Consider the following 72,089-nt stretch of genomic DNA (forward strand, 5'->3'; position numbering starts at 1 on the left):
ACAATATTCTCATCATATGCCCCTATTCCTCTTCTGATGCATGCCATGACTCTATTTGCCTTCGCAGCTGCTGCCTGACACTGGGCACTCCAATTTAATTTGCTATTAACCAAGACGCCCAGGTCCTTCTCCATGTCAGATTTCCCCAACGGTTTCCCATTTAATATGTATGGGTGACTGCTGTTTTTCTTTCCCATGTGCATGACCTTATATTTATCAGCATTGAACCCCATTTGCCATTTTTTGGCCCAACTCCCCAATTTATCTAAATCCTCCTGTAGCTGTGCCCTATCCTCATCTGTATTAACTACTTTACAAAGTTTAGTATCATCTGCAAATATTGCTATTTTACTTTGCAACCCTTCCACTAGATCATTAATAAACATATTAAATAATATAGGGCCCAAGACAGACCCTTGAGGCACCCCGCTAGTAACCCTGACACACCCTGAGCTTACTCCATTGATAACCACCCTCTGCTTTCTATCACTCAGCCAGCTATTTACCCACTTGCACACATTATCCCCTAGACCAGGCATTCTCATTTTATATACCAACCTTTTGTGTGGCACGGTATCAAACGCTTTGGAGAAGTCAAGGTATACAACATCCACTGACTCTCCCCGGTCCAGCTGTGAGCTCACCTCCTCGTAGAAGGCGATCAGGTTTGCTTGGCAGGAGCGATCCCTCATGAATCCATGTTGATATGGAGTTAGACAGTTATTATCATTAAGATATTCTACAATAGCATCTCTAAGAAATCCTTCAAACAATTTACCCACAACAGACGTTAAGCTGACTGGTCTATAGTTCCCAGGGTCACTTTTAGACCCCTTTTTGAATATTGGTACCACATTTGCTTGGCGCCAGTCTAGTGGGACAGTCCCTGTCCATAAAGAGTGCTTGAATATAAGATACAGCGGCCTGTCTATCACATTACTTAATTCTTTTAGTACCCGGGGGTGTATGTCATCTGGGCCTGGTGACTTGTCTATTTTGATATTATTTAGGCGTTTCTGAACTTCCTCCTCGGTTAGGTGGGTGATATTTAGCGGAGGGTTTACTTTATCACTCTGCATTTCCTCCGATAAATTGTTTTCTTTTGTGAAAACAGTGGAGAAGAAGCTATTGAGTAGGTTTGCTTTACCCTCATCGCCCTCTATGATTTTACCTAGGTTATTTTTCAATGGGCCAACTCCATCAGTTTTAATCCTTTTACTGTTTATATAGTTAAAGAACAGTTTGGGATTCGTTTTACTTTCCTTGGCAATTAGTCTCTCTGTCTCCTCTTTTGCTATTCTTATTTGTTTCTTACAGATTTTGTTTTTTTCCCTATAAGATATTAGCGCTTCCTCGCGGCCTTCTTGTTTAAGCTTACCGAAAGCCCTTTTTTTGTTTTTCATTGCCCTCTTGACTTCCTTATTTAGCCACATTGGCTTCCTCCTATTCCTAGCCCTTTTATTCCCATAAGGTATGTACCTTCTACAGTGACTATGTAGGACTGTTTTGAAAATTTCCCATTTTCTATCCGTGCTCCTATTACTAAAGATACTATCCCAGTCATAAGGACTCGACCTCCTCATTTCCCTCCCATACATCCTCCCGTATTGTAGGCTTTAGACTCGTCTTTACATATAGACAGACTCCACCCCCTTTCCGACTTCTTCGATCCCTTCTAAACAGACTGTAACCCTGTAAGTTAACTGCCCAGTCATAGCTTTCATCTAACCATGTCTCGGTTATTCCCACTATGTCATAGTTACCTGTAGATATTTCTGCTTCCAGTTCATCCATCTTGTTTGTCAGGCTCCTGGCATTTGCTAGCACGCAGTTTACACGATTTTATTTTGTTCCAATCTTCTCCCTGTGAATTGTATTAGAAATTTTCTTACCTCCCTTCCAAGTATCTTGTCTTGGACCTTCTTTGTCGCACTTCATATCTTTCATTAGTATGTTCTCTGGTTGCATGTTCGTGTCCGGCGTTTTTCTTCCCATCCCCTCTTCTTCTAGTTTAACGCCCTCCTGAGGCGGGTTAATCAGCCATCTTGAGTGCTAGGGTGATTGAACACCTGTAGAGAGGGAGGAGGTCAGAGGATAAAATCACAACCTTTAGAGCATTTGGTGTGGGGAGGGTCTGAAGGTGAAAGCTCTTAGCTGGTTTGTCATGTGAAGGAAAGCTAAACCTTGGGTTATTTGTTCCTGAAGCGGGCGGTTACCTGTAGCAAAAAGGACTGTGCCAGTACTCTTAATAAACTCAGCAGAAGATTTAAAGAGACAGTGTTCCTGTGTACCTCTATGTGCAACCAAGTGAGCAAAGCTACCACAGTTGGTGTTTAGAAGTGTGGGCAAGATCCCCAGGAAGCAAGTGTGATGGCTGTGGACAGACTGCACGTCCTGGGTGAAGGTGGCAGTGAGCATGGAACAGTGGTCAGACAAAATGGAGGAGCTGATCAAGCACCTGGTTCAAAGCCAACACCAGCAGCACATGCAACAGCTGCAGCATCGGGAGCAACAGCTGCACCGGGAGCAACAGCAGCAGCATCGGGAGCAGCAGCCTAATCTTATACACCTGGTGTTTATTATCAATTGAGTTATTCTAATGTATTAGGTATGTACTGTACCTGTTATAGACACAGTTTTCACATGGCAGTTTAGCTGCATCATAATGATATGTATATTTATGTACTGTATGAATTGTACTATTTTGGCTCAGTGCTTATGTACTTTATTATTATGAATTTTGTATTAATCACTTGTAATTGGATGTACCTTTAAATACTCTGTATGTTCACATATTCACTGCTTGAAAAAGGCTCACACTAGAGCCAAAACATCGCTAGAGCTCTTTTTTGAGCTAATAAATCACCTTTTTCTACAAGAAGTGCTGTTTTCATTGTTTTTTTTTATATATATGGAAGGTTTGATATATACCTTGAGGACGGGCACCCTGATTTTTACAATTTGGTTGCAAGTACTGCTTGAATTTTCTTTTTTTATATATGGATAGATAGATTTTAATTTTCAATTAATTACAATGTAACAAAAAAGAACACCAGTGAATAACCACCCACAAATACTAACCCCATACACCCCGAGAGAGAAAAAAGAAAGTGAATCATTTAACAAAACATATTACCCCAGGATCTTTAACTATTTCCTTCTTGTTGCTCCACTAGATCCTCCTATTGCCATTGTGTATACCTTAAAATATATTACATTTTAAAGGTCACATGTTAGCAACCTACAGCACAGGATGTTTGTGCATTTGATGAATGTAGATGGCACAAACCCCTGAGCTCGTTGGCTGGTTGCAGTGGTCACGCTCTGTAGTTGTGATGTCTCCAGTATGGCTTTTAATAATGAGGAGTAGCAGCATAGTTTCCACTGGGGCAGGAGAGGGTAAGTATTGCTGCACTTGTAATTTTCCACATCCAAAAGCTTATGGACTGAAGAAATTATGTTCCCACTAAACAGCAATTACAGTAATGTCTACTCATTCTCCTAAATTTCACAGCACTAGTGTTTCCCCATTCCCCTCCCAATAGTCACTTGAATTTTCCATTCAGTCCATTCTTTTTGTCAAAATTATGGAAACCATAACAAAATCATAGATGGATCTGGCACATGACTCAACAGAATTCGAAGGTGGTCTTAGTATAATTCTGTGGCTGTATAGTGCTGCCGTTCAGTCAAAACACCATTATGTAGTGCACAACTCCCATATAGCTGCCTGCCCAGAGCAGTATATGAGCTCAATAGTAAGTCTATGGGTCTGTCTATCACTATAATACATAGAAATATACAGACCCTGTAATATATAAAAAGTTTATTTCAATGATAGATAAACTTTAAGCAATTTCATTCTGCTGAGTTGTATTTTATCCATACAGGGCTACAGTTCCATATATTGTCTATCGGACTGATAGATAGCCAAGTAGAGCACTTGGCTACCTGTGTCAGTTCCGTAGGCAAGTAATGGAGTGGTAACCTTTATTATGAAATATGTATGACAGATGGCTTTGCAATTTAAAGGGGTATTCCCATCTTTAAGATCCTATCCCAAAATGTAGTAGGTGTAATAATAATATTAGCAAATACCTCAAATTAGAAATGTAGTATAGTTTTTCTGATTTGCCATGTCTCCTTCCTCATGTGCATTCATTACAGGACCTTAGGTATCCATGGTTACGACCACTAGCTAACTGTCAATATCAGTGGTCGTAACCATGGATACCTAAGTTCCTACAATGCCCTGCACATGAGGAAAGAGACCTAGCGAATCAGAAAAACTATACTACATTTCTAATCGGAGGTATTTGCTAATATTATTATTATACCTACTACATATTGGGATAGGATTTTGGAGATGGGAATACCCCTTTAATGCAAACTATACTTTGATTAGGAATTGTGCTTATTGTGATCGGAAACTAGTGTCCTCTATACAGAACTAAATACTAACGTTGTTACTCAAGGTGGGAAACATTCGAATGTGTTGCTTGTTCCTCAGCATTAAGGTCCAATATTTTTATCCTTTTTACATCCATTTTATATGATGTCACTAATTTACATGTAATATTTTCCATTGTTGAGTAGATGACACAAACATTTAGTAAAACACTCACACACAAATACTTTATTGAATAATCACACACCTGCCATAATATACAATGTTCTCATGTTATATATTTTTAGATTTATATATAGAATTTAAGCAACTTTTTGCGAAGCATTTCACTTTAAACATTCAAATATTACATGACATTTCCAGCAGAAATAAATATATTGCACTTAAAAAGAAACTTCCATCAGGTGCCACTGGTCAGAAAGGTGACAATATCAATTGTAGTTTTCTGCCATAAAATACATTTGTACAGATTAAATGTTCAGAGGTTTTGTGTAATGCAAAAATAACAAAATGACACAATACAGAACAGATCAGTGAAGCTTTGAACAAAAATCCAGTTTTAAAAAGATTTTTTTCCTGGTTGTTACATTATCAGCTACTTATCAGCTCTTTGAAAATTAGAAGTTTACATGATTAAAGAGTCATTTTTTTTTATTTAACTATTGATCAGCCTTTGTAAAGTTATGAATATTTATATTATATTCCAATACTTTGTCTTCTTTCTATCTTTAACACTATGCTGAAAGTGATGGCTTGTCTTCCTAGTTCATGCCGTCTCAGTAGCTGATTTGATTTGCAGGTCTAGCAAAATTTGTGCGCCTGTGTGAGGTTTTCTGCTCCCCTCTGCCGTGCCATGCTCAGACTCAGGGAATAGTGTTAAAGATAGAAAGAAGCAAAATAAGGTATTGGAATATACAAAGATTCATAACTTTATAAAGGCTGATCAATAATTAAATTAAAAGGTATAGTTACTATTAAAGCCTGTGCTTACATTCAAGGTGTTTGCTTTTTTTCAAAAACTGTTGTGAATTAAAAGAAGATATAGTTAGTAGTGGTTAAAGGACCATGAAACCTACAAGAATTTAATAAATGCATAAGAAAAGTATGTAAGCAAGCAACACATTATCTTCAATAAAATATATGCAACATTTTTGGTGTTTCACAGATATGAATATCTAAAATAAAATATCAATAATTTTGGACCATTGGACATGAGAATAGACTATAAATCTGAAATCCAAATGAAAATTGAGGTTTCTACCGTTGATTCCCACTGATGTCTTAGAAACTGTAATATTAGATGTTGTCAGAGAGTAGATCTATTTAGCTACCTTCATCTGATATGTAGACAGCAATGTGATCCCAGATAATATATATTGCCAACTCATTAAATAGGATTGTTTTGGCTTCTTAGTTACTGCTTTGTTATTTGAGATAGAAAACAGGATAATTCGCCATTTTAGGTTTTAAATTATAATCAGTCTTTAATAGAAGACCACTTGTGTAAAATAATTAGTGTTATATATTTAATGGCCCTTTACAGTGTTTTCAGTACATTGTTTATTCGACTTCCATTCTCTGGCGGGAATGGACCCTTTTAGAAGGTTTGTTAGATCCTGAAAATATCACTTATTTTAATTAATAATTATCTATTATTTCACCTATGATCCATAATAGATTGCCTGGGCTGCTGCCTCTAGGTACAGCTCATCTTGAATAAATACATTAGTGGAAAATCTAAGTTTACCCTAATTGGCGATGGAAATAAATATGGTTTTATATCTTATCACATTTTCATGGATTTGAAAGCCTATGACATGTGATTACTGTGTTCATTCTCCTTAAAGGGGTTTTCCTATGAACAAAGTGTTAAAAGACCACATTCCTGCATGTTGAGACACAGCCATTACACAGTATATATAGTAGGGGCACATATATAAGATTATCTCAGCACAGGAACATTATTTAACACATCCAATTGTGGGAATTATTTTTATTCCAAGATCTATTAATTAAAATGTACTTTGTTCATGGGAAAACCAATTAATAGGCAGTTTTCGCTTTCCCCTGCCTACATTCTAACAGATATTTTATGAAAGGTGCTAAGAATTAACAAAATAACTATAAAGAACCATAAGGAGTGACTTTCATGACTTAATTTGCAATCAAATAGGACATTCTGTAGGTTGTAACATGAGAAAAGCGAATTCACAATTACTTGACAATAAAGCAAAAATTCATGGTATTCATGGTAATTAATGGTTTTCTTCAATATATGAGTAATTATTGGTCTGAAAGAATATGTGAATTGATGACCTTATGTTATGATTGCCTCATTTAAAAATACACCACTTTCTGATTGCTCGGAAGCTGTTTTTGGGGTCAGGTACATCAGGTACATGACCCTGATATTAGGTCAGTTACATATATTGGAGCATTATTTTAGATTTCCTTGTAATATATCAATGTCCTATAAAGAATTGCTATCCACTAATAAAGTGTTCCATTTTGAAAAGCCTTCTGGACTGAATCAGAATATTCTAAAATGAATTCTCCAAAGAAGACAATTTATTAAATAAGTTATCTGGAAATCTGTGAAAATCAGCATTTCTCAAACGCATATGCTCCTCACCTGACCCCCTGACGTACAAAGCTTTAGGACCCCTTTAAATTAGAACAGCATTGACTTCACCCAGTTCAGACAGTCAAAGGGTTGTAAGTCTGCTTGTATATCATATATTAAAATTACAGGTTTATCTTTTACATGTTTTTCCTAAAAGTTTTAATAATACCTGGAATGAAGTGGCTACTGCAGGCTTTGGAAATAAGTCAATAAATAAATAAAATATACTTTAACAGTTAGAAAATATATCAAATAAACACAACGCTAACAATTTGCTTGACAAAGCAGTGGTTTCTGAAAATCCCAAAACACTAAATTCTGAAAAACCAATATAAATATCTTATTCAAATGTTCTTCTATTGATATTAATATGGGTAGTTTCAGAGGTTAGAAATGTAACTTTACCACCACAGAAACTGTATATTGAGGGTTGTTGTCAAGTTTTCCATCAAGTTTCATCAAACAGAAAGTGATAGTTGTGCCCATAAAACTGATTCTGATGAATATTGTTTTTAAATATAAGAATGATAAATGACATCAATCCTTGTTATTGCTAAACACTGGCACTCGAGTGCAAGTGGTGGCCTTGGAGATTGGTCTTCTCAAGCTCCTTGTGCCAGAGAACGTCTCATGAGATGAAAGTCCCAGAAGACGTATGTCCTGTGTATAAAGTGGAGTTGTGTTGTGCTGGTCCATACGATGCTCACGTTACGACCGCAGGGTATTTAGACATGCACTACATCTCACACTAACCACTTTGCATCTAGACTGCAAAGAATGGACAAAATATTGAGAATTATTGCATTATATACAGGAAACGCTCGATATGTACAATCCTGTATTTAAAGCCTTCTTCATCCGCTCCAGTTGAAATAGTAAAGCAGCAATGGACACAAATCTAGGTAAATATCTAGTAAGAAATTACTGACAGTGACAAAACAACTTCCATCTGTTCATTTTCTAGAGAGTGGCATTTTACGTTGTCACATGTCACTGTAGTCATTGGTAAAATCTTCTCTGAAAAAGGTTTGGTAGGGTAGGTAAGATTTGCTGAATGTTTTTCTCCATAGTTTGAGAACATGCTTGGCTGGAGTCCAGTTATATGAGGAGGTTCAGTGCTTTTCTCATCCGTGGACCAAGACCAGTTCAATACATTTGCATGTGATGCATGTGACCCTGTTAACTCTTAACTGCTCCAGGCACATATATCTATATATGTATAGTATAGGTTTCTTCTGAAAATCAGCTCAGTCATACAAATGGGGTCATCACAGCAGAGGAGTGTCGCAGTCCTTGGATGGCAGCATAAGGCCCCTGCTGAAAGTAATGGTGATACCTGGGCATATGGAAGGAAGGGAACGTAGGCCCACTTCCTTGCATGGTAGTCGCAAGAGCTGTAGGTGTAAGAGGCATGCTTAACCGGCTGTAGGGAGGCAGGGATCCTTGGATTGGGTGGGGGATTGGAGTAGCCAGAGAAGCAGTGCTTGTGCCCAGCGCCGTCAGTGTTTGTGGGTGCTGAAAACCAGAGAATCCTGTTGTGGAGGATACCCAGGAGGTGAGAGACAAGTTGTCAGATGTCGTAAAAGCTGATCCTGTGGAACACAAATATGCTTATAAGAATGCATTAAAATTAAAATCTAATATACATGAATTTGGCATAAGTTACCATAAAATCTTCTTGTTATCACTGTCTGTCTCTTATCTTACCTCTGCTCTGTACCACTTGTCCATCTTCACCCAAAACATCCTCATCTCCTCCATACGTCCTGATTGGAGACCTTGCATATGAATGTTTCTGTATAAGATTTTCTACACTTTCCCTGTATAGTAAAAAAAATGTCTCAGTTTACAAATACAGCAGAAAAGCAATAGTGTACAATCTAATGGGGACATAAGTGGTCATTAAAGAGGTTGTCCGGTACAAATCGATAAGTCTGCAGTCACTCTGTGTGACTGCAGACTTATGAATCCCCCCAGTTCTGCGGGATTTGCCGGTTTCTGAGCCGGGACCGGAGGGTACATATGCATTATACATACTGCAAGACACAGCCCGTCCAGTGGGCGTAGCCTTGCTCCATATACCTGTATGAAGCGAGGCCGTGCCCTCTAGTCAGTTATGCCCTATGGACGGCCATGTCACTAGTCGGGGAGCAGCCTCGCTCAATACAAGTGTATGGAGAGAGGCCATGCCCACTAGACGGGCTCTGGCAAGGAGTATGTATAACTCATACATACCCTCCGATTCTGGCTCAGAAACTAGCGAATCCCTGCAGCCCACACTGCATGCGCTGGGGGGGATTCATAAGTCTGCAGTCACACAGAGTGACTGCAGATTATCGATTTGGACCAGAATACCCTTTAAATATATGTATACAGTGGGGAAAAAAAGTATTTAGTCAGCCACCAATTGTGCAAGTTCTCCCCCTTAAAAAGATGAGAGAGGCCTGTAATTGACATCATAGGTAGACCTCAACTAGGAGAGACAACATGAGAAAACAAATCCTGAAAATCACATTGTCTGATTTGGAAAGAAATTTTTTTCAAATTTTGGTGAAAAATAAGTATTTGGTCACCTACAAACAAGCAAGATTTCTGGCTCTCACAAACCTGTAACTTCTTCTTTAAGAGGCTCCTCTGTCCTCCACTCAGTACCTGTAGTACTGGCACCTGTTTGAACTTGTTATCAGTATAAAAGACACCTGTCTGCAAACTCAAACAGTCACACTCCAAACTCCACTATGGTGAAGACCAAAGAGCTGTCGAAGGACACCAGAAACAAAATTGTAGCCCTGCACCAGGCTGGGAAGACTGAATCTGCAATAGGCAAGCAGCTTGGTATGAAGAAATCAACTGTGGGATCAATAATTAGAAAATGGAAGACATACAAGACCACTGATAGTCTCCCTCGATCTGGGGCTCCACACGATCTCACCCTGTGGGGTCAAAATGATCTCAAGAACGGTGAGCAAAAATCCCAGAACCACACGGGGGGACCTAGTGAATGACCTGCAAAGAGCTGGGACGAACGTTACACAGGCTACTATCAGTAACAAACGACGCCGTCAGGGACTCAGATCCTGCAATGCCAGACACATTCCCCTGCTTAAGCCATTACATGTCTGGGCCCTTATTAAGTTTGCTAGAGAGAATTTGGATGAGCCAGAAGAGTATTGGTAGAATGTCATATGGTCAGATGAAACCAAAGTAGAACTATTTGGTAGAAACACAGCTTGTCGTGTTAGGAGGAGAAGGAATGCTGAGTTGCATCCAAAGAACACCATACCTACTGTGAAGCATGGGGGGTGGCAACATCACGCTTTGGGGCTGTTTCTCTGCCAAGGGACCAGGACAACTAATCCGTATACATGAAAGAATAAATAGGGCCATGTATCATGAGATTTTGAGTGCAAACCTCCTTGAAGCATTTCAAGGTCCTGGAGTGGCCTAGCCAGTCTACAGATTTAAATCCTATAGAAAACCTTTGAGGGAGTTGAAAGTCCGTGTTGCCCAGCGACAGTCCCAAAACATCACTGCTCTAGAGGAGATCTGCATGGAGGAATGGGCCAACATACCAGCAAGAGTGTGTGCCAACCTAGTGAAGAATTGCAGAAAATGTTTGACCTCTGTCATTGCCAACAAAGGATATATAACAAAGTAGTGAGATGAACTTTTGTAGGTGACCAAATACTTATTTTCCACCAAAATTTGAAAAAAAATTCTTTCCAAATTAGACAATGTGATTTTCAGGATTTGTTTTCTCATTTTGTCTCTCATAGTTGAGGTCTGCCTATGATGTCAATCACAGGCCTCTCTCATCTTTTTAAGTGGGAGAACTTGCACAATTGGTGGCTGACTAAATACTTTTTTCCCCACTGTAGATATCTGCAGTTTGGGCTTTTTGTGTGGAGGAGTCCACTTCACTCCTCAAACTACATAGCAAATACCGTGCACATGCAATGTAGTAATCATTGCTTTCCCACTAGAGGGCACTAAGAGGCCAAGTAGGTGTGAGATTGTAAGGGTAGAGCACTTTGGAGTGATTAAATGTCTAAAACTGTATAATTGTTAGGATTTTAGAATTTTGGTCTCTTGATTAATGATCCACTTCTTGTTGTAATTGTAAAGTTTCTCTTTACAGTAAAAGGAGGGAGTGTGTCTACTTACAATTATCAAGATCAGACTTGTTTTTTACTATTTGTTTTATTTCTTTATGTTTGTGTATGATTGCCACTGTCAGTCAATGCTTCTTCCTTCCTGAATCCTTGGATTTGTATCCAGAAATCTCCAACCATTTTAACAAACATATGGGAGAATCAAGAAATTTTTGGACAAGTACAGATGTTCTAATGGAGACTAATTACCATTATCCAACCCTGCTTTTAAAGGCTCATAATTAGTTAAACTTTTTTCAGTTTTCTTAACTCATATAATTATATATATATTTATTTTGCCCAATTATTCCAATGCAATCATAATTATTTCACAACTAAAGTGCCCATACAGTATTGCTAAACCGATCTCATATTCATTCTGAGACAACAGGGTAGAAACCACTTTGGTTTCATTAATCAAGTTTTCTCACGATCACTTATAGGTAAGAAATGGCAGAATTTGTAGCAAAATGGTATAGCCCATTTTCAAATACCATATTAAAAATTATGAGCCTGTGTGGAGATGGTCTACCAAGAGTGCCTGGAGAAATTGCCTTGTCTATGGATTATATGGCGAGCCTATATAGAAGTGGACAATGCTTTATATTCCCTGCACTGGACTGTAGGGGAATTAAATTCTAACTGTTGTTTTAATGGTTGTCGGCGATTATTAAAATCGCATAATCTACATTATTATTGAATAAAAATTAAAGTGACTGATACGCTTTAACCATTTACTGTAAGGTTAACTCAAAAATAAAATTTTAGGTTTACCAAGGGTCCTTTTTAACAAAAAAAGAAATGACACTGGTCGAACGCATAGGCAAAAAATATAGCCCTTGTGTGATGAACCTGTAGCCGCCATCTTGGTAATGATAAATCATATCCAGGGATGGCCACACTTCAGCAGCCCCCACCCTTGGGACCTTCTGTTAAAACGTCAACTAGATAGTTTCCCCCCATCCAGGCTCCTGTAAGATAAGAAGCCTACTTAACACTTGAATGCTAGGAGCTTCAAAGACTTCGAGAGGAAACACAGCCAGCAGGGGGGGGTGCTTCGTCTATCTGTACCTGACCATTTGTCCCATAGGACTAGTTTCTTTGTCTGTCACAAGCATGGAGGCATAAGATATAGAAACATGAATAGTACACGCATGTTGCGTGGGATGGGCCAATAAAAAAATATCACGGCGTCCCGGAGCCATTGCGCACACAAGCCTCCGCGGTAGACGTTTGTACGTGCTCTGGAAGCCAAGATATAGCGCGGAGCCATTCCTGAGGACCGTATGGTATCATAATTGATATCAAAAGGTCGGTTACGGCGGCCCGAATCCATGGGAACCCCTGGGGGTATCATGAGACCATCCCAGAAGAAGTTATTGGGTTCCATAGAATTTGGGCTTCTGATCGAAGTTAGACCTGAGGGTGGAGACTGAGCCAGCTGACCTCACCAGCAGTGGGCGGGACGGGGCAGGTAAGATAGCAGGACAGACAAGAGACAAGTCAGTTTTTGACCCAAGAGTGGTGTGCTGAACATCTGAGCACCAGCTGAGGCCACCAAGGGGAGGAGCAGTTTGACCATGCGGTGGTAGGCCTCAGCCTGTAACAAAGAACCGTGCCTGCGACCGCAGAATCCTCTCCCTGCGTCACAAGAAAATCAAGAAACCGGTAACTGATATGCTGTGGTGATTCTGTGTGTTGTATTCCATTGTTGTATAGTTTAGCCTGACCTTATACCTGTGTATATTTAGTTGTATATCGTGTATCTAGTGTATTATTATAATCAATTACCTCAAGTAATTGTGGGCCTGCCTTTTATTCTGCATAACGAACGCACGTCCGTGTGAGCTCGGCTCAAGCCAAAACGCTACCCAGGGTTGGTTCCTGACCCGATATAGGCCCATTCACGGACTGGGCGTATATCTAAAATAGGGACTGGTGGCAGCATACCAACTGGGGATTGGGGAAGGCTGGTAGTGACGGTCGGAGGTTCAGATATATATATTCCTGGCGCGGCCAAGGAAGATATATATACCGCCCTCACTACAGAGGGCCCCGATACCCAGTAGGTTACAGGACAGTCTCCCTGGCGACCGCTTATCCTAGGTGCAGTTCCTTGACTGACCTGAGGCTAAGAGGGCGCTAGCGAGTTGTGCTGTGTAGTGACGTTACGGTTTAGTGACGTTGAAGGGATAACACACTACCGTGTTCCCTGCGCTGGTTGCAGCTACCTGGCACTACTTTCTCTAGGTGCAGTACCTTGACTGACCTGAGAGGTAAGGGGGCGCCAGAGAGCTGCACCCACCGGCCGGCTTTCATCACATTGGTGGCAGAGCGGTGGGATTGCAGAATAATAGTGTTGTGGGACCCCTACTCCCAGGCACTAAAGACTGCCAGTGGTAACTTCCACTGCTGGAGTCTTAAGGTCAGCCCAACGTTAGACGGTCAGGCTAAAAGTATAACAAGGTGTGTGCAAACTCAGGGTTGCAGCGGTGTCGGTTACCAAGATGGCAGACGGCACCAGGAGCAAGACCCTGCAGGAGGCTAATGCTACGGTCCGTGTGGCAGGAGGGGAGGACATTGTTACTCATGGCGAGGAGGAGTCCAGCCCGGGCACCTCAGGGAGCCAGTCCCCAGTATACGGTCCCGCAGTGGGCTGCCCACCACCTACCCAGCCCAGCCTGTCCAGATCACAAGCCCTTTTACAAGCGGCTATGGCAAGTCTCCAGTCTCATGGCGATGCCGTCTACAAAACCCTCCTGGCAGCATCAGAGAAGGCAGCGGAGGAGGAGCGCGAAGCTGCAGAGCGCCGGGAGGCTGCGGAGCGTGAAGCTGCAGAGCGCCGGGAGGCTGCGGAGCGTGCAGAGCGAGCTGCGGAGCGCCAGCACCAACTGGACCTGGCCCAGCGGGGGCTTCCGCTAGAGCAACCAACCCATCAGGAGACCAAGTCGTCCAAAGTCCGAGCTGAGGACTTCCCTCTACTGGAGAAGGATGGGGACCTGGACTCCTTTCTGGTGGCATTTGAACGGACCTGTCTTCAGCACCATCTGGCCCGGGATCAGTGGGCCAGATACCTGACCCCCCGTTTGAGGGGTAAGTCCCTGGATGCCTTGGGGGACTTACCTGCCGGGGAGGTACAGAACTACGACTGCATCAAGCGGGCCCTGATCCGGCAGTACAACCTCACTCCCGAGTCGTACCGCCAGAAGTTCCGGAGCCTGCTGCGTGGCCCCAAGGACACCTGGACCGATCATATGCGGGCGCTGTTGAGAGCCGCAGAGCACTGGACCTCGGGTCTAGCGCTTACTACCCGCCAGGAGGTCCAGGAACTGTTCGTCACGGAGCAGTTCTTGTGGAACTGCCCAGAGGACCTCCGACAGTTCCTCCGTGACCGAAAACCAACAGGGGCTTCTGCTACAGCCGCCCTGGCAGACGAGTATGCCAATAACAGGGCGCCTGAGCTGAAGAGGTCTGCCAGCAGCACCTGGAGAGGGGGTAAGCCCAGTCATGCCCCTGTTTCCCCGGCCCCTAGAACACAAGGGGTGTATCCCCCTGTTGCCCTCTCCAGGCAAGGACCAGACGTAAGACGTTGTCATCTATGCAACAAACCAGGACACTTTAGGGCTGAGTGTCCCCAGCGCCAAAAGACCCCATCCCAGTCCCAGAGAGCGCCCAATGTTTTGTGTGTGGGAGGGGGTGGTGGTAGGTCCCTGGACAACATCCAACCCGTCACCATAGGCCGTTCTGCGGTCATGGGACTGCGGGACACGGGCGCTGAACGAACACTGGTACGGCCTGAGGTGGTGTCCCCCCAGGACTTGGTACCAGGAAAGACTCTTTCCGTCTCCGGGGTTGGAGGCGTGGAGCCGGCACTTCCCGTTGCCATGGTGTATTTGGACTGGGGTGCCGGAAGGGGGATGCGGGAGGTGGGAGTAACGCCAAATATTCCCGCAAATGTTTTATTAGGGACCGACTTGGGGCGTCTAGTATCGCAGTATGTACCCTCTGAACCCCCAAGTTCGGCCCCCCAAGAGTGTATTGATTTGTCTGCTGCTAATGCCAACCATGTTGTATGTAGTGTGTGTCCTGCTGAGGAGGAGGGAGTGAAACCTGAGGGTAACACCTGCACAGACACAACACAAACAGGGTTAGTGAAAGCAGGTGGGGAGTGTGGGGATGCCCGCAGAGGTGCTCAGCCGGCGTGCCGTGACCTCTTGTCCTCCGGTGAGGGAGGGGGCGGGCAGGATTCTGTAGAGGGAAGCTCAGGGATGGAGAGGGGGGCAGCTACCGGCAGTGTAGGGCTCCCAGGGGTATCCAGGCTGCTGAGTATAGGCCCACTGCAGGGGGAGGAACAGGCCATGGGAGGTGGGGGTGTCCCAAGAGAGGAGCCGCCAGGTAAGACCCCAGGGCAGGAGTTCCCCACATCCGAGATGTCCAAAGGCCTAGGAAGCCTGCCTGATCGGGCGGCTTGGTCAGAAACAGAGGGGAAGCAGGCACTACCCACGGTCACAGCGGTCATAGCCGCTGTCACCAGGAGTGGGAGCGCCGGAGCCCAAGGAGCCTTGCAGAGGTCCGACGGCTTCCCCACTTCTGACCAAGTGTCTGCCGGGTCAGACAGCGGCCAGGTGACATGCCCGGAGGGGCTGACAGAGGATGTGGCAGTTTCGTCGATTCTGGCCACATCAAGTCAGGAATTTCAGGCTGCGTTGGAAGCAGACGACAGCCTGAAAGCTCTCAAGGAACAGGCGGCACAGCCTCCCATGGAGTCAGACTGCGAGCGTGTGGTCTGGGACCAGGGACGGCTGTACCGGGTAACGGTCCAGCAGGGTTCACCGGAGGCGTGGCCCAGGGACCGACAGTTAGTGGTACCCTATCCGTTCAGGGCGGAATTGTTGCGGATCGCACACGAGATTCCGATGGCCGGACACCTAGGGATCGCTAAAACCAAGGCCAGGATAGCTCAGCATTTCTACTGGCCTGGGATGGGAGCCGCGGTGGGTGCCTACTGCCGTTCGTGTGACACCTGTCAGAGGGTGGGGAAGGCGGGGCCGCGCCCCAAAGCCCCACTGGTAACTCTGCCAATCATCGAAGAGCCTTTCTCGAGGGTCGCTGTGGATCTTATTGGACCTCTGTCCACTCCCAGCCACTCCGGGAAATGCTTCATACTCACGGTAGTGGACTATGCCACCCGGTACCCGGAAGCGGTAGCTTTGTCGTCCATTCGGGCCGACAAGGTGGCTACCGCCTTACTGGAGATCTTCTCCAGAGTGGGTTTCCCCCAAGAAATGCTCACCGACCGAGGGACCCAGTTCATGTCGCGGCTGATGGAGTCCCTCTGTAAGCAAATGCAGGTGCAACATCTGGTGGCCAGCCCGTATCACCCACAGACTAATGGCCTGTGTGAGCGGTTCAATGGCACCTTAAAGCAGATGCTTAAGATGTTGGTCGACTCCCACGGGAGAGACTGGGAGCGTCACCTCCCACACCTCCTATTTGCTTACCGGGAGGTTCCGCAGGCCTCAACGGGGTTCTCCCCCTTTGAGCTCCTGTACGGGCGACGGGTACGGGGCCCCCTGGCTCTGGTGAAGGAAGCATGGGAAGGGGATTTGGCCACCCCCGAGGTGTCGGTCATCGAGTATGTCGTGCGCCACCGGGACAGGATGATGGCCTTGGCAAAGCTGGTGCAGGACAATATGGCCCAGGCCCAGGCCGACCAGAAGCGGTGGTACGACCAGAATGCTTGTGAGAGGACCTACCAGGTGGGTCAAAAGGTGTGGGTACTGGTCCCCGTACCACAGAACAAGCTTCAGGCAGCCTGGGAAGGTCCCTACTTCGTGCACCAGAAACTCAATGCCGTCACCTATCTGGTCACCCTGGATCACGCCCGTGGAAGGAGGAAGGCCTTCCACGTGAACATGATGAAGGCTCATCATGAGCGGGAAGCGACTGCCCACCCAGTGTGCAACCTTCCCGAGGAAGGAGAGGTAGAAACCCTCCTGGATCTGCTCACCCAAGCCAAGGCGGGTGGGTCCATCGAGGATGTGGGGGTTGGCCACCAGCTCACGGAGGACCAACGGTCCCAGCTGGGGACCACCCTGCACCCCTTCCGGGGGCTGTTCAGCAGCCTGCCCGGAAGGACTGAGATGGCTGTCCACGACGTGGACACTGGCGATCACCCGCCGATCCGGCGTTCAGCATATCGGGTCTCTTTCGAGGTGCAGGGAAACATGCGCCAAGAGATAGACGAGATGCTGAAGCTGGGGGTGATCCAGGCATCCAGCAGCGCGTGGGCCTCGCCTGTAGTCCTCGTACCAAAGAAGGACCGAACTACACGGTTCTGCGTGGACTACCGGGGGCTCAACGCTGTAACGGCCACCGATGCGTTCCCCATACCACGCATCGATGACCTGCTCGATCGGATGGCCGGGGCTAAGTACCTGACCATCATGGATCTGAGCCGGGGGTACTGGCAGATTCCTCTGACCCCCGCGGCAAGGGAACGCTCTGCCTTTATCACCCCTTTTGGACTGTACGAGTCCACAGTGATGCCATTCGGCATGAAGAATGCCCCTGCCACTTTTCAGCGGATGGTCAATACGCTGCTTGAGGGACTTGAAGGGTACGCGGCTGCGTACTTGGACGATATTGCAGTCTTCAGTCCCACTTGGGAGGATCACCTAGAGCACCTGCGGCAGGTGCTCGGTCGGATCCACCGGGCAGGCTTGACCATCAAGCCGGAAAAGTGCCAGCTGGGCATGAGTGAGGTCCTCTACCTGGGTCACCGGGTAGGCGGGGGGGTTCTGAAGCCAGAACCGGGGAAAGTGGATGCCATCGCATCCTGGCCCACTCCTAGGACCAAAAAGCAGGTGATGTCCTTCTTGGGGACCGCCGGGTACTATAGGAGGTTCGTCCCACACTATAGCACCCTGGCCAAGCCCCTGACGGACCTCACCAAGAAGAAGCTGCCCGTCGCAGTCGACTGGACAGTCGCCTGCGAGACAGCTTTCGGGGCACTCAAGGCCGCCCTAAGTAGCTCCCCTGTACTGCAAGCTGCCGACTTCGACCGGCCGTTTGTGGTACAGACCGACGCCAGTGACTTTGGCCTCGGTGCTGTGCTAAGTCAGGTCAACACGACAGGCCAGGAACATCCTGTCTTGTACCTGAGCAGGAAGCTACTGCCCCGGGAGGTGGCTTACTCCACGGTGGAAAAAGAATGCCTGGCAATTGTATGGGCCCTGCAGCGTCTGCAGCCCTACTTGTACGGGAGCCATTTCACCGTGGAGACGGACCACAACCCCCTCAGCTGGTTACACACGGTCTCTGGGTCGAATGGCAGGTTGCTACGCTGGAGCCTCGCTCTCCAGCAGTACCACTTCTCCATTCGCCACAGAAGAGGCCGTGACCACGGTAACGCTGACGGGTTATCCCGGCAAGGGGAGGGTGCAGAAGGACGCACGGGGGAACACAGGAATGTGCTACCCCCTCGCGCCCTCGTATAGGGGGAGGTGTGATGAACCTGTAGCCGCCATCTTGGTAATGATAAATCATATCCAGGGATGGCCACACTTCAGCAGCCCCCACCCTTGGGACCTTCTGTTAAAACGTCAACTAGATAGTTTCCCCCCATCCAGGCTCCTGTAAGATAAGAAGCCTACTTAACACTTGAATGCTAGGAGCTTCAAAGACTTCGAGAGGAAACACAGCCAGCAGGGGGGGGGTGCTTCGTCTATCTGTACCTGACCATTTGTCCCATAGGACTAGTTTCTTTGTCTGTCACAAGCATGGAGGCATAAGATATAGAAACATGAATAGTACACGCATGTTGCGTGGGATGGGCCAATAAAAAAATATCACGGCGTCCCGGAGCCATTGCGCACACAAGCCTCCGCGGTAGACGTTTGTACGTGCTCTGGAAGCCAAGATATAGCGCGGAGCCATTCCTGAGGACCGTATGGTATCATAATTGATATCAAAAGGTCGGTTACGGCGGCCCGAATCCATGGGAACCCCTGGGGGTATCATGAGACCATCCCAGAAGAAGTTATTGGGTTCCATAGAATTTGGGCTTCTGATCGAAGTTAGACCTGAGGGTGGAGACTGAGCCAGCTGACCTCACCAGCAGTGGGCGGGACGGGGCAGGTAAGATAGCAGGACAGACAAGAGACAAGTCAGTTTTTGACCCAAGAGTGGTGTGCTGAACATCTGAGCACCAGCTGAGGCCACCAAGGGGAGGAGCAGTTTGACCATGCGGTGGTAGGCCTCAGCCTGTAACAAAGAACCGTGCCTGCGACCGCAGAATCCTCTCCCTGCGTCACAAGAAAATCAAGAAACCGGTAACTGATATGCTGTGGTGATTCTGTGTGTTGTATTCCATTGTTGTATAGTTTAGCCTGACCTTATACTTGTGTATATTTAGTTGTATATCGTGTATCTAGTGTATTATTATAATCAATTACCTCAAGTAATTGTGGGCCTGCCTTTTATTCTGCATAACGAACGCACGTCCGTGTGAGCTCGGCTCAAGCCAAAAACGCTACCCAGGGTTGGTTCCTGACCCGATATAGGCCCATTCACGGACTGGGCGTATATCTAAAATAGGGACTGGTGGCAGCATACCAACTGGGGATTGGGGAAGGCTGGTAGTGACGGTCGGAGGTTCAGATATATATATTCCTGGCGCGGCCAAGGAAGATATATATACCGCCCTCACTACAGAGGGCCCCGATACCCAGTAGGTTACAGGACAGTCTCCCTGGCGACCGCTTATCCTAGGTGCAGTTCCTTGACTGACCTGAGGCTAAGAGGGCGCTAGCGAGTTGTGCTGTGTAGTGACGTTACGGTTTAGTGACGTTGAAGGGATAACACACTACCGTGTTCCCTGCGCTGGTTGCAGCTACCTGGCACTACTTTCTCTAGGTGCAGTACCTTGACTGACCTGAGAGGTAAGGGGGCGCCAGAGAGCTGCACCCACCGGCCGGCTTTCATCACATCTTGCATTATTACTTCAGCATACAAAGAGAGTGGAGGGCAATGGACTAATAGCGCTACCCACCTTAAAATATTCCTTTTAACCCCTTCGGGCATATGGATGTGACTGTGCGGCCTGGGTGGTGTGGCCATGTAGAGGGGGCTCGGGAGCTGAGCTCCCTCCAAACATGGCTGATGCCTGCTATATAAAGAAGCCGGCATCTGTCTCCAACAGCCATGGCCAGAGCTGAGTTCCAGCTGAGGCTTTTAACCATTTAGATACTGCTATCATTCTCTGACAGCAGCATTAAAATGATGTCACAGCCAAGGCTGGCGTTAGGGAGGGGGGGGGCAGACTAGGCATCTGCCTAGGACCCCCACTCCCTTGGGGGCCACCAGCGGCTACAGCAGGAGTTTCGCTGATAATAGCATTACGATGTAGAGACTGGTTGAGGACCTGTACTGACATCACGATCATGTGACCATGATGTCACTGCAGGCCTTGCAGTCTGAAGAGCTTCAGGACCTTTGCTGAGACAGAAGCATCGGCCACTGAACCTGTCCCATCAGTGATAGAAGCGCTCACTGTCCAGTGCTCCTGTCCTCCTGCACAGAGCCTGAGGGGGAGGGGGAGCCAGAGACCGGCACCTACTGAGCTGATCTGCCAAATAAGTTCTCCTGTGTCCATTTGTGTGCTGTGCTGCTCCTGCCAGCCTCCTCCTGCCAGCCTCCCCTTGCTCCTGCCAGCCTCCTCCTGCTCCTGCCAGCCCCCTTCTGCTCCTGCCAGCCTCCTCCTGCTCCTGCCAGCCTCCTCCTGCTCCTACCAGCCCCCTTCTGCTCCTGCCAGCCTCCTCCTGCTCCTGCCAGCCTCCTCCTGCCAGCCTCCTCCTACTCCTGCCAGCCCCCTTCTGCTCCTGCCAGCCCCCTTCTGCTCCTGCCAGCCTCCCCTTGCTCCTGCCAGCCTCCTCCTGCTCCTGCCAGCCTCCTCCGCCTCACCTCCTCTGCCTACTCCTGCCAGCCTCCTCCGCCTCACCTCCTCTGCCTACTCCTGCCAGCCTCCTCCGCATGCTCCTGCCAGCCTCCTCCGCTGCTCCTGTCAGCCGCTTGCTCCTGCCAGCCTCCTTCTGCTCCTTCCAGTTCCCAGCAGAGGAGAGGGCAGGGAGGTGTCTGCTGGGACAGCGCTGCTGCAGCTCATATTGTAGAACATCTTCATTCCCTCCAGCATAAAGCAGTGTGTGTATGTGAGGTGTGTGCATGTGATGTGTGTGCAGTTTGTGCATGTGAGGTGTGTGCACGTGAGGTGTGTGCATGTGACGTGTGTGCAGTTTGTGCATGTGAGGTGTGTGCAGTGTGTGCATGTGAGGTGTGTGCAGTGTGTGCATGTGAGGTGTGTGCATGTGACGTGTGTGCAGTTTGTGCATGTGAGGTGTGTGCAGTGTGTGCATGTGAGGTGTGTGCATGTGAGGTGTGTGTAGTGTGTGCATGTGAGGTGTGTGCATGTGACGTGTGTGCAGTTTGTGCATGTGACGTGTGTGCATGTGACGTGTGTGCATATGAGGTGTGTGCAGTGTGTGCATGTGAGGTGTGTGCAGTGTGCATGTGACGTGTGTGCATATGAGGTGTGTGCAGTTTGTGCATGTGAGGTGTGTGCATGTGAGGTGTGTGCATGTGACGTGTGTGCAGTGTGTGCATATGAGGTGTGTGCAGTGTGTGCATGTGAGGTGTGTGCATGTGACGTGTGTGCAGTTTGTGCATGTGAGGTGTGTGCAGTGTGTGCATATGAGGTTTGTGCGGTGTGTGCAGGTGAGGTGTGTGCATGTGACGTGTGTGCATGTGCAGTGTGTGCATGTGAGGTGTGCAGTTTGTGCATGTGACGTGTGTGCAGTGTGTGCATATGAGGTTTGTGCGGTGTGTGCAGGTGAGGTGTGTGCATGTGACGTGTGTGCATGTGCAGTGTGTGCATGTGAGGTGTGTGACGTGTGTGCATGTGACGTGTGTGCATGTGATGTGTGTGCATGTGAGGTGTGTGTAGTGTGTGCATGTGAGGTGTTTGCATGTGAGGGGTGTGCGGTGTGTGCATGTGAGGTGTGTGCAGAGGTGTGTGCATAGGAGGTGTGTGCATAGGAGGTGTGTGCAGTGTGTGCATAGGAGGTGTGCGCATGTGAGGTGTGTGCAGTGTGCATGTGAGGTGTGTGCATGTGAGGTGTGTGCATAGGAGGTGTGTGCAGTGTGTGTATATGAGGTGTGTGCATGTGAGGTGTGCAGTGTGTGCATGTGACGTGTGTGCATAGGAGGTGTGTGCAGTGTGTGTATATGAGGTGTGTGCATGTGAGGTGTGTGCATAGGAGGTGTGTGCATGTGAGGTGTGTGCAGTTTGTGCATAGAAGGTGTGTGCATGTGCAGTGTGTGCATAGGAGGTGTGTGCAGTGTGTGTATATGAGGTGTGTGCATAGGAGGTGTGTGCATGTGAGGTGTGTGCATGTGCAGTGTGTGTATGTGAGGTGTGTGCAGTGTGTGTATTTGAGGTGTGTGCAGTGTGTGCATAGGAGGTGTGTGCAGTGTGTGTATTTGAGGTGTGTGCAGTGTGTGCATAGGAGGTGTGTGCAGTGTGTGTATATGAGGTGTGTGCATAGGAGGTGTGTGCATGTGAGGTGTGGGCAGTGTGTGTTGTCTATTAGAGATTTGTATGTGTTTATATGAATGTTTGTTGTCCTGCATACATATGCTGTGTGTAATGTGTGTATCTGCTGAGCATTTGTCGTGCAGCGTGTGTGCTGTGAACGTGTGTGGGCCATATACAAGTGTGTGATGTGTGTGCCATGTACATATGTGTATAACTGTGTGTCTTGTACATGTGTGTGTATATCAGTGTGTATGTTTATAGATTTTGTTGCATTATTCTAACTTGTATATATGTTAATAGTATATGTAGATGGTCGGGTGCAGACACACAGTGTATGTGCGTGCGTGTGTGCGCGTGCATGTGTGATCCACATTTATAAATCCTGGCAGTGTGCCCATTATTCTTCCTCAACCGGTGTAAAGAGGCCGGGAAACAAGCGTTGAACGACTGCAATATTGTCGATCACGCTCATTAAACAGCCTGAACTCAGTTAATGTAAATACAACCAAAATGTTTGAGTGTGATGGTGCAGAATGTCAGCATTTAGGGCCCCACATTAAACTTTTGCCTAGGGCCCCACTTTGCCTAAAACTGGCCCTGGTCACTGCCAATGTGCACATCAACTCCTATCGGCCCCTGATGTGATTGTGGGATGCAGATGAGATAATATGACACGTGGGGGCCCGCTGAAGGCCCTTGTCATTGCCATTTTGTCCTCATCTGAAGTTCACCTATATGATGAGCTTTAAAGGAAACCATGATTTACACTATATAATACCATACTATGGTATTACAGTATATAGTACAAGCGATTGGACGGTTACAGGTTCAAGTCCTGTGAACGGACTAAAAAATAAAGTAAAAAGTAAAGTAAAAAAGTTTTAAAAATGTAAAAAACATAAAAGTATGAAAAATCAAATCACCCCTTGTTTCCTCAATTAAAAATAAAGAAATACTTAAAAAAACAGATTTGATAACACTGCGTCTCTAAAAGTCCAATATATCAAAATATAAGCTTAATTAACCTGATCGGTAAACACCATAACGAGAAAAAAAATGTCAGCACCAGAATTACGTTTCTTTGGTCATGACACCACACTAAAAAATGCAATGAAAATCAATAAAAACGTCTTATTGACACCAAAATGGCATCAAGAGCATCTTGCCATGCAAAAAAACAAGCTCTCTCCTGTGATGGAAAAGTAAAAAATGTCAGGGTCTTAGAAAATGGTAATTTTTCTTTTTGTTACCGCTGCCATCATGAAGACCTGGAGAATCAGGTTTCCTGGTCATTTTTACTATACAATGAACTATATTACACAACAAAACACAAAAAATAATGGCTGAATGACATATTTTTCACCACTTCACCCCAGAAGGAATTTTTTACATTTAGTACATTGTACAGTAAAATTCATTCAAAACTGCAACTTGTTCCGCAAAAATCGAACCCTCGTATATCTATATCGAAGGAAAAAATAAAAAAGTTATGGCTTTTGGAAGAAGAGGAGAAAAAAATGAAAGATTGCCTCCTAGTGAAGGGGTTATACTAGGCAGTACTAGCTTGAAACTTATTATTTTGTAAATCAAGAGGCGCGCACCAGTAAGTGAACTCGTCATTTAGTGAGTAACTCACTTTGGGATTTCAGATCTATTTTCTTGGCTCGATTGATGCTGGAAAATATTGGATGTTTAATTAAAACGGCGATAAAATTGTGCAGTAATTGTTTACAATTTAGTAAATTGAATTGCGGTAAATGACTCCTAATTTTTTTTCCCCCTCAGGCTTTAGACAAAACCTATATATTCATAATATAATATTCAATTAGTGCAGTATTCTGCCATTTCTGTCATCGTGTCATAAAAAAACTTGTTTTTGCCTCAGAGTTTCTCTAGAAAACATCCTTCTACGCTGGTTTCAGATAGGAGCTGATGCTAATCTGTTACAAGAAGCAATCCAATTACTCAGAGGTTTAGTGCACTAACTGACTCCAGACTAATTCAATTTGCTTCTCTAAAGATCAATTGATCTGATTTGGATTTTTCCCTAAAGGCTGTTTAGGGGAAAGGCTGTGTTAAACATTTGAAAATGAAACGTATGGGCCACGGCCGAGAAGGACTGCAGTGAAATACACACAGCCCATTTATTCCTGCCTGCATAATTGACATATTAGATGTGCCGTGCTGTGATAGATTACACTGTAGATGATGAACAGCCTTCACAATACTTGTCAGATGTTGTTTGCTGACTCCCTAACCTGACCCGTCTCCATTTGCCCTTTTACAAGCCTTTATCCTATAGTAGCAATCTAGATTAGTTTATAAACTGTATTGTTCTAGACACCAAAAATGGTTGAAAGTTAAAGCACCACTCCAGCATTTTTTATTATTTCACTGCCAGACTGGGATCACTAATGCATGTTCCCTGCCCCTAGTAAAATACTTACCAACCACCGTCTTCTGCTCTTTCCGGCACAAATCCACCATTTTACGACCGCAGCTTCAGACTGACCGGAAGTGAGAGGTAAGGATTACAAGCTCTCAATGCAAGTCTGTGAGAGTCTGATTCTGACTCAGACTTATATTGAGAGGAAACATCCATTTCACCCAGAAAACCCTGGAGTGATCCGGCAGGTCACAACCATCAGAAGACTGGCACCGAGATCAGAAGAAGACTGCAACTGGTAAGTATATTACTAGGGACAGGGGATATGCATTAGTGATACCACTCCAGTGGGGAAATAAGAAAAAAAATGCCGGATTGGTGATTTAAAGGGAATCTGTCACCAGGTTTTTGCTACCTCATCTGAGAGCAGCACGATGTAGGGACAGCGATCCTGATTTTAACGATGTATCACTTAAGTTTTGAGTGCAGTTGTGACACAATCAGAGTTTTTAGCAGAGCTCAGAATGCTAACCCTGCCCACATGAGATTTTCTAAGTATATTATATATTAACAGTGAGCTGCTTATCAGAGGAGGGGGTGTGGTCAGACCGGGGCTCTTGTGAGCTGTAGTCCAGGCAGTAATAATCTCCTGGTGATAAAACATTCATTGTATTGAATCAACATCACACAGCCTAAGTGACACATCCCTGAAATCTGTGTCTCAGCCAGTACCTCGTGCTGCCCTAAGATTACAAAGCAAAAACCTGCCGACAGATTCCCTTTAATAATAACTACCCCCATCATTGTGATTAATTTCTTGCGCAGACACCATGGTAAACAAATAACACACCAGCTTTCCACTTGATGTTTCATCCGAATTTGGGCCTCTGTGGTGTTGTACTGCAACGGACACATGTAATTTTGTAGTTAAGAAATATATTCAGACACTTCACAGCTTTCGTGAGTCTTTTGCTCATTTTTCTTAAATCAATACTCTAAATGAGTGAGCGTGTATTTATAGAGAACCATTTATTGGTAAATGCATATTTGACAAGGGCTCATGCACACTGCCATATTATGGCTGCCATAGAAATCAGTAGGGTCTCTACTGTACCTCTGTATGCCTCCGATTTCATTTGAAGGCATGTGTTTTTTTTTCTCCAACAGAAAAAAAAAATCGTGTTGGTCCATCAGACTTGCTTCTAGATATTCACTGAAAGAAGTGTTGGAGAAGATAGCTGTCACATATCTATTCATCCAACAGCTGTCTTATGTGTATGCCATGAATCTGCACCTTGTTTTATTGTGTCATTTTCATGTGCAATTACTCATTATATCATGATTGTAACTCAATTTTTCCAATACAGAGCTTTAAATGCCATGAATAAGCAATCATGGTATCTGCAGGCGCCATTGGTGGGATCTTACTTTGTTCTGTTCGCCTATTGAATTCAATGTATAACAGAATACAATAAGCTCCCATGTCTTCCAGTGGCGGCTGACAGTAACTAGCACGGTATTTTTTAAAAACTATTAGGAACCCTGTATAAGAAAAAATGAGGTCCGACTTCTATAAAGGTTTTTTTGTTAATCAACACAAAATTTTGATCCTACTGAAATGGTTTTCAGGCTGAACATTCACTCAAAAGATGACATTTTCATTTGCATAAAATGAAGATTCATTCCAGTTAGATATTCAGTAATACGACTGCACAGTAGGAGTTACAGAATGTTACCAGTGACAGCAATTTCTATTACTCCCATTAATTTTTAAATAGAGTCGACACCCATTAGCAAACACCCTTTACTGAATACCATTGCGGAGGGTGAAAGCTACTGAACTACCATTAATAAGACTTTTATGACTTGTTTGATTGACATATATAATAAAACAGTGTAATAAAATCACAACTTCAGATGTAATCCCATTAAAAAAATGAAATACCTAAAAGCATTTTTAGGATGCTTGGTAATAACAATAATTGTATTTTGCCACATATTTCCCCCTTGATCATTTGTATTTGGCTTTATAACAGTATTTGCTGTGACCTTTGTCTCATCTCAGTTATGTCTCTGTTTAGTTCCTGACCTTTTGAAATGGAATGGACAAAAGAAAATAATTTTATAAATTAAATATTGACCTTTGTTGTTAATTTTGAAAAAAAAACAAGCAAAGAAATCTCCATCACAAGGTGGAGGCTGCATCCGCATCCCTGCGCCCTTGCACTTCCCACCACCATACCATGATTGGGGCTGCACTGGGAATCTCTGTACAGCCAAAAAACACAGTGAAGGGGGTACAGGTCTACACCAGCCCAGCATCCGCTTTATTCTAAAGATTACTGCAAGTCCCAGAGGTCGGACCCCACCTTATTATTGAAAATTAAATAAACTGTCAACTTTGTATAATCCCATTTTGTTGGAAGGGGCTTCTTAAGAAGACGGATTGCAGACTGTGAGCCCTCGCGGCCAGGGTCCTCTCTCCTCTTGTACTAGACGCTGTCTCGTTTTTATTCAAGATTATTGTAAGTGTTTCTGCTGTGTATACCCCTTTTTCACATGTAAAGCGCCATGGAATAAATGGCGCTATAATAATAACTAATAATAATAATGATCACAGGGTGTCCCACTGACAGGACCATTGACATTTAGCTGAAATTTGTGATGGTCGCAGTATCAAGTGTTCATTTCTTCAATGGTGGGACTGTATGAAAACAGAGGGACCCATTAAAATAAATGTGCTTTTTCAGTAATGCTGGGTTTCCAGTGCAAGAGGTGCTCTACTCTGAATAATAGATGAAGGTCTTGAATGAGAGACCCCCTTTCTACTAATTCACAGAAATTTCTAAATGTATTTTCTAAAACAAACTTTAGAAGTGGACCAATGCTGTGTACACTTACAATGGCTGCATACACACATTACATGATACTGTTGTATAGAATCAATCAAAAAGAGAACCTGTCATAAGGAGATAGGTCCTAAAACAGCTACAAGCCTACTATCTAGGATGGTAACTGTTTCCCAATGATGTAGTTTTACTTTTTTTTACAGATGTGGCATCATCCAGAAAAAGAAATGTGAAGGCCGTATTCCCAAACCTGTATACAGCCAGGGGAGTGGAGCCATTTTCCAGAGAAGTCAGGATAGCTGGATTCCCTCCTGCAGGCTGGGTATGCTGGCACAAGACAAACAAAGTGCATCTGCACTAAAGCGAGATGTATTGCCCTCTTCTGCGCATGCAGATAATGTAGTCAACATCAGTCAAGCCAGGAAGGATACTGGACAACCTGACTTCTCTGGGGAATGGCTCAACCCCCAAGACTGTATACAGGCTGAGGAATAAAGTCTCTTCTTGATGCTGCCCCTACTAGAAAGTAGAAGAACATAATTGTGAACCTGCTGTCTTCCTGGATAACAGGTTCATGGCAGTTTGGGGAACAAATTCTTGATGACAAGTACTTGAAAAGTATATGAAAAACAATTAGAAAACAGTTAATTTGTTAAATCTAATTGCAGAAGTTCCCATTACCTTTCAATGTCAGTAAGCCTGGATGAGTCCCGAAATCCTTTAGCAAAAGGGTTGCTGTCAATTTTCAGCTTAGTTATCTGTGAAGATAAAGGTCACACAATGGTTTCAAGTTTAGTAAATCAGCACCCCTCTAAAGCATGCTTATTAATTAACCTTCATTTTGATATCACAAACTCCTAATATTATCTTTACCTTTTTCCACTCATTAAAGGTGCGGTCCGAAATACAACTTATTTTTCATCCTTAATCCCTATTTATTTAAAGCCAGAGTCTAAACTATTTTCTAATATACTTGAATTGAAAATTTCTGTTCCGGGGGAGGCACTGGTCTTGCAAGCTGGGAATTCAACTTACAACACTCATTAACAACCCGCTCTGGTGCTGGCTCTTTACTGCTGATCTCAGCTGGCAACAGATTGCGCGCTGTCATTGTGCACATCGCACAGTGCCCAGCACGTAGGAACTAACCCAACCCCTGAAAAGAGTGTCACGTCAGGGGAAGGGCAGGGGCTTCAGCAGTTAAAGTCTGGGCATTTGATGGAAAAATTATTTATACAACGCATCATAATAATATTTGACATAGGATTTTCTCTATTTATTCATATTGCATTTGTGTAATGATGGTAGGTGCCAAATGTTCACATTTTCTATTGTCTATTGAGAAGGAAAACTCAGGATAAAATGCCTACTGCAGGGCCATATACCTTGAAAGAGGGTATCAATATATCATCCAATGCCTATTCTGGATCTGTATCCACATTGTTTAGGTCAGTGTTTACATGGCAAATGTGACTTTTACATTCTTTTACACCATTTCCGGATGAATTCTTAAACAACATGGATAAGCTCAACTGCAATGGTTCTTTTCTGGAAATGTTATCTTCCTAGACTTTGCTTAGTATGTCTGACTTATCAGGCAATAAATACAAATATCTATCAAAAGCCATCTTTAAGCATGTCCGTTGACCTGCACTTCAACTCTGTCAAAGTGGTTTGACTGTTTAGATTGAAACGTGACCTTTAAATCCTAAATTATGAGATAGTTTGTTGAAAGTGTAATGTGTTTATCCTTTATCCAATAAAGAAAAACTAAATTCAATCAAATCCCTAGCAACAGCAGTGAAAAGGGCAGAAAATGTACTTATTCTAATGATTTATGAATAATGGTGTATTTGATCTGGGGTAATGTGTATGCCTAGCTTACAACACTCATATATTACATGCTTGAACATTCATAATACGCTTTGACATGACTTCATTATAGGAAATAAGGGAACTCTTATGTTTTGGGTTTGTCCTTAGAATGTCTTGGCCATATCATTGAATATTCTTGGATCCAAAACATTCTTGCACTGCATTTAAGATGATATTTGAACCATTCTTAAGACAGAAAAATCTCCCCAACTCCTCAATAACTATACAAGCACTACAGGTTCCAAGCATGCATGTTAATGCCACAGAGGCAAAAGATAAGTGTTTGCAAGCAGGTTTAAAGAGGTTGTCCACTACTTTTTCATTAATGACCTATCCTTAGGATAGGTCATCAATGTCTGATTGGTCGAGGTCCAACATCGGGCACCCCTGTCGATCAGCTGTTATTGGTGTCGGCAGCCGGTGGCCGGAAGTACTGACTTACGGAGCTGATCCATCTTCTGGACATGGCCGAGGCTTGGTCCTGCACATCCTCCTCCTATTCTAATCAATAAGAGGCGGATGTGCAGTACCCTGCGGTGGCCACTATCAGAAGGTGGCCAGCTCTGCAAGTGAGCACTTCTGGCCAGCGGCCGCAACCGCCTCCGACACTGATGGAAAAGTAGTGAACATCCTATTTAAATGCCACTGATCGTAAAGTAAAATAAAGAATTGGTAGGTGAATATCCAATAGATGCTACCATTCTTTCTCCTATCAGAAAGCATTGGGTGAAGCTACAACCATGCTGGTAAGATAGTTAGTGGTTCCCATAAAAAGCGGGATATGCACATTAATGTAGACGCACCTACCCATTTCTTTGGCTATCTAATGTCTATGGAGGCTTCTCAACTCTTTGTAGAAACTCACTGCTCTGGTTATTAGGATTGTCTCGAGTATGAAATCTACTGTATATCATCCATATCATCTACCACAGCACATGGACACATTTTGTTGCAATGGGTCAACCCTCCGTCTTGTGAGTTAATAGATGCCTGTATAATATTGGAGAATGGGCTTACCAGTTGGTTTTGATAGGCTGTAACGGCAGTAAAGACTGTTTCTTGAAAGATAAATGTCCTGAATTCTTCAGATTTTAGATTCAGCAGAGATGCTGTGTGATCCTTTTTCTTGATGATGTGAACCCTTGGCTGGTACTTGTGCATGGAGTTCAGAATAATCTACATTAAAATAACATATGACATAGACATATATTGGCAAAGATGAATTTAGCCACTTACATGGCTTGTGTTGTATATTTTAGTATAAAAAAATAGGTGTGTATATTAATCTGCTACAAATGCTGGTGGCACTAAGGGTGCATTTACACTGCATGATGTGCAGCCGTAAGCCACCGCCAGTTTGCAGTAATTTAATAGCCTGTTTATACAGGCAGACCTCTCTTCAGATGCGCACTGAATGATCTGCCTTTGTTCTCGTCTGCCTAGGTCCTGTTCACACAGGATGATGCTCTCCTGAGAGAGATTAACTTTTGGGCAAATCAAAATATTATTTCACTCTTTGAATGAGAGTTTTGCTCATCCGTTGGGTAATTGGCAGCCTGTGTAGACTGCACGATTATCAGGAAACCAGCATTCTTAGGAACTCTTGTTCGCAATAATCATACAGTGTAATTGCACCTTATAGGGAACCTGTCACCAAGTTTTTCCCATATAAAGTATGGCCAGCACCTGTACACCCTTATATACAGTATTCTAAAATGTCCCCAATGTGCCCTGCAGTGCTTAACACAAAAAAAAAGCTTTTATTATACCCACAGACGGTTCGATCTAGTCCGATCGGCGTCGCTGGTCTTGATCTGGAGCCTCCTCTTTTCTTGCTTCATGTGGATAACGCATCTTGTGTCATCCTCAGTGTCCTCCATTGCACTTCTGCGCAGGCATACGTCTCTCTGCCCTGCTAAGGCCAGAGCACAGTACTGTAATGTGCGGGGGAAAGGGCAAAGAGCACCGGCACATGCACACTACAATACTTTGCTCTGCTCTCAACAGGAGCACAATGAAGGACACTGTGTGGATGACGTGTGTGGATGACGTAGGACACGTCATCCACATAAAGCAAGAAGGAGGTAGTAGAAGAGAGGAGGCTCCGGATCAAGACCAGTGCCATCCATCGGACAGGACCATGCCCTAAGTGAGTATAATAAAAGGTCTTTTTTTGTGTTATCAGAGCGCATTGGGGACTTATATAAAGCATTCTAGAATACTGTATAAAAGGGTGTACAGGTGCTGGCCGTACTTTATATGGGAAAAACCTGGTGACAGGTTCCCTTTAAAAACAATAAAGCATCAGAATAATTGAATTCCTACATTTTCAAATTCTGAAATACAATCAATAGAACCAACATATACAGTAATAGCTACACTATTTAATAGAGCTAAGCAATTCTATTTCATTTTACCGCAACAGCCACCATCCTTATGCTATCTCAGAGAATAAGGACATCCTTACAGAGATCCTCCACTCAGGATCCCCTTCTTTGTACCAGAATGAAGAGCTGTTCTCTAAGAGTGGCTCTGGATCATGCATCACATGAACAGCTATTCAGCGGTCTTGATGAGACAACTGCTGTAAAGGAGTATTCCTATCTCGGACTTTAATTGAATAGGATATACTGTAAATATCTGATAGATGTAGGTATTACCTCTAAACCCCATTTTCTGCCAATGGGAATGGACAGGTGGCCGTGTATGCACAGCACTCTCCATTCACTTCTATGAGAGTTCGTAAACTTTCTGGCTACATCTCCATTCTCAGCAAGACAGCGCTCTGTATTGAAATGAATGCAGGTCCCAGAGGTGGGACCTCTTTAACTCCTTAATGACAGGAGTGTTTTCCGTTTTTGTGTTTTCGTTTTTTGCTCCCCTTTTTCCCAGAGCCATAACTTTTTTAATTTTCCATCAATATGGCTGTGTGAGGGCTTATTTTTTGCGGGATGAGTTGTAGTTTTGAATGACATCACTGGTTTTACCATATCGTGTACTGGAAAATTGGAAAAAAAATGCAAGTGCAGTGAAATAGCAAAAAAAGGGCAATTCAACAGTTGTTTTTTGTTTGTTTTTTTACCACATTCACTGAATGCTAAAATTGACCTGCCATTATTATTCTCCAGGTCATTACGAGTTCATAGACACCAAACATGTATAGGTTCTTTTTTATTTAAGTGGTGAAAAAAAATCCAGAGTTTGCTAAAAAAAAAAAGAAATGGCAGCATTTTCTGAGACCCGTAGAGTCTCCATTTTTCGGGATCTGGGGCCAGGTGAGGGCTTATTTATTTGTGCGCCGAGCTGACGTTTTTATTTATACCATTTTGGGGTAGATACGATGTTTTGATCCCCCATTATTGCATTTTATTGCAATGATGTGGCGACCAAAATAAGGTAATTCTGACGTTTAGTTTTCTCGTTACGCCGTTTACCGATAGTATTAATTCTTTCTTTATATTGATAGATCGGGCGATTCTAAACGTGGCGATACCAAATATGTGTATGTGGTTTTTTTTTTTACTGTTATATTTTTATAATTTTTTTTTTTTTTTACACTTTTTGCATGCTTCCATAGTCTCCATGGGAGACTTGAAGTTCCAGTTATCTGGCTCTCTCTGCTACACACAGACGATGATTAGATCGCCTGTGTGTAGTAGAATTGCTCACTTGCTATGAGCGCCGACCGCTGGGTGGCACTCATAGCAATCTGGCAGTGACAACCACAGAAGTCTCCCGCAGACCCATCGGTGACCTGCGATCATGTGAAGGGGTCGCCGATGGGTAGGGCCTATGACGCACTTCCCGGAAGCGAAAGTTGAATGCCGCTGTCAGAGATTGACAGCGGCATTTAACTAGTTAACAGCCGTGGGTGGATCGAGATTCCACCCACGGCTGTTGCGGGCACATGTCAGCTGTGTAGATCAGCTGACATGTGCCCGGAAAGGTGCGGGCTCAGCGCCGGAGCCCGTACCAAACAGGTGGTTATGACTTGGGGCGTACTATTACGCTCCACGTCAGAAAGGGGTTAAAGCTAAGTTTACACGTTGCAGATTAGGTTAAAAATCCGGAACTAATCCGCATGTATTACTTGCAGATATTATTGTGGATTTCACCCTACTCCATTTACTAAATATTGAATAGAGCGAAAACCTCAATGAAAATCCACATGATAATGAGCATGCTGCAGGTTTCAAATCTGCCCCATACTTTCATTTTCATGAATAACCCATTAACTTGTATTGTACAGTAAACCGCTGTAAATGTGAGACGTGTGTGAACTTGGCCTTAGAATGCCCCACATGGGAATGTTTCTATAACTCTAGGACTGTGTGTGTGGATGGAGCAGTAGTAGAACCTCCCTCATTTATATTTCCCTTTGTTGTACTTATAAAGCGACACAATTAAATTGAGTTTAATGCCCATAACACTGAAACTTAAAAAAATATAAACTTTTTGTGCATGAACGATAATTAAATTCTTATCAGGAGTGAAATTCCAGCTGAGGAAATAATTGCAAACATTGCAAATGTCTAGGCTGAAAAATACTAAAGACATATGTGCTGAATGCTTGACAATTATCAAAGACACAGAATTATCTGGGCGATTGTAAAGCTGTCCATGCTTCCTCCTCTAATCACATCACACCATGAAAGCCACTATCCTCTCCATTTTTTTTATCTGTCCCAGCACTTGTGGCTGGATGAGTAATGCAATCTTCTGTGATGGTGCTGATGTTATTTTGGTGCCTGCACTGTACGTGACCTTAGTGCTGAGAAATGTGCTCACTTACATGGCCATGTTGGTCCAGTTCATTGTTTGTCAGCTTCACTTTCTCAAAAGAAACCATTTGTTTCAGCAATTGCTCCCCAGTAAATGGAGAATCCGGATGGACGTATAACCTGGAAGCAAAGAGTGTGAGAATGTGTCAAATATACACGATCTACATTAGTTCTTCTGTACACGAATATTCCTGCACATATCACCCAGTCATATACAGACATGCCTAATAATAATACCAGGTTCCCAATTGTCTCATCATTGAATCTGGCGAACAGAAGTCCAAAACAAATGTATAAATATTTAATAATAATGTGGCGCCCCTGCGGGTTCAGTCGCCACAGAGGTACTGCATCTCACCCAGAGGTGTGATACCCCACTCTCAGGTAAGGAGGGAGTACTGCCCGGGACCCACCCACCTGCATCCAACACTACACCATTCCAGACCAGCAGGAGGGGCAAGATGCATTTGTACAATGCTGAGCCCCTTCCCTGGTTGGAAGGGGGGGAACCGAGAGAGGGGGAACCATGTAGTGGGTGTGGGTGGAGGAACTAGATCAGAGGAGCACCGTCAGAAAGAGTATAAAAAGAAGGTAGAAGGTTCTAGAACAAGCCAGTCTCCTGCTCCAGTGCTGGGAGCAGGAGTGCAGTGTGAGTACAGAGGAGAAACAGTGGGGAGTGGGAGCTCAGAAGTAGCTCCACTCAGGAGAGAGGAGAGCGGGCCTAGTCTAAGAGGCCCAGGAAAGAGTGAGAGAGGACGGGAGCAGAGGGAAGGCTCCAGAGACAGAGGGGATCCCAGGGGCACGAGGAGTGCAGGAAGCCACCCGTGCGCCCGAATCTACATGGACATCGAGGGATCAGGCCGCAGAGGGGAACGGCCCCTAAACTTGTGGAAAAGAATCAGGCTCAGCTAGATAACTGGAGGCTACTGTACTTTCAAGGTGCAACTGCCCACTACCACAATTATGACGCCGAAAAGGTGGCTGCATAGGGTCCAGGGGACTGCACGTCGCCCGACGAGATCCGAGGCTACCGGCTTGGGACACTGATTGTGAGGTGCAGGGCAGGAGGGTGAGAGCCAGGGCAGGAAGACGACTGAGGAAGGAACATAGAACGGGGTCCTGTTTAAGTACTCCTGAAATATCTGAGAGCTGCTGAACCCCTTCCTTGGTGAACGCAGGACGACGTGGGTGGTTATAAACTGGCAGTTGTAACCTGGAGCAGCGTGATAACTGTGAGTAAACCTTGAAGACTGCACCCCACTGTGTCCTGGGATTATTGCTGCGCCATCACCAGCCCTGCACTACACAGCACCAGCAACATCTACCTCATAAAATCATCACTATACTGCCCTGGAGCTTAACTCTGCCTGTGGAGAGCTGAACCAACTCTGCTGCGTCACCATCAGCTCCAGTGGATCTGCACCGCAGCGGCGGCCCTATATAGCCGCATACCACAGTTGGCGTCACGAACATTATTATCCTAAAAACTTTATTCCCCTTTTACTTTTCCCCTTTTATTGACCGCCCTGGGTCACAGACCGGGTCACTGCCATTGTAACATCCCCCAGCACCGACCGGCCCAGCTACCGAGTACCCCACGGCCCAGAGGGCGCGTCAATAACATTTAATAACATTAATAATTTAAATACAAATTAAGAAAAATGTGCAAATTTAAAAGTAACAATTGTTTGCGTGCATTTTCTGTTCTCCATTTTAGTTCCCATTTTAACAGATGGTGCACCCACCAGCGGCTTGTATCACACTAAAACAACCAGGATGCAATACAGGGGTCACTTTTTATCTGAGAAGGTCTGGTACAAGCTGCAAACCTCTTTTTGTCTTGACACTTTTGCAAAAAAAAGTATGGACAGCCAAATCTTTCCTGACAAATTGGAAAGCCAAATTCAATCATAATACCTAACCTGTCTATATCTCAGAATGGTACGATGAGCGCGTCAGTAGCATTGGCTGGTCAGTGTAAATCCTCCCTAAGCTCCTCCAGATTTCAACAAGTCATTTTTTTGCATGAGCGAGGCTAATTAGTATGGAAGTTCCCTGAATTTATGAATGGATGGTAACCCTGGCATGGGCCTGGGTAAATAATATTACCGTTTGGTCAAATTTTCTGAAGATGACATATTGACCTCAACAGCAATCTACAAATGACATTACTCTTATCCGATTTGCAAAATTTTGGACTAAGTATCATTATGATCCCATTGTCCATCTGCTTAATATGACTTATAACTCTACCATAAAGTGAAAAAGGCCATACCTCCTTCCCCTGCTAAGTTGTACATGCACTAGTATAAATAATATATTTCTTTAGTACGAGAATACATTCAATACAACTAATTCATGAGGCAATGCAAAATATTGCACTGTGCAAGGTCCCATAACACAACCTAAACTATAGATAATAAAAGGCATTATTATTCTGTAGGAAAAATCTTATGGGGTCATTTATTTCTTCACTTGTGGAAAATGTCTCTTCCCATTTTGTTATATTTTTTTCCATTCATTTCATGGATTTATTCACAAGCTTTACAGTATAATGCACTAATCTATGGAAACATACACTAACTGCACATGAATGCTTTTAAGATACTATTACTGTAAAGCAATGAGAGGTTTATATGTATGTGGTGCTATTCCAGGTTTTATTGCTTAGTTTTGATATTTCCCCAGCATTTTTATGATTATAATCATTTTAATATTACTTTGTACCTGGATTGTTTTGTAAATTAGAATCATTCTAATGTCCACATTAATGGTTTTATAGTCTCTGCAGAAAGACATTCTTATAAATCATGGATGAACTTGGAATCCACAAAACCACAAAATACAAATCCTTCATTTCCAACAGAAATATTTCTGTTTGGAAAAAGTGAGTACATGCGGCATAGCACAGAAAGCCTTGTCCACCTCTGGAGACAATATATATTTTTCTTTAATTAAATGCATGTACTGTATATATGGTAATAGGAAGTTTCGCCCCCAGCAGTTCGCCCCCAGCAATTTGCTCCCAGCAGTTTGCCCCCAGGTACATTTCGCCCCCGCACATTTCGCCCCTATCATTTCGCCCCCAGGAAGATTCGCCCCCGCACATTTCGCCCCGCACGTTTCGCCCCCGGACGGGGGCGAACTGGGGGCGATATGTGCGGGAGTGAGATGTGCGGGGGCAAAACATCCTGGGGGCCAAATGCTGGGAACAAAATGTGCGGGGGCGAATTGCTGGGGGCGAACTGCTGGGGGCAAAACATCCAATTCCCGTATATAGAACTAAAAATCATTTTCTTAAGGCTGAGTGCTGACTATGCTTTTTTCAAGCGTTTTTGCCGCGGAATTTCCGCAGCGAAAACGGCTTAAAAAATGCTTAGTAATACGTGCCCCATGGCCCCCAATGATAATTCTCATGTGCTGTGCACATGCTGTGGAAATTTCCACTGCAGATTATCATTGCGGAAAAAATCCGCAGCATGTCCATTAGGCTAAGTGCCCACGATGCAGAAATGCTGCATATTTTTTCCGCTTCTCCCTGGCAGGAAAAACGCATGCGGATTTTACATGCTTTTTTCCTGCCAGGTAGAAGCGTTTGTCAAGCGTTCTTCACATACATTTCTGCATGCAGGTTATCAAGCGCTTTTACAAGCGATTTTAGCATCACTTGGAAAGTGCTTGACAACTTGGTCACACTATATAAATCCATGCAACCGGCATGGATTTTTATAGTGTGACCAAGTAATAGTTAAAAAAAAGAATAAAAATGTTAAAAAATAAAAAAAAAACATTATACTCACCTTCTGATGGCCCACGGTCTTCTCTCCAGTGCGTCCGGTCTCTTGTACGGCTCGCGGTGGTGTAATAGGACCTTCCATGACGTAATTTAGTCTTGTGACAGGTCACGCGACAGGTCCTCTTCTCCAGACCTGGGTACCATCCGCACATTAAATCGCTTAATATCCGCGTGTGTACATGTAGTCATGCGGATATTAAGCGTTTCAATGCAAGTCAATGGCGGCAATTACGCTGCGTGTTCGCAAAATTAATGGACATGCGTATTTTTCTGCATGCGCAGCACATGCAGATTATCATTCGGGACCATGGGGCGCGTATTACCAAGCGGTTTTTAAGCGTTTTCGGTGTGGAAATTCCGCTGCAAAAACGCTTAAAAAACGCATAGTGGGCACGCAGCCTAAATTTTGCGGACACGCCATTGACTTGCATTGAATTGCTTAATATCCGCATGACTACATGTGCACATGCGGATATTAAGCGATTCAATGTGCGGATGGTACCCGGGTCTGGAGAAGAGGAGACTCTCCTCCAGAACCGGGTACCATAGTACCTGTAAAAAAAAAAGAATTTAAAATAAAAAATATACATTGTACTCACCTTCTGATGGCCCCCGGTCTCCTCAGCGATTCGTCCTGGCTACCCGGCGGCTCACGATGGTGTAAAAGGACCTTCCATGACGTCATTTAGTCATGTGACAGGTCACACGACCGCTGACGCCGGAGTTCAAGGCTAAAATGTTAACCACTGAGCTACTGTGTTGCATTTTCAACTTTTGACATTTTTTGTGGTCATAATAAAGAGAATAGAAGCTTAGAAAAAGAGAGATGAAAGCGTTATAAACTCTCAAACCTATCACAAACCTGTCACACCATCAGAATGAGCTCACTGTTAAACTCTCAGTTAACTCATACTGCAGCTAGCAAATGACAGTATAGCTCTGGTCCCCTGAGGAAGCCATATAGGCGAAACTAGTTGGGGGAGCTAGTTATATATGTGTGCTTTTTAGATTCTTAAGTGGTACCTGTAGGAAAGAGAAGTGAACATATTCAGAAAGTGCTACATAGATTCATGGACTGCAGCCATGATCTACTGTAGGTCTGAAAATATATGTATATAGAAAGGTTGAATATTAAAATAATACAGGTCCATTATAGTAGTTTTAACTATTGACCACTTTTTAAAAATTAATAAAAGTTACATTTTAGCAAATCCCTTAAGAAGGGTCTATTTACCCTTTGGGTAATATGTTGTTTGCAATTGACAGAGCAACACAAAGCGTAGAAGACAAAGAGTGCAAAATTTGTAATGAAACCCAATTGCAAAAATTATTTTTAATCAAAATGACATTCATTTAAGTTAAAAAAATGTCCCCAGAGATCGACATCCATTAGGTTCATTTGAATGAAGCTAAGGCTTCATGTGTAACCATTGAATGAGGCTTAGTTTCTTGTGCTTGATGAAACTCAACAGATCACAACTGATGGCAAAGCTGATGTAAAAATCATCAAGTATCAGTTGTCATCAGGCTTTTTCACCATTTTCACCCAAGAACTGATCGCAATGTTACATCAAGCATCATGATCCAACCCAAACCACCGTCTGAACTTGTCCGCTGCAACAACAGATGGGCCAAATCGGTAATGACCAAACAATGGGATCAATTAACCCATCTGAAACAATTGGCGAATGAAAACTATGGTGCAAAGTCTAATGTCATTCAGCCCCTTTAAGCATGATGTCTGATGATTAAATCATTTCAGTGTTCTATACCTGTAGCAGCATTTCTGATACTTCGGCCAGATTTCCTAAACTCCTAAATTATCCCTTTGTTGGTGTTTGTTTTTTTTCAGTAACTATTACATCATTAGTACTTTTCTTACTTACCGAGCGGGTAGAGGGGGATCTGCTTTCCCCGCCACCAGCCAAGATGATCTGTGGTAGGCATATCTGTATCTCTTGTTGTCTACTGGTACAATATCCATTAGAACGATGTACTTGGCGTCTGGGTCAACTCCGGAAAATGACACCCTGATCGTAGGAAACATCCTCCTAAAAAGGACAAGCAAACATAAAAATAATATGCTGATAAATAATAATACTAAAATCAGAATTGTAAGTATAATAATACTAATGCAAATTATTGCTGCAAGAGTGTCAAAAGACTTCTACAGCAAAAGTTACTACAGTGTAGAGTCACGATAAAAAGTAACTAGCTAATAATTCATATAATATATTATATATTTTATTATTATTATTTTATTTGTTTCATTACTCCCTTAAAAAGTTGAAGCGCTCCAAGAATAAATCACAAACCACAAGTGGATTTTTTATATTGAAAATTCAAATGTCTTAATTATACATATAAGATTTTATTTCACATTTGCTGTAACCTGTAGCGTTCACCATGCAGAACAGAGTAGATAACCAAAACATTTTTTTTTCATTCTCTTATCAAAAATCCATTTGTCCCCAATGATGGGAGAGATTGTTCTTCAGTTATTAGAATTAAGGTAGAACAATTACGGTAAATATTAATTTAATGGGTAATATTTTGTAATAAATTGCTGGCTGGTACATGGTTTTTATCTTAAATATATAAAATAATTTATTTTTGTGTTCCCGCATTTGCTTACATTAAGTGTTGTCTTTTATCCCATTTTATTTGAAATGTAACTAATATGTAAAAGTATAAAAAATCATAAATACTTTTTCTCAGCAATGTATATAACTAATTTCACAAGTAATGGATTGCTACCAATAAGCATCTAATAAATACTTGGTTCACTTTCCAGTTCCTAGATGAATAATACGTCCCCTCCTTCCACAGCTCGGCCCAGTTACATGATAACAAGCTATTAGCAGATTTTTCTGACGTCATCAGTTTAACACAACATCAAAAGAAAGTCATATCAACTACACACTTAACTGGCTTATTCACCATAAAGTAAATGAAAGGAACATTTTTAATGGATGCAGCATATTTGGCTCATCAAAGGACAACAAGACGTGTATCTGTACTCCTGTATTACAGGCCTAGACTAGGACACCACCCTGTGTACTGTGGTTATCCTCTTGGGTGTAAAAAGCTACATCAAACTGCCATAAAATGTAGGGACCATGAATTAATCCCACTCTGCAAGGAAAATATCACATGAAAAATTAAAGGGATTTTCCAGTTTAAAAAGAAGAAAAATCTGTACTCCCAAGAGATTGGACGGTCATGTGACCGCATGTATGCAATTTGCATATTTACAGTCACATGCCAACTAGTCTCATGCGTCTTCTCTCAATAGAGAATTGAGAGAAGCTGGATGAGACTAGTTGGCATGTGACCATCACATAGAGTGACTGAAGACTTTTTTCTTAGACAGGACAACCCCTCTACCCACATTTATTATTGAGATTGCACTATTTTGAGATCAGTTACAGACTTGTTACTCTTATAAAATGAATAGTTGCTACATATCTGCACTACAACAAATTTATACAAAATCATTAAGGCTGTAGGGGTCAGATTGGGAAATATGATGGAATATCTAGTGTTATACAAACAGCATAACCCCAAGTTTTCTTGTATCTGGTTACAAGCAGCAACACATATTCATCTGTTGCTATGCGTTTTTAACTTGTTAGCAAATTCTTAACGTTACAATTTTTTATTATCACTATTAGAAAATTATTTTATTATATAACATCAATGCATTACCATCATCATCATAACCATCATCAATGCTAGTTTAATACTTAATAATGATGAATGTATTCTGTTTGAGTAATTAGTAATGTATCTGTTTTTTTCATGTAGAAGGAAGGGGCGTAGAAATAGAAGGAAGCGGTCACAACTTGGACCCCCCCAACCACCCCAAAGCAACAATAATCATAAATGATCACCGATATGTTTACATATATAGAGCCTACATAACCCTGAAGTCATTTTTTAAGTTTCAGGTTTGTCTGTATGTGTTTGAGCCTTGGTAAAGATAGAATCAGCTGGCTCCAGACACCGAGACGTTCCTGATCATGGTCCGCAAAGGAGCTGACAGCATCTCTCCTAAGTAAAGTCCTGATCAGGTCAAGGGGAACAAAGGAGTGCAAAGCTTTGGAGCAGCTCCTATATTCTAGCAAGGGGTTTCAACATCTGGACCCCAACATTTCTATTTTAGAAACTTTGATCCAGATGTTCAGGTTCACCTAAACCAACAGAACAAAATATATTTGTTTTAGTACCAATGCTTGTTGTTAAAACCCAGTGACATGATATAGGGCCATTTATTTAACAAAATTGTTGGATAGAACTTCAAATTCTCCAAATCCTGCATTACAGATCATTAGAATAAATTGTAATTAACAGAAACAAAACTTGTAAATGATCCCTTTAGATAATGATTGACAGCAGGTATATGCAGCTGGTCAAGCAATTGCATTCACAGGCAGCTCTCTGTATGGCAAGCTCCTCTCTGTAGTTATCACAGCTTGTTGTGCATAATGCATGAGAAAATTACATATATGACACTAATCTTCACACGTTAGCATTAAACAACACATGACTGTGACAGGTTATCAAATGCAGTTTGGAAAAGTGAAGACTTAAGGGAGATATTATTACATTGATCATTTATTATACAAATATAGAGACAGTACAGAGATCATTCTAATCATCTTGTTACACCCAGCCCTAAAAAGGGGGCATCATCTACATCAATGTTTCCCATAAGCCAGTCCTCTCGGTCCCCCACAGGTCATGTTTTCAGGATTTCCATAGTATTGCACAGATGATAGAATTCCTGATGCCTTGATGATACGTCCATCACCTGTGTAACACTAAGGAAATCCTGAAAACATGACCTGTGGGGGGCCGTGAGGACTGGAGATTGGGAAACACTGATCTACATCTAGAGGAAAGAAAGTTTCATTATATAATCCTCATCATCATGATCAGAGATGACGATTCTTTACTGTGCGAGCAGTGAGACTAAGGAACTCTCTGACACAGCATGTTGTGATGGTCGACTTATTGAACAAGTTCTTGAAAAGATTGGATTTCTTTCTTAAAAAATAGATCATAGGTGCTAGATTCTGGGGAGGGAACGTTGATCCTGTTATTTAGTCTGAGTGCCATCTCTGAAGTCAAGAAGGAATTTTTCGCTAACTTGGGGCAATTAGCATCTGCCTCAAAGGATTTTCATCTTCCTCTGGATCAACATGTCAGGATTACAGGTTGAACTCAGTGGACTTGTGTCTTTGTTTAACCACAAACGCTATAAATCTGTGAAATTCGGGACATATTTCAAATATATTTTTTCATGTATTATAACTAATACTTTATGTATGTATTTAATATAGAATAAAATATATGTTATAACCTTTATGAAAAATTAAATGAAACTTTTTTTTCTTTGATCAGAAAGCAATAGTTACAAAATGATCCAAATGTTCCATTAATACTGGTTAGGAAAATCTGTACATACACACTTGTGATGTAGTGACCATCACCACAAGGTTAAATGTGTCGGACAAAGAATTATTGTTCTCAGCTCTTCAGACTACCAAACCCATGCTACAACCAGACATAAGCTCGATATATACTTTAAATCTCTATTTTATATCCTCAAATCATGTATTAAAAAAGGAAATGTTCTATAAAGTTGTGGATTGAATTGGGAGATTGGTATTATGAGGAATCAACCTGCTAACAGTCAAGGATTGTAGACTTATTTTTGCAAAGTATGAGCCATAGAACTGAACTGGACTTATTTTTGTAGCATGGAAATAGATTTCAGAAAACCCTATTTGGGTCAATTGTTCCGTCAAATATCTTTTTTCGACTAGTTTGCGATTTGTTAACATATCCTAAATGTATAGTACATTGACTTTAAATCCTAGTTGATTCCAAGTCCAGGTTAGATGCCCCTGGGACACTGGAGAGAAAGTAGTGGTGTAGGCTGGGTTCCCATATGGCAATTGTGGTCTGACATTTGTTTTATTCATGAATTGGACACAACTGGTGAAAATAGTTGTGAATGTTGTGCACTTAGTAATTCCTCCATAACAACATAAAAAACACTGCAGTCAACATTTTGATCGGTTCTGGGACCAGTACAGTGCAACCAATGTGCCAGATAACCAGAATGATCCTACAGAAAACTATTAGATCAGCTCTGGGATCAGTTTCCATCAGTGCTTCAGTACCATGTCAGAGTAAAAAAAAAACTATGTATAGCCAGATCTATGGGCACAAGGCCATAAAACTGCTTCTCCCTTCTCTATTTTTACATATTGTCCATACACAGAGGTTAATGAGCACTAGTCATTGAATAGAAGCAGCAGCAGTGACTGGTCACGTGATCATCTGGTGTCCACTGCGTGGATGGTCGTATGAGTCTTAGAAGACCCAAATTCAGTCTGCATGGGCGAGTATCCATTGGATCCCCCAGTTACAGGGTTAAACTGCATAGTAAAATATAATGTTTAAATATCCCCAGAAGTCAAAAACAAAGTAAAAGAAAATGGACCACACATATTTTAGTCTCGGTTGAATAAAATATGTATGCAAAATCACATTTAGGAGCAAAATATTCTAGTTATTAAATTGTTAACATATAAACATCCGATTTATTAGTATACGGCCTCAGCACTGGTATATCATTTTTTTCCATTTATTATAGGGCCGCCATTACATTGAACTCTGGCAGAAAGTGTCCTCTTAAAAAATGAACAGAATGAATTGGTCTTGTTAATACATTGTTGCCATATTTATATAGGGATGTTTTCCAGTTGTTAAAGGTACAGTTTTGTCTATGGGAATGTATGAACAACAGAATGAGCCTTTTATCTCTCTAGGAGGTAGGGATTAGTTAGCAGAAATGGCCAGCCAGTGTTTCCTGGAAGATTTCCTTGTAATTCTCTTCCTGAGGTATACCATGGACCCTGAACCTCATGTCAGCTGTACAAATTATGTGTAATGTATGTGCTGTCATTTTTATTGCAAGATTTTTCTTGTTTATGCGTTGGGCCTCAAAGATAATACACATATGTTGTGGAGTGACCATTAAATGCATTCCACTGCTCCTCAATACTTACTGCAACATGGGACAATGTGTGATGTGAAACAAAAAACAAACAAACGTACATCATCTTATTAGATATTACTGCGTAATACTCCATGAGTATTATTATGGCACATTATACCATTATTAGAATATTTAAATTGCATTATTAATATTTTTGTTTATTTGTAATAATTGTTGTCACATGTCAACAAATGTTAAAAAAAAAAGATTTAGTTTGACATTTTCTTCTTTTTGAGACTATAAGTAAATCTTACCTGCCAGACTTGGTAATGATCATTTCTGTCCCTAGGTCATGGAATTTGTCCCAGAGCTCCTTGGTTTCCAAGCTGCAAGAAATCTTGGCCATCTCTTCACTGGGGATGATGGGAGTTGTGGGAATTAGAGGCTCAGTACACAGAGTTACCGGGCTGCTGCTAAAGTCCCCATGAGGGTCCACACTGGATATGTCACTCAGAGGCTGCCCACATGATGACTTCTCCACAAATTGTTCTAACACAAAGGAAAAGGAAATATATAAATGACAGAATTAACCAAGACACCAGGAATCAGTCCTGCGAAGTCTCTCTCTCATTTAAAAGCAATTGAATGCACTGGGCTGGAGATGAGAAAGATACAACTGTGCATTAGTGTCCATTCATGTCATGTCATTGAAGGATATCATGTATAAAGTATATTGAAAAGTAATATAACTACAGACTGGCAGAGCAGGAGAACTCCATTCATTGCTTCATATGTAGTCAAATATTCCTAAGCAGCATTGTACTAAAAGGTAATGTGGGAGGAATGAAAGCATATATATGGTAAAGAACTAATAGATTGTCATTTGTGATTAAGATGATAGATAACAGTATAATTTCTTCTATTTTTCATACACAGAAAAAATGTATATATAAAATAAACTGTGACCCTTGTGGATAATATGATTAAATATCTATCTATCTGTCTATCTACAGTAAAATGATGAAAGAGATGCTGAACAAACTACAAACAAACATATAAATATGCATGTGATCCTGTGTATATATATTCACTGTAATTGATAAAATGCTTCTAACAAAGAGAAAATATGATTTTAACTACTAATGTATTGTATGTTTTCTTTAGTCAATATCTACAGTATTTTGCTGTATTGTTATGGACATACATTATGATATATTCATATATATATATATATATATATATATATATATATATATGTATATCATACACACATATTACTGTATTTGTAAAATATATTAATCCATAATTATATATTCTCAAAACAATACTGCAATCACAATTATGCATAAACCTATGCTTTAAATATTGAGTAAAGGAAACATACTATATATGTATGCATATAAATATACTGAATATATATTTATATATGTATAGATATAAATATGTATCTATATATAGATACATATATATCTATATCTGTATATAGCTATCTATGTAATCTCTTTCTCTCTCTCTATATGCTATATAATATATATACCGTAGATAGCTATATGCAGACATATATATACATGTATATATATCTATATATACATGCATACAGTACATATATATGTGTATATATATACATATATTATTCACAAATCATATATACAGAGAGAGAGAACAAGACAGTCTCTCTGTATAGATGAAAACTTTCTGACATTTCCCATGGAATTATTAGAAACGAATTATGGGTAAAGATCTCTTGATCTGCATTTATCATTGTAACCAGTGTTATAACTATGTCAGTAGAAGAGTCCGGACTCTCATCCAACTATTTACTTAGGGAGCGAATTTATCTGTATTTTACCGGTATGTGTGAATTAATAGCAAAGTGGCCATAGGATTTAATCCAAGCTTTCTATATCTATATATTTGTCAGGGTTTTATATAGTAATATATCACTTGGATTGAATTTGACAAAAATAATATCAAGCTATAGCGAAACTTATAGAATAGTTTTATTGGAAATAATGGAATAATGGAGGCTGAAAGGCTAATGTTTCCTTTAGCAAATGTACCAACATTTTACTGTAGATAGATAAGAGATAGACAGATAGATATTATATCTACTTAGATAAGATGTACCAATGATCTTAAAATATATTAATAGTAGATTCATCATTTATGAAGAAAAAAAAAGTTGTGTGAAGTGCCGGACAGTGCCCACCCTGCTACAGCAGTGCCCACTCTGATACAGCAGTGCCCACCCTGATACAGCAGTGCCCATCTCCCCTCATTGGCATACGTTCCTATACCTGCAGCTTTACATCTGATCACATTTGCTCTGACAATAGATATCTGTGAGGACGATCGGTCCATGTAGCAGCTTTCTCTCTTACTAATAGAGGGCACTTTCCAGAGCAGTCCCCGGCACCAGGGCTGTCCGGCTGATGGAGGCTGTCTAAGCTTTCACAAGAGGCCAGGCTGATTGCAGCTTTTCAGGTCTTTCTTTTTAACTATATTTTAAATTGGTGCATAAATAAACTCTGCATGGCATTTATCATAATTGCACTGTCATTAAGTTGCTGATCCAATCTATATTTTAGGTTTATGATACTATATATTAAATTCTTACAATCTATATATAGTATGGATATATATATATATATATATATATATATATATATATATATACATATGCACACATATATACATATATAGACACACATATTAACATACATGTATAATTATCAACATATATGATAAATATATCATATATATACTAAGATATATATAGTCATATGTATATACTTGTAGAGATACACATATTTATATATATATATATATAAATGCATATATATGTCTATAGATAGATACAATGAATGCATTTTATTTTATTTTGCATTGACTTTATGCAGAAAATATGAAATCCTCAGAAATGATATAGCACAAGGCTTTCTAAGCCCTTCTGCACGTATTTGTGCATATATAGATGTTTCCCTCCTATATGAACATGGATCAGTAGTTTTCTGTACTCACCCAGGGGCTTGATTGTACTCTCAGTGTCCTTGTCCTTGGCTGTCCCGCTAGACATGATGGCCGCAATGGAGAAGGCATTAGCCCTGGAGGAGAGTTGTGGCTTGGGAGAAGCTGTGTACTCCATGTTGGACTATGTCTTTGCCGGGTGCAGAAGCAACAAGTATTGTTGAGAAGCAGGCAGTTCCCCTCCCTAGCGTTGTTAGTAGTGCAGTGGATGGGACACACAGGGGCCAGGGATAATTCTAGGAGCAGCACATGGTTACTGAGTCTCCTCCAGGGGCTGCTGCTCTCCTTGAGATGTTGGCACTAAGTGTAAGAGAGTGCTGCTGGCATGAGGTCAGGAGGAGCCGGGGTGGGTCTACAGCATTCCCTGCAGCTGTACTGAATGTAGTAGTGTGGACTCTGCCTCCCCTTCCTTAATTTGATGGCCACACAGATCCTATCTCCCCCTTGGCCAATTGGAGCCCTTGAACGTCATATGTGCAGGATCCAGCTGATAAATGTCTGGGAGGTGGTGGGCACAAGGGGTGAAGGGTACAGCTACTTTATTATCAATATTAAGACTTGTACCTTGCTCTCTTACTATCCACTGTCATTTCCTTATACAATAAGGGGGCTGTCCAAAAGGAGGATATTGGGTGAAATTAGAACATCGTTTTCATTTTAGGATTATTTACAGAAGTGGCCTAAGCACAAGCAATCAAGGACAATGAAGTGTGGAGTGTGATGGCAGGGCTCACAGCCCCTCCATTCCATGTAGCTGTACATTGAAGACATGTTAGGCTAGCCAAATTATAAAGGACAAGGACAGAGGTCTAGTTACACCCTCCTCTATTTTGGGTGACTAGTGGCACCAGCTCCCTAAATTAGGTAGGCGTGCACTTACAATTAATGGCAGGCGTCTGCCTATGATATTAGGAGTATTAGTGAGTGATAGAGCAGCTCCCAATTATCTCCCCACCGCCCAGGGACCAATCCTTTTACTAGCAATTAATGGCTTGTTTCCACACTGTCATTACCAGTCGCTGGCAATTATCTGGCTCATAAAATTAAAATGATATCTAAAAAAAGTAGAATGATAAAATTACTTAGAATTTACTTTAGAAGGAACACAGAGAAAATCAAACAGTTCCAGAAGACATCTGTATGAGGCCAGGGGATGCCCATGCAAAAGATACCTACTCGCAGTTTCCTACATTTATTCTTTCATGTACTCTGTGCTGTGAAAAAAATGAACAAGCAACAGAACAAAAATGGAACAATTTAATTGTATTGTGATTTTTTTTAAATCTATCTATCTATCTATCTATCTATCTATCTATCTATCTATCTATCTATCTATCTTATAGTAGTGTGTCTTTTATTATTTTAATCTCCTATATTAGTGTTACCAAGACCTAATGTATTCATTCTGCTCGCTACATTTTATTATTATTATTATTATTATTGTTTTTTATTTTTGGGAATTCCTATGTAAATGCCTTGTAGAATGTTTACTGCAGCAGCGGAGACGATGTTTTCCCTTGTGCCCAGGCACTACAAGGAGACTGTGTGGCTACATTTGTATAGTCTGCACCCTTCTGCTATCACTTCCAGACCCCTTTTTCTCAGTGGGGATAATCCACTTGACTATATAGCATGTTGTGAACTGGACAGGACTCATCCAGGAGACTATGGGAAAGACACAGAGGAGCAGGCAGCAGAAAGCCCCTGACTGCAGGTACACTGATTAATGTGTTTTCTTACAATGACATATCTCTGGAAGTGTCTATTAATGTCTTGGCCTTTTCCTTACATCAACACTCTATATCTGCACCCCCTTGCTGCGAACACTCCACCTCTGAACTGTAGAAAGTGTATGTGTTGGGGGGAGGCGGGGTGGGGGATTTACAGGCTCAGACACTGGTCAAACTTTATTCTAATATGATAATATTAATTATCCTGAAATACGTAAATATATATATATATATATATGTATATATACATATATATGTGTACAGATATATAAGTATATATACAAATACTATTTATTCTGATAAATATATATATATATCAATATACATACATGAACACATATATACGTACAAAAATAATTTCATGTATAAATAAAAATATACAAATCTTTGATTCATTAATTAAACTGAATGTTAAAAATCAAATCAACATTTTATTGCTCAAAGTATATTCAATTTTTTTCAGATTCCATGGCACATTGTCTGATTTACTAAAGCTGAAAAACTAGTAGTTAAACTTTCTAATGTTGTGGTTGTTTGCATAACTGTGGAATAACACGATCTTCTACTGCGATGGGGGTCCAGTAATGTGACCTCATGGTAGGGTCTCTTGTGTCCCCTCTGGAGAAGTTTTGCTTAGCCCCCGCACTGTGATAAGGTAATGACTGCAGTCTAGACGCCGATGGCTTTCTCCATCTCATTCACGTACAGTACATGAGTTCCCTCTTGTTGGTACAATTCATTTATTTTCACTCAGAAATTTTCTCACACTCCTAGTCATAAAAAAATAGTTAATCTTCTTATCATTATAAAATAATAAAGATGTAACACATTTACAACTGAAAACGAAATCTATGGAGTTTTCTTTTCCATGTGCTGTTATTGGTAGTGTACACTATTTTCAGGCAGCTGGTGCTGTTATGTTATCTCATTTATTTTTTTCTGTAATCAATCAGACATTTTTCATTCATCAGTAGTATTTCCACATATCAGAATAGTTTACAATACTTATTTTACAATTCACTGCACTGTGTCTTATTGCCTCTCAACAGGAGAATGTATTGTCGATAACCTATGTGGTACTGCTGTTGTCGCTCCCCCAGTTTTATCAGAACAATCGTCATCATGAGAATAATTTAATATAAATATTATTAAAATAAAAACAATTAGTAGTTGTATAAATGTTTATTATTTTTTTTACTAACTACTTGTAATAATTATAGTAATAACAATTATAACCAGGCCAAAATCAAGAATTATTAAAATTGTTTCTATTCCACTATAGATACTATAATGTTTTATTATTATTATTATTATTATTATTATTATCATATATGCTAATTAGATAATATGATAATATGTAATATTACTACTACTACTCCTACTACTAATAATAATTATAATGTGCTATCAATAATAATTTAATGTGTATTATTATTATTTTGTCATATATGCTATTTAGATCACATGTAATATTACTCCTCCTACTAAGAATAATAATTATGTGCTATCAATAATAATGTACTGTCTTATTATTATCATCATATATGCTAATTAGATAATATGCAAAAATTACTACTACTCCTTCTCCTCCTCCTCCTACTACTACTATTACTAATGTGCTATCAATAATAATTTCATGTTTATTATTATTATTTAGTCATATATGCTATTTAGATACTATATGAAATATTACTCCTACTACTACTACTACTAATAATATGCTATCAATAATAATTTAATGTGTATTAGTATTATTATTATTTAGTCATATATGCTATTTAGATACTATATGTAATATTACTCCTCCTCCTAATAATAATAATGTGCTATCAATAATAATTTAATGTGTATTAGTGTTATTATTATTTAGTCATATATGCTATTTAGATACTATATGTAATATTACTCCTCCTCCTAATAATAATAATGTGCTATCAATAATAATTTAATGTGTATTAGTATTATTCTTATTTTGTCATATATGCTATTTAGATAATATGCAATATTAGTCCTCCTCCTACTACTAACAATAATGTGCTATCAATAATAATGTACTGTGTATTATTATTATTATTATTATTATTATCATTATTATATTAGTAGTATTAAATATTATTGTTCAGGAAATAATTGCTCACCAACTTCCAATATTATTTATGCTAAGTATTATTCTGGTAATACTTATTATTTAGATGGATCCTCTATTTTAAAGGGCATTTTTCTGACAGTAATGAATAGGAATCCAGCTATGGGCTCACACTGGACACCAGCACAGGCACATTTCTGTTGCCAGCCACCCTCTGTGTGGGTTCCCTGCACCTGCTCCCTGTAGTAATCACATTTAGCTCTCTGTTCCTATCCCTTTGTAATGTGTACCATCTTTCTGGATCTTTCCATGTAAACCAATCCCTATATTTATTTTATTACAAACTGGCTACTTCTTTTTTTCTTTTATATGTTAACCAATACCATGCCAGGCCACAGAGCATAAGCCTGCATGCCTGCTGGAGGCTGTTTGTATATTTTCCTGCAGTCTACTATTATCACTTGTTGCTAATGTTTATTTTCATCCCATGTACAATGTATATTTGAAGTAGGGATTTGCTGTCACATGTGCCTATAAAGAATGATTTACTTGTTACTGTATGTATTGGCTAATTTATTTATGAATGGTGTTAACAGATATGCAGGTTTATAAAGATGTAGATTTGCCTATTTTAATATGATAGGGACATTTATAGGCTCTTGTAGCAATGGTTAATGTTGTTGGTTACTATCTATGGTGCTAACACTTTCACTATAATAAACTCCTGAATTGTTGTAGGATTATAAAGACCTAGGAGCCATAAATTGCCAAACCATTCTATTATCACCTTTCCTATTCCTATCCGACCATCTTATGTCCAGCATAGACGTATAGATAAATCTCAATTAGCTGTTGTCATTTTAACTGTTTCATTCCAAGAGGAGAACACATATATATAATTTGTAGTGGTTTATCTCCACCAAACTACTGAAATAACCTTTTAACTCTTTCAGCCCAAGGCTGTTATAATGGCAGGGTAACTGGCAGCTATCTAATATCTGTGGCTAGCCACACTTATTTAAGCTGGTTAACCACTAACATGACTTCCATAATAGATTCCCAGCTTTCTAGGATAGTAACTCCGCTTAGAATGAAGTCAGCCTTGAATGGTGAATTATTCTAATTAGGCAGCAATTATACAATGAAAAATATATTTTGACATAATTAGGAACATTTACAAAAGTCCAAAGAAACCGAGGCACCAAAAGGCAAATCCTTATAAAAAATTAAATCTTTATATTCCATAATATTAAAAACAGGTCACATCAAGAAGACAAGGCAATGTTTCGGCCATATCTGGCCTCTCTGAAGCCTGAAAAAAATACATACATTTCTTAAAGCCATAAGGTAGTCACATTACTCATCACCTATCTTTTTAATATATAAGTGATCAGTTAAAACTTAACAACCCGACAAAAAGAGAAATCAAATATTTATGTTTACTGTTGATTTTGATTTATTTCAGGTGGAAAGGTCTCTACATACTAAATGACAGGCAGCACATTCTGATTCAATAAGTATAGCGACAGTATGATAATTTATATTTACCTGGTTTATTAAATGCTTATGACTGCAAAGGGTTTTCTGCATTTCATATTCAATATGATCAATCCATGTGTGATCTGTATATGATCAGATCCCATTGAACACATCAGCAGAAGTATTTATTGCAGCTCCTTTACTGCAGAACCCAATGCTGCACAGTCTCAACTATTCTGCAGTAATGACACAGTGAGGATTTTGACCTTGTAACTGTATCAACCTCCTCCATTTGAATAGTGATGAGCAGAACCTAACCTTATGCAAATAGATAAGGGCCAATGTATAGTTCTCCAGTGAGTCTTGAGGTCAGACCTCCAACCGCATTGAGGTCCTATCATAAAGATACACCATCAATTTTAGACACTGAAAAAAATCTTTAATATTATACATGCCAAAAGATTTATTCAAAAAGTGCTATTTGAAGAATGTTTATGGATTTTCATTTTTAATTTTCTCCCTGTATAGAATCATCAACATCTGTTGTAAGCCAAGAACCAAAAGCAAGTCTAAGGCTATGTGCCCATGATGCAGAAATGAAGCGGAAAACAGAAATGAAGCGGAAAAATTCCGCTTCATTTCTGCATGTCCTTGCCCGGAAAAAAGCATGCGGCATTTGACATGCGTTTTTCGCGCGTTTTGCACATGCGGAATTGCCTGGCGTTTTCTAGTGCATTGTAGATGGCAATTCCGCATGCGTAAACGCACAAATAATGGACATGCTGCGGAATTTTCCGCACATCAAAAACGCTGCGGAAAATTCCGCAGCATGGGAATTGCAATTGCGGAATTACATAGGGGACCATGGGAGAAGGCTTACCAAGCATTTCCCAAGCGTTTATGCTGCAAAAATTCCACAGCAAAAACGATTGAAAAATGCATTGTGGGCACGGACCCTCATAATGAAGCAGACTGGGTGCCTTATGGGGTTCAGTGATGGACCCAGTTTAGGAATCTTAATCAATCACTGAACTTATTACAATCACTACAAATTACATCAAAAAGTAAAAAATCGATTTAACATCTAAGTACTTGGCTCGACACATTGTAGTAGTATATACGCGTCAACTTTGAAATTGCAATACCAAGAATGAAAAGTTCTGGTAGTTATGGAAATCACAGGATCGATAATAGGCAAATGATGAAAAGATGGAAGCAAAATTTAAAAAATATCTCAATTTATTTAGTATTGAATATGATCGCCACATGCAGAAAAACACGCACTTACATGCCTTGGCTGCTATCAATGAGGTTATTAATGGTTGTCTGAGAAATGTTCTGCCATGCTGAATGGACTTGGGCAAGCAAATAATCATGATCCGCTGCTGGCAGCTTCCTTTGCAACTGCTGACCAATGATGTTCCACTTGTACCACACAGGCTAGTCACAGTCAGTATGCGGCCTGGCGCTGTTATGCTGAAAAACAGCCCCTGGGACTCTCTGGTACCTCACTCTTTGGCTCCACAACTTAGGTATTGTAGCGATGAGCTCTTAATGTATCTAGAATGAAGACTAGAGGGATCTGGCTACTGTACGTTATGCTACCTCACACCGTAAGCCTGTAAGTGCATATGTGTATGTATTTCTGTATTTCATACTCGATACTGAATGAACTGAGATATATTGAAAAATGTCTTTCCATTTTTTTTTTATCATTTACCTACCATTAACCTGTCTATCGATCCGGTCATTTCCATAATTCTATAACTTTTCCTTCTTGGTGTTACAATTTCAACGTTGAGCAGTGAAATATACTGCACTAACAAAGGCAGCATATACTTCACAGGACAATATAGTTGAGATTTAACTTGCTTAAACATTTGGTCAGGAGTATATGTTCAAATGAAAAAAAAAAAGAACAAAAAATACGATTAACATATATAGATTATATATGTCTATTATAGATTAGATATGTCTATTATATATCTATAAGAATTTGTCATGTAGTAAAAACCTCCCACTTCTCTGGTGATAGTTTCATGTGATTATGGAGAGAAAAAATATTCATCAAGCAAAATGAGAGAGGCATCGTAACTAAACAATCTTCAGTGTTTGTCACTATTGGTTTTGTAAACTCTATAGGCATCACAAAATCTGCTACCAATGACATAAAGCATTATTAATATGATGTAAAAATAAGAGTTTGAAAACAACTTCAGAGTTGTATTTTTATTTTTCATTCTTACTGTCATATACAGAATTATTCTGCAGTCTTTTAGCTCTGAAAACCCTCTTCTTACCTTTCCTGACTGGTCCAGCATGTACACAGCATGCTTCACTCCTCTGATTTGCTTTCCAGAAGGTAAAAAGTATTAAATTAAGTCGAAATCACCAAAAATGCCATATACTGCACTATAGCAACTCCAGTAAGTTGATGTGATGTGTCTGTCTACACACTCTGATCTTATCAGCTCGATAATTCAAGCACCACGGGTCTTAGATTAGACAATATCCTGTGCAGGACATTTGGTTTTTTGGTGCCATGTTCTCTTCACCCACCAAGAAAGGACTGTGTAAAAATGAGAATAAAGTGAAGCAGACATGGTGTTTTTTTTCAGCCTCACATCGTTGCCTCCTGTGACCTTTGGATATTCTTACAGACCAGGATACCTATGAAACGATACTATGTCCTTCTACCTGAAATCCTGAACACAGAGGTAAAATCCAGTAATCAGTAGAAGGTGACACATTTTCTAGTAGGTGGTACAGGTGGAACCCAAAATCATTCGCACAGCTACTGTCATCCTTTGGACACTTTATTATACACTAGAGAGCTCTGATAGTCACACTTGAGCTACATTCCAGAAAATGCTATACAGTCATCGCCAAAAGTGTTTGCACCCTTGAAATTGTTACAGAAAATGAAGTAAGTTTCCCAGAAAATTATTGCACTTACACATGTTTTGTTATACAGATGTTTATTCCCTTTGTGTGTATTGGAACAACACAAAAAACAGAGAAAAAAGGGTAAATTGGACATAATTTCACACAAAATCCCAAAAATGGGCCAGACAAAATTGTTGGCACCCTCAACTTAATATTTGGTTGCACACCCTTTGGAATAAATAACTGCTATCAATCACATCCTAAAACCATCAATAAGCTTCCTACATCTCTCAACTGCAATTTTGAACTCTTCTTCTATAAACTGCTCCAGGTCGGTAATATTTGAATCATCACATGCTTGCAACAAAGTTGTTACCCACAATTTTGGAAACGTGCCAACAATTTTATCCGACCGATTTTTGGGGTCATGTATGAAATTGTGTCCAATTTGCCTTTTTTCTCATTTTTTTTGTGTTGTTGCAATACACACAAAGAAAATAAATATGTAAAACAAAAACGTATAATTGAAATAATTTTATGGGAGAAATACTTCATTTTCTGGAACAATTTCAAGGGTGCCAAACACTTTCGGCCATGACTGAATATAGACATTGGAATGAGATTAAGGTAAATGATGGTTTGTTAGCAATTGAGAATAGAGATGAGTGGATTTTATGATTGCAGGAAGGAGCCAGCTCTGCTTTTCCTGTCCTATCTGTAGACCTATATTTTACTTAAAATCTTTATGGATCATTTTGATTTTGACTTTTACATTGTTTCTGTCCTTGATTTTTGGATACGTAGTCAAAAAAAATATACAAAATCGGGTTTGCAAATCTGATATGTAGCATTAAATTAAAGAAAACAACAATCATTTCAGAGAAAGTAGAGATATTACATGTAGACTGTGTTAGCAGCCGGCAGAGACATTTTAGACATAATTAGAAATTACATAATGCAGCTGCTTCTACTGATAAAAAAGTGGTCCGAAGTGTTGTATAAGGCTTTTGCTGAACACATTAGTGATAGACTGTTGTAATACAATCATTTGACCTAGCCAAAACATTTGTGCATGGTATTAAATGTAATTGTCCAAATCTTCTAGTTTGCTGCCTGAATGAAGGTAAAGGAAGTCTAGATAATAGTGACGGATGGTCTTGTTATACCAAGCTGGTTATTGGTGGTGAATCTGTTACTGTATTCTGATCGGTATACTATGTCCTGGGCTTGCAGCCTGGTTTGATCACTAGTGTAAGAATCTGGACATTTTGCAATAAAATTCTAATTTCCCCGTCCCCCATAGTTTATAGATGTAAGCAGTGGAGATTCCTTAACCCCTTAAAAGGCCAAGGCATACTAATACGTACCTTCACCCTGGGCTTTAAGAGCCAGGTACGTATTAGTACGCCCTGTTGATTTCTCCCGCACACAGGCTGTGCGGGTGCGATCGCAGCCGGGTGTCAGCTGATTGTCCCTCACCGCTCCCGCCACATTAACCTCCGCAATGCTGCGATCGAAGTTGATCGCAGCATTGCGGGGCCAAGGGGAGGTGATCGCGATACTCACCTCTCCTGCCGGCGTCCAACGCTGTCTGCCGCGGCTTCCCGGATGTTGCAATGACGACCTGATGTCGTCATGACAACATCCCGGTCACCAGACAGCAGGAAGATACTTTGGTCATGCGCAGTGCATAATCAAAGTATCTTCTGCATCTGCAGCGCTGACAACCTGTATAGCATAAGGATGGTGCTTCATCCCTATGCTATACAGGTGATCAGAGTAAAAAAGTGAAAGTCCCATAGTGGGACAAAGTATAAAAGTAAAAAAAGTGTTAAAAAATGAAAACAAAAATAAAAACATTTTTGTAAAAATATTAATAAAAAAAATAATCCACCAAAAATAAAAATATAAGGTACCAATCAATAAATATTATTATGAAAAAAAAAACAAAATAAAAGTACACATATTTTGTATAGCCGCATCCGGAACGACCTGACCTATAAAACTGTCCCACTAGTTACCCCCTTTAGTAAACACGGTAAAAAAAATAAATAAACGAAGCAAAAAACAATGCTTTATCATCATGCCGCCAAACATAAAATGGAATAACATGCGATCAAAAAGACGAATATAAATAAAAATGGTACCGCTGAAAACGCCATCTTGTCCCGCAAAAAACAAGCCACATACAGCTTCATCAGACGAAAAATAAAAAAGTTATAGCTCTCAGAATAAGGCGATCCAAAAAAATATTTTTTTCTGTAAAATAGCTTTTATTGTGTAAAAGTGGCAAAACATAGAAAAATGATATAAATGTGGTACAGCTGTAAAGGTACTGACCCGAAAAATAAAGCTGCCGTATCAATTTTACCACACGTGGAACAGCATAAAAAAAACCCCCAAAAAAACAATTCCTGAAGTGTTGGTTTTTGTTTATTCTGCCTCCCAAAAATCGGAATAGAAAGCGATCAAAAAATGTCACGTGCCTGGAAATGGTACCAATAAAAACGTCAAATCATCCCGCAAAAAACAAGCCATCACATGACTCTGTCGGCCAAAATATGGAAAAAATTATAGCTCTCAAAATATGGCGATTTAAAACTAGATTTTACAAAAAAATGTGTCTTTAGTGTGTGACAGCTGTCAATCATAAAAACCCGATATGATTCTGGTATTGCTGTAATCGCACCGACCCGAAGAATAAAGTCGTCTAATCACTTATACCGCACGAGGAACGGCGTAAAAAATAAACTCTAGGGTTAGGGTTAGGGTTGGGCTAGGGTTAGGGTTGGGGTTGGGGTTAGGGTTGGGATAGGGTTCGGGTTGGGCTAGGGTTCGGGTTGGGCTAGGGTTGGGGTTGGGGTTAGGGTTTGGGTAGGGATAGGGTTGGGCTAGGGTTGGGCTAGGGTTAGGGTTGGGGTTAGTGTTGGGGTTGGGGTTATGGCTAGGGTTGGGCTAGGGTTAGGGTTGGGCTAGCGTTAGGGTTAGGGTTGAGCTATGGTTAGGATTGGGCTAGGGTTAGGGTTCTATTAGGGTTGGGGTTAGGGTTGGGATTTTTTCAAAAGTAAAAAAAAAAAAGATGACGATATGGTGACTAGTGTTGAGCGCAAGCGCTCGCTACTTGAGTTTGCATCGGGTACTCGGCTATGCATTGAGAATCGCGGGTGCTCGAGTGACATGCTCGAGTCTCTGCCCCTTATGCTTCGCGGCCAATAAAACCTCGCCTGCCATGCACGAGCGATCCCCGCATGTTTTTTTTGGGTGTCAAATAACTGTGAAATATGCGGGCGGGGACTCGAGCATGTCACTCGAGCACGCGCGATACATGGTGCATACCTGAGTACCCGATGCAAACTCAAGTAGCGAGCACTTGCGCTCAAGACTAGTGACAACTTATTCAATATGATGACCTAATGTTATCAAATTCTGTGTCGAACCTCTGGGTTCAAAATGTTCACTATACCCCTTGATAAAATCCTTGAGGGGTGTAGTTTCCAAAATGGGGTCACTTGTGGGGGGTTTCCACTATTTAGGCACATCAGGGCCTCTCCAAACGTGACATGGCATCCACGCTCAATTCCAGCCAATTTTGCGTTCAAAAAGTCACACAGTGCTCCTTCCCTTCTGAACTCTGCCGTGCGCCCAAGCACTGTATTTTCCCCACATATGGGGTATTGGCGTACTCAGGAGAAATTGCACAAAAGTTTTTGGGGTCCATTTTCTCCTCTTACCCTTGTGAAAATAAAATAATTGGGGCTAAAACATCATTTTTGTGGAAAAAGTTAGATTTTTTGATTTTCACAGCTCCATGTTATAAACTTCTGTAAAGCACTTGGTGTTAGAACTCTCCTGTAAGGTTTTTTCTAGTTTGCTGGTCACATGACCATTTTTGCCTATTTAATCCGGCTCCGCCCTCCTGGCCTTGCTGGACTTCATTGTATTTTCTACTCTTGAGCTAGCTTGGTACTCTGTTACCTTTCTCTGTTAGTTTTGCTAGGTCTTCTGACCTCTATGTTCTATGTTGTGTGTTTGTCTTTACTGCTACAATTTCTGCTAGGAGGTGTCCAACTTTATCCCAGTCCCTAGTTCTTGTAGGGATCCCTCCCTTGCTTCTATAGGTTTTCGTACAGACTAGCCGAGGACTTTTGCGGGTCTGATCGCAGGATCAGGTTCCCCGTTACATCGTAGGGATCCAGTTTAGTTCTATTGTAGGGACAGATCTCCTGTCTTTCCTTTGTGCTTGTAGCAGATCATAACAGTAAGTCCAGCCCAAAAAATTTCTCTAAGGTAAGACCTCCAGTTTCCATCATGGTCTCGGTTCAAGATTTGGCTCAACGCTTGCAGGGACTCTCTCTGGAGGTGGCCGAGCTCCAACAACACGTGAGTAGCTGTTCTGGAGCACATTTTGTGGAGCCAAAGGTACGTCTGCCTGATCTATTTTTTGGTGAACAACAAGATTTTTTTTCTTTTAAAAATGCTTGTTTATTGTATTTTCGTTTAAGACCTGGATCCTCTGGTGATGAATCACAGCGCATAGGGTTCATAATGTCACTTTTGCGCAAGGATCCTCAGGGATGGGCTTTTTCTCTCCAACCTAGTGATCCGTGCTTTAGATCAGTGGATAGTTTTTTTCTGCTTTGGGTTTGTTGTACGATGATCCTGATCGTGTCTCATCTGCTGAGTCTGAATTGAGACGTTTGAGGCAGGGATCTGGTAATGTGGAAAAATATTGTTCTCGCTTCCGTCGGTGGTCTGCTCAGGTGGGGTGGAACGATTCAGCTCTGAAAAGTTTGTTTCTTGCGGAGCTAGGTGAAAGGGTTAAAGATTTGCTGATTGCTTATCCCACACCTGGAAACTTGCAGGAGGCTATGCAATTAGCTATACGGGTGGACAGGAGACTGCGTGCAAGGGTTAATGAGAGCAAATCCTCTGCTATGTCAGCTCCGAGTCTTGAGAGGGTCTGTGCTGACAAAGGAGAGCCGATGGAGATTGGGGCGATGACACCCCGCTCTCAGGAAAAAGACCGCAGGCTTTCTGAAGGTTTGTGCTTCTATTGCGGAAATTCTGGTCATTTTATTAAGAACTGTGTGCTTCGTATGAACAAAGAAAAAAAAATGGTCAGTTATGCACGTATAGCCTGTTTAAATACTAAGGGAGTATTCCTATCTGCTACTACCGCTGCTCAGGAAGAATTAATTGAATTTCGGGTATTTGTGGATTGTGGTTCTACTCTGAATGTGATTGATGGGGGATTCTTGGAAAAACTTACATTAAAACCCAAACCTTTGTCATCCCCTATTGCTGTGGTTTCTGTTGATGACTCTCCCTTGAAGAGTGTTACTCACAAGGTCTGTGAGTTTCCCCTCACTATTAATGGTGTTCATCAAGAGAATTTGGATTTGGTAGTATTGAATAATTTGCCTTCTCCAGTAATATTGGGGTTGCCCTGGTTAAAATTGCATAATCCTGTACTGGATTGGTCTACCAATGAAATTAAGTCCTGGAGCCCTAAATGTTATGACAAGTGTTGTAACGGATGTATTGCTGCCAAGCGCTTGAATGCCCGTCAGGCTAGGTGGGCACTTTTTTTTCTCGCGGTTTAATTTTTCCGTTACTTACATCCCGGGTACCAAGAATGTTAAAGCGGATGCTTTGTCTCGCAGCTTTTCTCCCATGGTCAGTGCTGAGGAGGAGGAGGAGAGCATTTTACAAGAAGGTGGTACTCTGTTACCTTTCTCTGTTAGTTTTGCTAGGTCTTCTGACCTCTATGTTCTATGTTGTGTATTTGTCTTTACTGCTACAATTTCTGCTAGGAGGTGTCCAACTTTATCCCACTCCCTAGTTCTTGTAGGGATCCCTCCCTTGCTTCTATAGGTCTTCGTACAGACTAGCCGAGGACTTTTGCGGGTCTGATCGCAGGATCAGGTTCCCCGTTACATCGTAGGGATCCAGTTTAGTTCTATTGTAGGGACAGATCTCCTGTTTTTCCTTTGTGCTTGTAGCAGATCATAACACTTGGGGGTTCAGAGTGCTCACCACACATCTAGATAAGTTTCCTGAGGGGTCTAGTTTCCAAAATGGCGTCACTTGTGGGGGTTTTCCACTGTTTAGGCACATCAGGGGCACATCCGCTAATTATTCAAGCAAATTTTACATTCAAAAAGTCAAATGGTGCTCCTTCCCTTCCGAACCCTGCCATATGCCCAAGCAGTGGTTTTCCCCCACATATGGGGTATCGTCTTACTCAAAAGAGATAAGTTCCCTGAGGGGTCTAGTTTCCAAAATGGTGTCACTTGTGGGGGGTTTCCACTGTTTAGGCACATTAGGTGCTCTCCAAATACAACATGGCGTCTGCTAATTATTCAAGCAAATTTTACCTTCAAAAAGTCAAATGGCGCTCCTTCCCTTCCGAGCCCTGCCATGCACCCAAACAGTGTTTTTTCCCCACATATGGGGTATCTACATGCTCAGGGGAAATTGCACAACAAATTTTGGAGTCCATTTTTTCCTGTTACCCCTGCGAAAATAAAAAAAATTGGGTCTAAAGTAACATTTTTGTGAAAAAAGTAAAATGTTAATTTTTTTCTTCCACATTCCAAAAATTCCTGTGAAGCACCTGAAGGGTTAATAAAGTTCTTGAATGGGGTTTTGAGTACCTTGAGGGGTACAGTATTTAGAATGGTGTCACTTTTTGGTATTTTCTGTCATAAAGACCCCTCAAAGTGACTTCAAATGTGATGTGGTCCTTAAAAAAATGGTTTTGTAAATTTTGTTGGAAAAATGAGAAATCGCGGTCAAATTGTAACCCTTATAGCTCCCTAATAAAAAAAAAAATTGGTTCCAAAATTGTGCTGATGTAAAGTAGACATGTGGGAAATGTTATTTATTAACTATTTTGTGTGACATATCTCTCTGATTTAAGGGCATAAAAATTCAAATTTTGAAAATTGCAAAATTTGAAAATTTCCGTTTACTTCACAAAAAAATGCAAGTGATATCGAAGACATTTTATCACAATCATGAAGTACAATATGTCACGAAAAAACAATCTCAGAATCAGAGGGATCCGTTGAAGCGTTCCAGAGTAAAGTGACCATGGTCAGAATTGTAAAAATTGGCCTGGTCATTAGCGTGCAAACCACCTTGGGGAGGGGGGGGGGGTAAAAAGGGTTAAAGTGGATCATTACATCCACAATACAAAATGCATAAAATATTTAAATGATCTCTTAGACCGGCTATGGTTGATGAACTTACTTAGCAAACTCATGTCAGAGTGGCTTTACAATTATTTTTTAAAGCTTTCATGCTTGGATACGATAATTTTAATATCCGGTGGAAAAATGTAAAAATGGAATGTATAGGTATTCTGAGATAAATTTTAAAAGTAAGTACATCTGTTTCACCAGTTACATCCATTTCACCAGGAAAAATTTAATAATGTATGTATTCAGTTTTGTGAAATTTGGGGCCAAACTCTCTTTAAAGGGGTTGTCCGGCCTTAAGATACCAGTCTGCAATCACTCTAAGTCATTATTGTTATTCTTCATCTTCTTCTTCTGATTATTATTATTATTTCTATTTATTTAGTGTATAACTATTGGAACTTCCACTTTCACATGACTTCTGGCTTGACTTGGTCCCTTGTATGAATGGCCCATTGTACGTCTGCTTTACTGTATTAATTTGATTTGATCTTGTGATTGCCTGCCTGGCTACCAGTCCTTCTTAACAACCAATCTAATTAATCTCAAGTTTCTCATTGCCGAGCATCTCCTTTTTTATACAGAATTTCACAATGCCATTGATAGCATAAAAAATCCACATCATGACTTTCACCTGCCCATTACCATTGTGCCTGTTTTTATGTTCAGAAAATCGAAATAAAATCTTGACAGCAATGACTGAACTGCAGTCTATGTATTCAACTTGAGTCTCAAAACCAGAAGAAAAGTTAACAAAAAGTTGTATTTAACTCACCATGGTGTCAATAAATACTTTACCTCACCCTATAAATATTGCAATGTGGCAACTGAATAATTTTAAACTGTTTTCTTTTTCATCCCCAGCCCCAAATAATGAATAAAAGTTGTATGTGATTCAAAACTAAAGATACAACTCATCCTTTATATGTAAAAGAAAAAAAAGAAGTTTTGGCTTTTGGAATGTAACATCAAAAATATTATGGAAAAAAAAGAAAAAAATACCTTAGTAATTAAGGCTTAAAATATGTTGGACATTAGGAAGGTAAAATTTTGTATTTGTGTATGTCTTGTATTTCCTGCTGCTTCAGTCAGTTATTGTATATGACCAGGAGCGGGCATGCCGCCGGTGCAGCCAATGCAGCTGCATCAGGGCCGGAGGTGGAGGGGGGTCCTTGCAGGCAGTCAGTAATGAGGGCAATCTGGTTTGTTGTTCGGAGCCCATGGAGCCCATGGCCAGATTGCCCTCATCATAATTGGCGTGCCAGGCAGGGAGTGATCCTGCACCTCCGCACCCTACAGTAGAAAATGGCAGCGGATCTGCAAGAAGCCATCCTCCGCTTCCTCCCAAGTGCTTTAGTATATACTGCTGTAACATATATATTTATATATCTATATATATACACATATATATATTTATTTATAAATCTATACAGTAGCTTTGTCACCATAAGAGGAGGGGGCCCAGACACATTTTTTGCTGTCAGTGTCCACCCCTTTTGATCAGGGTCATTTGGATGTTTTTGGTTGTCATTAAGATTTAAAAAGAGAAAACACAGTAGTTTGACAATAAATGGCTTCACCCAACCGATAACCATTGGAGAAAAGGTTTTTTTGTTATCATTCATATTCTCTGAAACAAGGCCAAGAAAGGAAAAATTCTGCCAGGGTATGTAAACTTTTGAGCACAACTGTATATCACCTGGGCCACTATATATACATATTGTTGCTTTCGGGAATTGCTTAAAGGGGTTTTCCCATGAAGAAAAGTTCATTTTAATGAATAGCGGTGTCTGACTGTGTACGGAACATACCACATCTCCTGGGCAGGGGAGGAAGCAAAAGACAATATAGAAATTACTGCACAGGATCGCAGAGGAGTCATTTTGTGAAGTAAAATATTTCACTGCCTGTTTTTAAACAATATTTTACCTCACAAAATGAATTCTCTGTGACCCCCTGCTGTAATGTCTGTATACTCTTTTGCGTCCTCCCCTGCCCAGAAGATATGGTATGTTCCGTACACGGTCAGGCACAACTATTCATTAAAATTAACTTTTATTCATGGAAAAACCCCTTTAAGGAGTTTCCTTTTCATTGTTATTAATAAAGTTTAATTTTTATTTAGTGGGTTTCTTATTATGTTAGACAGTCTTCTTTAATGGATTCTAAAGGTTCCAGTCTAAACATTAGCCAAAACATAACTTTTTAAAGAGAACCTATCAGCACGATTTTGTAATATAAAGTAAAGACATGGCTATAATACTTAATGGAATTAGGCCACAGCCCCACTATCAGTATTTGGTCAGTATTCGGTCAGTATTTTTTCTCAGAAGTGGGAGACAAAGCCTGATGAGGAACAATCAGAGAAAAGGTATAATAGAAACAAGTCACCAATTCTGTATTTATCACCCACTCCAGGTTATTGCTCCCACTCCTGAGAAAAAATACTGACCGAATACTGATAGTGGGGGCCGTGGCTTTAATATGAAACTAACTGCACAAGCAAACAGTTACAAACATTTGTCTATACATTCATCCTGCCTATAGAGATGGACCCCACCAGATGTAAAGACCAAGTACGGTGTGAATTTAGTCCAACACAAGACTGCAGTACTGCAGTGTCAGACTGCATATACAGTTTATTGGTTGTAACTACAGCGACACATAGGTCTGCATAGGAGCTGTATACACAACACAGTAGATTTTTTTTAAACTCAATTCTATTTGAAAAGTGTATAATTTTATTAAATTCTAGGTGATTTGGAGCAATCGGAATGGCTGTATCCATGTATACTCTTTCAGTGCTAGCTGTTAATGATATGTGATTTACTTGCTGCTTTGTTTTATAAGACTCTGCTCAGTGTTGCAGAATAAAACAGTCCATAATTATGGAATCTGATTGTTTCTCTTATTACTCATAATGTGCTTATTTCATAACAGAAGGGGTTAACACCCGTTCAACAGTATTTCCAGATCAGCAGGCGCGCAGTGACCCACCAAGTAACTGCTGGAACCTTCCCAGCCCGTATTAAATTTACCATCTGCATCAAATTCCTCAGCAAAGCGCCTCAATGTCACCTACACTGCGAGGACCCAAATGCATGGACGCTTAAGCCTATTAGAGGTTGATTTAGAATCACATCCACTGAAGAGAGGGAGAAAGGCTCTATTAAGACCCGAGAGTTGACAATTAGATTATACTTCAGTTGCTAGTGGATAATGTGCTAAAAGCTTTCTCACTCATTGTAACTCCTTGCTGAAAATTATTCACACTTTGCAGGTTATTGCACACATACTCAGCTGAGGATCTGCCAACAGGGAAAGAACAGCGGCAGACTTTTATTTCAAATTCATACAGCATGTATAACAGGCGGCTCTTTACTACATGTGGTCTCCCAACACTTATTACGATCGATAAACATATGTAATATTCCATTTATCATTTGCTTTCCATTACAAGAAGAAACTACTAGTTCACTGCATTATAATGAGGATAGCCACTGGTCTACAAAGTTTTTATTTTCCATCTTTACTACATGAAATAACACACTGAAGTTTTAAAAAATTGCCTATATTGCAAAAAAATGTGCATAAGGGCAGGTGCAGACGAGTGTATTTTTGGACTGAGTGCGATCCGGCAAAACATCAGACCAATATTAGCCTATGGGGTTGTACACACCTGATTTTTTTACTCTGACAGAGCTGTCCGAGTTTGATAAGAGAATTGGATCGCACTTGGCCATGCAAGTCAATGGAAACCAGCGGGCTGCACTAGGATGACATCTGAGTGCAGTCCGATTTCCACGCAAAGAATGGAGAAGATGGAGACATTTTTTTCTTCATCTTCTCCTCATCTGTGAGATCACACTATGGTCATATGCTGATCAGAGTTTGATCAGAGTGTAATTTGCATAATTGTTCCAATTCTCTCAGATGAGAGTATCTACAGCCGTGCACACCTGCCCAAATCTCGTGATGTAATATCTAATGTAGTAAGACGACTCAGATCTTTCTCCAGCACACTACTAGTTCTCTGTGAATAATACCTGCTGCCACATATGGCCCCTATCACAATGTGAACCCGGAGGACATCATCAGATGACCATAATTAGAAGAGAGCAAAGAGAAAAGAGTTTGTTATATTAGGGAATTGTTAGCTAATATAACTCTCTAATACAACTGTTGAAGTGGTTCCAGAAGTAAAGCTTTCACAGTTAGAGGGGTTGTCCACTACTAGGAAAACTCCTTCTCGATTTGAATGTTTGCCACCGTTAAAATAAAAACACTTATTCTCGGTTCCCGTGCTTGCGCCATTCCAGAGGTGTCGGTACTCGACATTCCTGGTGTTCACATGAGGTTGCTACGTCCCGTGAGCCCTGTGCCCAATCAGAGCTGGAGTCACTGTCCCCCCTTCAGATGTACAGTATATGTAATCAAGAGGAAGTGTGCAGCCATCCCCAGTTTTCACGTCCTGTTGATTATACGTCTGAAGGCAGGGACAGTGACAGCAGCAACCTCACGTAAACCCCGGGAACGTGAGTGCTGACACCGCTGGAATGGCGCCGGCACAGAAGGTGAGTGTAAGTGTTTTTATTTTAATGGGGGCAAACATTCAGAATGAGAAGGTGTTGTCCTAGTAGTGGACAACCCCTTTAAGTACATTCACGAGTACATTTGCTCTAAAAATTTGTGTCTTTTCAAAAAGTTGCATTTGATAATGCAACTAAATCATCTGGAAAAGCCACACTCATGCAAAAATCAGAAAATTAAGTATTTATTAAAAGAGAACTTTAAAAAAGCCGCAATGCAAGGAAGAATTATGGCCTTAGAATGTAAATGAACTGCTTACTGTAATGTGGGTTATGAAAACATTTCAACTATTAATAATAAGGAACATTTTACACTCAGTTTTTAATAATCCATTTGAAAGCTGCTGTAACTTTCATGATCAAGTTGCAATATGATCACATATTGGCCGTGTGGTGGGCAGGCAGTGACTGCTAAGTAGGGCCCAACACTATGTGCGAGGGTCGGTCATGGAGAAATTAGATTGAAATCAGTGATGACCTGTTGTACTCGTGATATGACCACGGCAGTCACATGGAAGCATGGAGGTTCACTACTGTAACCTAGGACATGAAGTCCAGTAGAGAGAACTTCCAAGACCAGATTGTTGAAATTATTCACTCACGTATAATGATATAATTTAATACATATGGAAAATAGCCTATGCGGCACTAATTTTGACATATTCAATGTCAATATTGTGTGATACCTTATAATTATCATGTATATGAATGCACAGGATGTATTGCAAATGCAAAGTAAAGTAAAGTGGAAGGTAATGGAAAGGTACTATTATATAAAAAACACCAGATGAATACAGATGATGTATTTAATGTTTTTTCCAGACATAATTTATAGCATCCATGAAATCCCTTCTGTCATTACTTGGGGCCTGGTGCACTTAAAAGTGTTTGATAGTGTTTCAGGAATTCTACCCAGGCACTTCGCTTTTGATGGCTTGTGCTACTGAAAAATAGTATGTCATGTTTTGATCCCCAGTAGAGCTTGTAAGGGCTCACAATGCCTGGAAATTATCTTATCTTACATCATTTTATACACTTCTGAAATCATTCAATTCAATTCAGACTATTTACATGATATTCTGCTCATTCTCTTGTTTCTGTTATTGATAAAATAGATCAGAACTATATCTCGATATTGAAAATGATAGTTAATTACAAGCTTGATCATAAAAATTCATCAGCACGAAAAGTATTTCAATACATGAGTATGTTTATATTGTGATTATATCATAGGACTAAGACCATAACATGGGTTATTTCATGTATAGAAGAGTTAACAAACTCTAAAATAAACTTGTACATGGATTTTTATAATCTCAGAAGTAGCCACCACGACCGAGCCCGTGAGGTTTGGGGGACCCGCCAATGCCCACACAAATTTCAATTGGATGTGCATCCTCGGACGTTGGGCCGTGCGCGGCAATACACGCTGACAGCCAATCAGAGGCCAGCAGCTGATGTCAGCATGCATGTCACTGGGGACGCATGGCAGTGACATCATGCACTTTCGTCGCTTGCATGCTGAAGTCAACTACCAGCTTCTAGAAAGGACACAGTGCAGCGGGGGAGCCGAGGGAAGGTGTTATAATTGTTTTTTTGTTTTTTTATATACATTAAAGAGCAGAGGCAGTACAGAAGACATATACCAGGATGGGGGATATATATACCAGGATGGGGCCCAGGATAAAGGACATATATACCAGTATGGGCTATATATATACCAGGATTGAGAACATACATGCCAGGATGGGGGATATATATACTAGAATGGTGTCCAGGATAAGGGACATATATACTAGCATGGGGGATATATACCAGGGTGGAGAACATACATGCCAGGATGGGAGATATATATACCAGGATGGGGTCCAGGAAAAGGGAAATATATACAAGGATGGGCGATATACAAAGATGGGGCCCAGGATAAGGGACATATATACCAGGATGGAGGATATATATACCAGTATGGGCCCAGTAAATGGGACATATATACCAGGATGGGAGATACATACCAGGATGGGGCCCAGGATAAGGGATATATATACCAGGATGGGAGATATATATATCAGGATGGGGCCCAGGATAAGGGACATATATACCAGAATGGGGCCAGAAAGGGGAACATATATATCAGGATGGAGGGCATATATATATATATATATATATATATATATATATATATATATATATATATACCAGGATAGGGGGGGCAGTTCAAATCTTGCCCCTGGACCCATCGGACTCTAGTTACACCACTGACTACAGCATAAATTACGTGATAGACACGGGGTATATGACTCGCCCAGGGTTTATGGGAATGACTCGGTACCCGGGCCTTTTTCCCTGACCTTGGGGATGTCGCGGTGGTCGGCTCCCGGGCCCGTACTCTGGGGTCAGCTTTTAAAAAGGGATTGGTTTGTTTATTAGTTTTATTAAAGTTCGTGACGCCACCTGTGGTTTCTGGTGAGATTCACCAGCGCTGCGGCAGTCCACTGAGGCCGGTGATAAGGCAGCTTAGATGGTATTGCTCCCCACAGGTGGAGCTAGGCCTCAGGGCAGCGTACGGAAAGGGGGATGCAGGGCAGGCGAGACCCAGCCGGGCCAGAGCAAGAACAGTGACAGACACGGTAGTCACTTCAGTACCTTTTACTGATGGAAATTCAGGCACATCCCGGAGCACTGTAGGGTGAAGGGTGCATGTCAGGATCCTCCCCAATGAGCGGGTGCAGGGCCTCCTGTTTCTTGCGTCTGCGTAGTAAGTTTCTGACCTGCCTGGAGCTAGGCCTAACTTTGTCTCTGTCCTGCGCTGGCTGACCTTGTGGTAGGGCCTTCTCTCGGAATACACGCTCCTCAGCTTGCGGGGCCTATGTGTTTCCCGGCTCTGTTACGTATCAGCACTTTAGCGATCCTGGGACTTGTAGTTCTCCAGGGATTCTGGTTATGCCTTACTGGGTCATAGAGATCCCGGTAAGCTTCGGACCCGGTGTCCGGTAATGCTTTGGGGTGAGCTAGTTAAGCTCCTCTGCCCCCTATGTACTAACTCTCCACTCGCCTTCGGCCTACTCGGGCCCTCACTAGGCTATACACACTAATGGCAGCTTGCCGCGCTTCACCGATCTTATGGCGCCAGCACACCTAAAGCTCACTATTCTGAGCTACAACTCAACTGAGCTCGACTCTGTATTCAGATATATACTAACTGAACTCTCTAGAGGAACTGCTGAATCACTGAGCACCACTGCAGACTGACCTGTTTCTGTGTCTCACTCTGCAGGAACTGAACTGCCTGGCTCCACCTTCCCTATTTATATCCCTAACGGGCTCCCTCTGCTGGTCTGAGGTGGAAGGTGGAGATGTGTGAATGGTTATGGAGGAATCCATCAATGCACTCTTCTAGGATCTGTGATACCAAGCGCAGCTGGGCGTCACATTCCCCCCTAGCAAAGCTCAGCACTACCGGGCTCAAGTACATTTTTAAAACAACAATATCAAACATGAACAATAACATTTTTCCCTTTATGGGAGGCACCAAGCTTAAACGTTGCAAAATAACGTAAACAAAGCGTCCTCAGAACTCAAGTCTCTTGTGGTGAGGTTCCCAAACAGGATGTCCATCTCA

The 72,089-nt window shown here is 41.4% G+C and overlaps 1 protein-coding gene across 2 annotated transcripts; it reads right to left on the bottom strand.

Moving 5' to 3' along the window:
- Positions 1-4,660: 4,660 nt before the first annotated feature.
- TBX20 (T-box transcription factor 20) lies at positions 4,661-48,875 on the bottom strand. 2 transcript variants are annotated; one of them, XM_073678228.1, is made up of 9 exons: positions 48,493-48,875; positions 45,786-46,020; positions 40,346-40,510; positions 34,675-34,783; positions 30,900-31,058; positions 28,689-28,765; positions 26,273-26,371; positions 8,739-8,851; positions 4,661-8,623 (listed from the first exon to the last, which is right to left on the bottom strand). In XM_073678228.1, the coding sequence occupies exons 1-9, from the start codon at positions 48,614-48,616 to the stop codon at positions 8,283-8,285; spliced, it is 1,422 nt and encodes a 473-aa protein (XP_073534329.1). In that variant the 5' UTR covers positions 48,617-48,875; the 3' UTR covers positions 4,661-8,282. The 2 variants fall into 2 exon arrangements, with proteins under 2 accessions (XP_073534329.1, XP_073534330.1); XM_073678229.1 differs by lacking the exon at positions 26,273-26,371.
- Between the last annotated feature and the right edge of the window lie 23,214 nt (positions 48,876-72,089).

This window comes from Phyllobates terribilis, unplaced genomic scaffold (assembly GCF_046119375.1).
Source record: "Phyllobates terribilis strain yellow unplaced genomic scaffold, ASM4611937v1 Scaffold_4__5_contigs__length_816908805, whole genome shotgun sequence".
Taxonomy (NCBI): domain Eukaryota; kingdom Metazoa; phylum Chordata; class Amphibia; order Anura; family Dendrobatidae; genus Phyllobates; species Phyllobates terribilis.

Bases quoted from the DNA above. Each gene is read 5' to 3' on its own strand.
- TBX20 (XM_073678228.1), bottom strand. From the start codon at position 48,616: ATGGAGTACACAGCTTCTCCCAAGCCACAACTCTCCTCCAGGGCTAAT. The intron at 40,511-45,785 runs GTAAGATTTACT...TGTCCTTTTTAG, and splicing joins ATCATTACCAAGTCTGGCAG to GAGGATGTTTCCTACGATCA. The intron at 34,784-40,345 runs GTAAGTAAGAAA...CTTTGCTTCCAG, and splicing joins GATCCCCCTCTACCCGCTCG to GTTATACGTCCATCCGGATT.